Source organism: Spinacia oleracea, chromosome 5 (genome assembly GCF_020520425.1).
Source record: "Spinacia oleracea cultivar Varoflay chromosome 5, BTI_SOV_V1, whole genome shotgun sequence".
In the NCBI taxonomy this organism is placed as follows: Eukaryota; Viridiplantae; Streptophyta; class Magnoliopsida; order Caryophyllales; family Amaranthaceae; genus Spinacia; species Spinacia oleracea.
Window position 1 is genome coordinate 49,921,802 of NC_079491.1, and position 60,948 is coordinate 49,982,749.

The window sequence follows — 60,948 nt, forward strand, 5'->3', positions numbered from 1 at the left end:
GTTGCCATATCCAACTGAACAGGCTCCCCAAGCTCTTTAGCCAGCTTCATAATGCAACCCCAATATCGAAGTGGGAGGTCGGGTAATTGCACCCAAACCGACGCTATCTTGAATGCCTTGGGATCAAAATCTAACTCATCATGCCATTGTTTGATAAATACAGGATGGCTATCAAACATCACATGTTTAGCATTTAACGCCTTCTCCTTAGCATCATCATTCAGAAACCGAACCATGAACATGCTAGGCTTAACAGGTATAACTTTATCCACATTCATATTACCCCATAGTCTACGTGCAAATCCATCAACCATGCCAATTTTAGGGTTTGCACCATAAATGTATAAAGCAACACAAAGGGACCAGTAATTTAATTCATCGACAATGTCTTCTGCTCTAATTTCAATTAAATCATCAGATTCCTCTTTACTATTTTGATCAGAATTCGAATTCAGATTAGGGTTTTCACAATTTTGATCGAAATTCGAAGTCAGCATAGCATTTACCTCTTCATTGGCATCCTTCGATTTTGATCCTTGGATGATCTCCTGTGAGGTTTCCTTCTCCGATAGCAGCATACTCGACCCCTCTGTATCTAGATTGAATTTCGATATTTCGCTTAGGGGCTCTGGAACTCTAGACTTAGTTGTAATTGGAGTTTGTGGGTCATCTGATGTACGTAGCATGCTAGGGTTTGATTGCTTGCTAGGCGTTGACTTTGCATGAGCATGTTTACCATTATTGTTCTTTGTTCCTTTCCTCTTCGCCATTGCTGAAGAGAGAGGACAAAGTTTTTATTATTGGTTTTGTTGAACTTGTTTTAATGGACTTGAATTTGATTTGAACTAATTAGGTCGACTTCGGTTTGTTGGTTTTGGTAGTTGACTTATTTAAATTATTAAAGTTATTTATTATGTTTTCCGCTGCAAAATTTTGAATAAGCCGTTACGTTTTCACACGGGCGATAATGCCTTGATAATTCTCTATGTTTTATATAAAAGGGTTATTTTAGAAAGGAGAGAATTGTCGGGGTGTTACACTGGAATTGTGCTCGGAGAAGTTTCACTTGGTTTACTGTCTCCTCGAGATATTTTGTTCTTTTAGATTTACCGAACTAAGTTCGATGATACGATTGTCGTGCTCTGATTGAGCCCTTTTACCTCTTGTGCTTGCATCATGCTTCTCAACCTTTTACCTCTTGTGCTTGCATCAGGCTTCTCAAAATATGATTTGGTAGCCAAGCCTAGGAGTGTGCACCGGTCCAAAACCGGTCCGGTCCTGACCTGAACCGAAATGGTCCGGAACTGGAATCACCAAATTTCTTAGTGTAGACACCTACTTTTGTCCCCATTCCCGCAAGGGAAAGGTTCGATGATGAAAGCATAAAAACTCCACTTGACAACGCATCTCCAATAAAATAAACGAATCTCGATTCCCCATTTCATTTCACCCGAAACCTGCTATTTATGGAAACCTGCTAAAAATAGTAACTGCCGTAAAAAAGTAGCTTCTAAAAGTGGCAAAATCATATAAGATAGAAACCTGTCAGAATTAGGTGTTGCATTCCAACATAAATCCTAAATGAGATAGAAAAGTGCGAGAATCCTATTCCTAATATGATTCGGAAATAAGAGTTACGTATTAATTGAAATCCTAACGAGCCTAGAGTTCGTAACGTGCCCAGACGCATTCCGTCACAAAATTGATACGCGCTAAAAGACTCAAATTAATCTCAAACTCTACGGATTTCAGGAATCCGAATCTGACAAAGAATTCGGCCCAGACATCACTTTGAACGCCCAGAGCTGGGCGCCGAAATCTTTGACGCCCAGCCCTGGGCGCTGAAATGACATGGATCTCTATTTTCAACGCCCAGCCCTGGGCGCCGAAATCTTTGACGCCCAGAGCTGGGCGCCGAAATTGCCTGGGACGTGTTTTTTCCTAATTCTTTGCGGATTAGAACTCTGCAATTCTATCTTTCCATGAACTCTTCCCTATAAAAAGGCCCCTAGTTTCGACGTGAAATACACAACAACACATAATATATTCTGAGTATTGACTCTAAACCCCTTAGCCTAAGCCTCTCGCTGCGAAACTGTTCACGCGTTCTGTCGCAATCGATCCATAAATCGAACAGAACGTATCCTGTCCCATAATCGAGATTCGTTAAATAAAAAGGAGAAATAGCAAAGTCAAAGTAGTTAGTTTTCTGAGAACCGTGACGCACCTCTCAAGGGTTGTCGTAATGTGTCCCTTTTCGATGATTTAACTGCTTTCCTCGCCCTTTTATGAACTATTAAACTAACCTAATTTGATTGTTCTATCACGCCTATCAAAAATAATATTTTTGGGAAATCGGATTATCATGCTAGGTCCCTTAATGCTATTTAAATCAGATAATCACGATCGAATTAGTATTATATGTTGCATATTGCTAAAATCAATTCAGATTAGTTTAATAGTTAACGCATGTCCCTTCAATTATTTATGCTGAGCTAGTAAGGATATCCTGCCTCTAGAGTTATCGACGAGAGAATTACTCCTCTCGGTAGTTACAGTCCCCCGAACCCTCAATCTCTACCTTGCGGGTGTATATTGAGAGATCCCCACACCAGGGATCACAAGGGAACCTACGGCCGTCGTGGTCAAACATAATTGCACTCCCTTTATGTCACGATAACCGGGTTTTGTCAGTTTTTCTCATTGTTGTTAAAAACTGGATGGCGACTCCTATATTACTAGTCAATTGGGTGTATACTCACAGGAAATCCAACTACACTTGATTGAATAAAAAGAATCGTCACACCCACGAGGGACAAGGTCACGCATTAGCCTCGCGCTTTTTCGACCCCCTCACAGTGGCGACTCCACTGGGGATAGTGAAGGAAATACTCGTGCTTATAGGTAATCAAAATAGCCGAAGGGTGAAACGATCCTACCCCGCGTTTATTTCCCCATCAAGTTGGGACGACCTGAAAATCAGCATATTAATGTGAACGGGCAGAACCGCATAACGAATCTCGGCTCCCTCGGGAGTTGGGACTAAGGATACCTTTTTCGCCAATAGGGGGGTGCATACGCCGCGCATGTTTCCCACTCGATACTTGTGCAGGTAGTACACCTATCCCGAACCCAATCGCTCGCCCTTTAGGTCCCTCTCGCCTGCATGCCCCCTTGGCTTGCACTTGCGGGTTGGCCTCTTGAGCGAAATTCGTCTGTTGAAGACACTACCTCGACCGGGGCATGTGTTGGATCTACGATAGAAGCGGTACCAAGCCAGGCGCAAATAAAATACCCATAAAAGCCTATCATAAACTACGTGGCATATTTAATTTTCAAATCCATGTTTGTAATGTTGTTATGTGTAACAAAATATGTGATTGTGTGTGATAAACTATCCTAGAAAACCAACGACCTTAAAAACTGCCCAAACATTCATAAACCAATTGGCCAAAGAGTTATACCAACATACGTGTTCCGCAAGCCCGAACGATCGCCACAAAAATAAGCGACGCTCGGGATGGCCTGTAACGAATCCCACAAACGCTGCACAACGCGTAAAGGACGTTATGAGGCAAGCACGCAAAACTAAAGTCGCAAAAACAAAATTATACGCAAACAGAAAACGAGAACCAGCCAGGGACGCATTTTCAACGCCCCTGGCTGGGCGCCAAAATTTCTCACGCCCACTGCTGGGCGCTGAAGTTGTTGCCTGGCCATTTGGTCAGGCACAGCAGCCTCGGTGCCCGCGCATGAAGAAAATACGTAGCAAAAAAAAAAAACTTTTCGTGAAAAAAAAAATTGCTACGAGGGCGTATGAAAAAGCACTTGATTCTAAAAGCGACTAAAAAATAAAAATAAAAATAAATAACTCTTTGTGTCGTTGTTAGGCCTCCTACGACGACAACGCTCGGCATCAAAACCGAGCATGCTAATTAAACGACCTTGAATGTCACAATGGGCGAAGTATTCAAAAAAAAATGTTCGAATAAAGTCTTCAGGAAAAAATAAATGTTCAAATAAATCCGAGTCTAGACTAGGCTATGCCAAAATACAATCCAAATCCTAAGTCTTAGTTGTCTTATCCATAGAATCGGTCCTAATGCTTGGTGTCGTTCTGCAAGTTAAAAGGTTAAACCATATTGAGTCTCCCTTCCTAACATTTAAATCAATAAGCACCCATATGTATTTTCATCCCTTGCTAAGAATCCACGGCCTCAATACTCTCTCACCAATAAAAAGAATATACTATAGTATTTGCAAAATGGAAACGGTCACATTCTGAAAATCATTCCCCCATAGTCGCACAAACCCCAAAGTGAACCTAAGGTGTCAATACCGTTAGCAAAAATTAATGGCCTCAGGGCTTAGGATCACATCGGGTCACGACTATCATAGTCCTCTCGAGTCACTCGCTCCTTGAAATACTACTAAGTACGGACTAAAAGATTTTCCATGAATGCAACATGACCGACCATGAAAATATCCAAATCGGCATACCATAAGGCTACCATTGGGGTAAAGCAATACACACTAAGAGAGAAGCTGCACTAATGATTCTAGTCCTGCAAAAATAAAAATTCGATCTCCCCAACTAACTACCTTGCCAACATTAAGTAAAATGGCGCTTGACAAATGAACACCCAAGGGTTAAAATCTAAAGTGTCAACCAACGAAAGTTATGGTCCAATTAGCCTAAGTCTGAGAGTCGCTTGGTCAAGTATTATAGGCTTACGCCATGTCATTATTTTGAGTCTAGGCCACCTCCTGGTATTCATACACGGGTTATAATTAGAAAGATTAATGAAAGTTTGAGTCTAAATCACAACTTCCAATTAAATCCCAGAAACTGGAATCTGAAAAGAAGCAAAAAATTATTATTTTCGATGTAATTCTTTCGTTAAAATTCAATAAGGTAAAAACAACATTTTGAATCTACGCTATTTGCATATTTTAAGAAACGACTAAATACGCTTGCAAAGTAAGATAATTTAAAGGTCCACCCTAGGCCTACTAAAATTAAAGGTCCACTATAGGCCTACCAAACGAGGGTCACTCAGCCTCGCCTCGTGACTCAAAGACCACAACCATCAACCTTTTCGCCCAAATTAAAAATTGAAGAATTTATGTTGGGGAGGAATCCCAAGCAAAAAGAAAGAAAAGATAGAAAGAGAAAAGGGAGAGCGAAAAGAGCAAGCCATGGAATACTTATCCCGTAGTGCAACATTTACCTAAGTAAACGAAAGAAAAGAATCGAGTCAACCAATCCAAATCATAAAATTCTACAATGTCTACCCTTTCCAATCCTTATGCTCTTAGACGCCTTCGCTTTGGGGTCCCTGTTCAGCTCACTTAACCCATACATGCTCTCATTGCCATAACCCAAGAAACCATTACCTCAACTCTTGTTTTGAACTTGTTATCAACCGCAAACCACGCACGGCCATTGACACGTGCGTCATGCCCATCATTTCCAAAGTCCAAACCTGCTCTTACACCACCATTAGCATAATGACTATATAACTTGTTTGGATACGTCATGTTGATATACCCTTGAGCCGTCCCCATGCTACTCATTGGCCTTGGTTGATGTAATCCTCATGCTCGACTAATACCTATACAACTTATCCTATCTCATTCAACCCATCTTTCAAGCCGTCTTGAGTCACAAATAAAAAAGAGACAAATGAAGAGTACATTCTACGCTCAACGTAAAAATAAAAAATGTGAATAATAAAAAAGAAACTTTGCAAAGCGCCTCTAAAGTTAGTCTAAAAAGAAAAGAAGCATTTAGCGCAACAAAAAGATCCGCCCAGAAATAATTTTCAGCGCCTACAGCTGGGCGCCGAAATCTTTAACGCCCCAGCCTGGGCGCTGATTCTCTCTGCTTGCCAAATATTGTCCAGAAGTGCTCGTCATTTTATCCGTACATACACGGAAAAATAACGAACACTTGGGGGGGGGGGGTACAACACGTATTCAGACATACGTACCACCAAAAAAACACATGCATTTACCAGACATACGTACCACCAAAAAAAACACATGTACCTCAAAAAATATATAAAACAAATTTTTGGCTTACGGCAAGGCAGCAGATTAAAATAATAATAAACTTCACTTATTCTACCATTTCAAATAATATGTTTCCACCTCGGAACGTACTTGTTTAAAATCGGCATTCTAAGAAACCATTTTCTAGGCTAAGAACTACGCAAGACCTGATTCCAAATTAAATCTATTTAAGGCGGATACGTAGGCAATCCATGATTCGGTCCAACCAATTTGCAAAAATATTAAAGCCTATAGAATAACAAGAATAAAAATAGAAGTCCCTTATTGAAATTTAATTACTTGCAATCCAAGTCGAAAGAAAAATTTAAGTCAAAGCAAGAATCCAAGTCACCAAGATGCCAAAATTAATGAGCACACATCGAAAAATAATAAGGGCACGTACCCTCGCCAGAAAGAGCACTCACACTCCTAGGCACTTAGCCAAGACTCAAAAGATCGCTTTGCCTCAATTGAATGGGGGCTAGCGCAAGCGTCCATGACCTCTAAAGTACTCGACTTGACCCCCCCTAAAGCGAACTAACTCACTTAAAGACTTTCTTTCACCACTAGACATAGTCGTTCGCTTATAGACCTTCTTTCACCACTAAGACACAGTCATAATCGTCAACAAGTAATAAGGGCAGTTAGGGATGGAAATATCCAGTGGATGATCCATGAACCCGGTCACCCGCTATAATTAAACGGATAAAAACCCGAATTAAATGGATGAAAAGCGGGTGATGGGTGAAGCGGGTGATGGATGCGGGTCGGATGTGGGTGATGTTTTTTTATCCACCACCCGGTCCATCACCCGTTTACCACCCGATCTGTCACCCGTTTATTTTAAATATATTATTTATATTTATATTTAAACATAAAACGTGTTGATAAATCCATTACTTATTAAAGTTAGTGCTTGTTTTATTTTTTTTAGTTATAAGTTATGTGTAATAAGAAATAATTATATGTTTCGGAGATGAATGTAGGTATATAATTTTTTTTCTTTTGGTTAATTATTATGCATATTATTAGGTGGTGATTTTTAAATAGTTTACCATTTTCACCCGAATATCACCCGATCCACCCAGTTCACCCGCGGGTGATGGATGGACGGAATGCGGGTGATGAGTAAAGCGGGTGACGGATGGACCGGGTGGAGCGGATGGATGCGGGTGATGGATGCGGGTGATGCTCCACCCGATCCAAATCCCACCCATTTCCATCCCTAAGGGCAGTAAGCTTGCAATAAAGATGATTGTTCTATGGCGTCGCCCCATCGTTCCTTCAAGCTCAGGGCACCCGTTCATGGTAACTCAAATGCTCGCGAATCCCCTTTGAAAAAAAATCAGACATTGTCAATAGGACTTGGCACTTAACCAAGGCTCACCCTACTCAGACATATGACATGGGCATCTAAAATCGAAATCTGAAAGCATCATTAATGGGAAGACATAACAGCAACTGGGGGCTAAAAATTAAAATGAAAGAGCTAGGGAAAGAACTAAGTATGCCTTGACCTTTTGTACAGACATCCACCAAGTAAATCTAAGTCAATTTGAAAACGGTTTATATTCCCGCAATTCTGGAAAAGATGGCCTTAAAAGCCTAAAGCATATGCCAAACGGGCACAAGTATATCTTGACGCCTGCACCCTGGCTTCCAGCAAATCCTTAGACAGCATTCCAAAAATCGTAACAGTATTTTGATTCACTCATGTAATCCTGTACGAACCCTTCCATAAGTCAACTTACTTAGGACACCTCGGATTGTACACAGTAGGACTCGGATTCTAAATAATTTTCAAGTAATTTTCAAAGACTTTTTCGAACATAATAAAGTGTCGTTGGTTTAAGCTAAGTATGCGTTGCAAGTGAGTCAAAAGATTTCCAAATATGATTATGGGTAAAGAAAGACACCTAACTTTTGGTCAAGGCACACTTCAACATGTGGCTACCTTGACCATGGCAATGTCGCACAATACGACATTTACAAGAAAAGTAGCAAATTACTACTCGAACGTACCTCACACTAAAACGAGTCTGGTTCAAACTATTCGTGATCCATGTCACCATGAATGCATAAAAGCGTATGCCAAGCATTATAGCACCAAGCCAATCCCGTAGCTACAGTTGGGGTCTTGAGAAAAACACTCTAAAAATACTCGAAATGACGATTTTATCGCAAATTCTCGACGCTAATCACTAGTGGAAAAAACGCCTATTGTGGCGGGCTTTTTGGCCTTGTTGAGGCGGGCATTGTTCGCTTCAATAGTGGGGGCTGCAACAGGTCTAATAGTTGTTGAGGCGGGCTTTGTTCGCCTCAAAAACAGACTTGTTGAGGGGGGCTTTACTTTTGTTCGCCTCAACAAATGGGTCCAATATTAGCGTGATTTTTAGGCCCTGTTATGGCGTATCTCATTGCCCGCCTCAACTAGTTACTGGGTCAAAGTAAAATTGTATTTTGTAATATTTATATTTTTTCTTTAAAGTCTTGGTAAGCGTGCATGTTATTAAATTTCTGTGACAAAACATTGAAATCGTAAACCTTTCTCATTATTATTAATAAAATATAGAGTACAAGAACAAAAAATATCACTGGTTTTTCCAAGGGGATACATCTGAATTTCTTTAGTATTACATTATCTTACAAGGTTTAATAAATCAAAGTACAAAATTAACGAACTAAGATAGTTCTAAACTGCACAAATTGACACCTCTCCCACCCAGGACCAACCTGCAAAAAAAGAAAATATCAACAAGTCAAAAATTACCTAATAATAAAAAGTATAGCCAAAATGAAGATAAAGAAAACTTGTAATAGGAAACCAATGGCCATGAATTTGTACCAGAGATGAAAATATGAACATGATGTTCATTTAAAGATTATACTTAAAAAAATAAATCCTAAAAAACAAACAAAAAAAGATAAGAAAATATTTAATATGAACTCCAGATCTGAAAGAATTTTTTTTAAAAAAATCAGATACTTTAAAGGTATTGTTGATTAACCTTAAAATGAATATTTATTTTAAAAGATAAGAAAAAGGAACTTACTCTTCTAAAGAATTACAGATGATGAGGTCTTCCACCACCGAGATCCTAACGCCGCCATGAGTTTGTGCCGCTAAATCCACCGCTCGCGTCAAAGACGGATCTAAATTATTAAATTAATAATCAGTACAACGAATTCTCCCAAAAAAATAAAAATTAATTGAATATGCAACAAACCGTCAACATTAACAAAGAAATCTAAACATCCCTTAAATCATAAATAAATAATAAAATATAGCAAAAATCAAAATTCAATCAAAAATAAAAGTGGAAAGACGAGGAAATGGTTTGGTACCTAGCTTGTTTGTATCAAGATCTTGAAATACTTACGGAAGACGGTTTGCTTATGCTCTCCATCTTTGTGAACCATAAACACGGAAGAAGTTCGATCAAAGCCTGAATTTCTTCAACAAAGAATGGAGATAAGGATTCGAAAAGATCAAAGAAACAAGGGATTCAGTGAAAAAATGGCAAACTGAAATGAAGAAAACAACAAAGGAGATCGAAGGATAGAAAAAACGGCTAAGGAAAATGAAGTGTAAAAAAGGAAATGAAATGTAAAACCCTAACTGCAGTGATTGTTTTGTGTTGAGGCAGATGGGTCATTTTATTTGGGCCGTCGAAATCGTTGAGGCGGGTAAGTCAAAGTTCGCCTCGACTGGATAGCTCTAATAAGGCGGGCTGGGCCTATGTTCGCCCCAATAGCTTTGTAGAAGCGAACATAGGCCCAGCCCGCCTCGACAGCTCAGGCAAATGGGGCGTATAATTTTTTGCCCCCCTCAACAGGGACTAATGAGGCGTATAATATTTTGCCCCCCTCAACAGGGGGGCTTCAATAAATATTTTTTCTACTAGTGAATGCTATACATACATCATAGGGGCACAATCCTAAGCTTTAATCATGTAAAACGAACCTTAGGATGGCTCCCAAATTCTAAGCATTACTTAGAATATATAAAGTCGCCCCACTAACAAGGGTAACTGAAAATCGCGAGTCACCAAAACTCCGATCAAGCTACTGCACATAACGCTCGCCCTACAAGCGCCCGTTACACAGTCTACCTCGTTCCAAAGCAAAAGCGAAAGAAAAAAAAATCATCAAAATATACCCAGAAATCGATTTCAACGCCCAGAGCTGGGCGCCGATATCTTTAACGCCCCACCCTGGGCGCTGAATCTTTCTGCTAGCCAAGTTTTGCCCAGATATAAAAATAAGGGAAGAAACACCTATGAATCCTCGCATCGAACGAAGTAATAAGACGTGCAAACCCACGCAGAAGGTGCTACACTTGTTCGAGCACCTGAACGAGGCATGATGAAGTACTCCAATGCAAAAAATAATAATGTTATATCCCAACACTTGGAGGAATGTTCTAAGATACGCCGTTGGGCCACACAAGCCTACGTCGCACCATAAGATCAACCGTCCCACGATACAAGTCTAAAGAGGAGTAAGGCATATTGCACTAATGTAGGCACAACCAAAAGCATGTGTAAAAGAGGCAAAGACTACTTGTCGCCTCAAATTCAGAATGCAAGCCACACTACTTCTACATTAAGGATTGAAGGTAGCAAAATATTACCTACTACGGAAAGGATAGCTCGCACCTACACGAGCGGAACCCCAAGGCACCTTTCTCGAAGGAACCTACAAAATCGTACGCCAAAAGGAAGCGTCCCAACATGCATACTTGGGAGCTCCAAGCTACGAAACAACCATGGCAAAATAAAAAAATCTCGAGGCAAATGTTTGAACAATCGAAAGGGCACGATGTTTGAGCCCACTTCATGAATGGAACTGACCCCTATCAAGCTTCTAAGCAAACTATTCAAAATCAGTCATTGCTCAAAAAAAATGATTCAAGCAAACTGATTAATGGACCGCACACAACGGCCATTTTATGAACGCTCGTTCGCACATACATATCATCATTCACGAACACGTTCAAGAAAATATAAGAGCGATCAAAGTCTTACACCTCAAGGTATGTTCCTCGGGCCATATAGACTCGCCCAACTATCGCAATAACTGTACGCCTTAAGAGCGACAGTTCCTTAAAATAATCGCCCCAAAGCAACAAGCACCGTAGTCCACCAATCGGCTACGGCTTCTCAAGAAAATCATCACGTTCTAAAAACAAAGAAATAAACAAAAGAAGAGAGAATACATAGAACTTCCAAGTGAAATAAGGGAATGAACAAAAGGCCAACTGTGTCATCAAAAGACCAGCCCAAACAACACTTTCAACGCCCCACCTGGGCGTGAATTATTTCAACGCCCAGGTCGGGGCGCCGAAAATGTACCCAGGCTCAAAAAAGGCCCTAACTTCTAGTAGGCCCTGCCATACTCATTCGACTTGAGAAATTGCCGAAAGTCGCACCTCACGACTTTGTCAAAGTAGCACACCACTACAAAAATCGCTCGCACTTACGAGCACGATCCCAAACACGATCAAAGACATTACAAAATGCGTAGGAACCTCTTTGACAAGAAATGACCGTCAAGCACGAATGCTTGGGGGGCTCGAAAGAAAATATATATTTCAAAAGAAAGTATGCAAGGTTAAAACAATATTCCCAGACTACGCTGTACAAAGTCCCGTGTTTGGATAATCTCAAAAGAAAAAAGAACCAGTTTACGACCTCAAGACAAAGGTCGCCGTTGATACTTATACATAGTCCCCTAATCAAGGACCCAGGTAGTGGCAAAATTGAGCCGAAAAGACTAGCTCAAAACCATGAAAAGGTGATGACCACGAGACTATGGTCCATCTAAACACATTGTCAACCCACATTCAGGTTGCAACTAAATCCGAGCATCCCTCGAAAGAATTCGCTCCTGCAAGAATAAATGAAAAGAAATTCTCAAAAGAAATCCAAAGAACCAAAGAAATAGGAACTTGCCCATCTTCAGTCAGGCAAGATCGCGCCACGAACCACGCAAGTTCCAAATCGAAAAGACGAATTCTGGGGCGTCCACCCTCAGCGGACAGGGCTCGCCCACCCTCAGCGGGCGGGGTCTGTGTCACTAGCCGCGCAGGTCCTCACTTTCGAAAAATAAAGTCTTCAAATTTAAAATAGGCTCGCCATCTTCAGCCGGCGGGGTCTACGTCACAAACCGCGTAGGTCCTTATTTTCAAAAACATCAAAACAGATTCGTCCACTTCTATCGGACGGGGGGTCCACCCTCAGCGGACAGGCTCGCCATCTTTAGCCGGCGGGGTCTACGTCACAAACCGCGTAGGTCCTTATTTTCAAAACAGATTCGTCCACTTCTATCGGACGGGGGGTCCACCCTCAGCGGACAGGCTCGCCATCTTCAGCCGGCGGGGACTACGTCACAAACCGCGTAGGTCCTTATTTTCAAAACAGATTCGTCCACTTATATCGGACGGGGGGTCCACCCTCAGCGGACAGGCTCGCCCACCTTCAGCGGGCGGGGTCTGCGTCACTAACAGCGCAGATCCTTAGTCGCTGCAGCGATAACTTTTATTGGTTTTCCCTTTTTCCCAAAATTAAAGGATTGGTTTGTTGGATTTTCCTTCGTTTTACATCCTATAAAAACAAGGGGGTTTTCTCGTTTAGCTAGCCCTGAAAATGAGAATCTTTAAAAACGTTTTACCTCGTGATTGGGCTTGGCCAGGCCCAATTACACTTTACAGCTTTAATTTCGAAAACATCTGTAGTTACTCCCAATGACAAAGTGAGGGAGTTTCTACGCATCTTTAGATCCTTCCAATGACAAAGTGAGGAAGTTTCTATACTATCAGTTGACAAATCCCAATGACACGTGAGGGATATGTCGACACTTCAAGTGATGACCCTTAAGTCAAATGTTATCACTCGGGGGCTCGTGAGACCCTCGCAAAACAGGTCACATACACCATGGCTTGTGTGACGCACTCCGTCTAATACTTTGACCATCGTCTTACTCCAAGACTCAGTCAAAGTGGGGGCTAACTGTAGACACCTACTTTTGTCCCCATTCCCGCAAGGGAAAGGTTCGATGATAAAAGCATAAAAACTCCACTTGACAACGCATCTCCTATAAAATAAACCGAATCTCGATTCCCCATTTCATTTCACCCGAAACCTGCTATTTATGGAAACCTGCTAAAAATAGTAACTGCCGTAAAAAAGTAGCTTCTAAAAGTGGCAAAACCATAAAAGATAGAAACCTGTCAGAATTAGGTGTTGCATTCCAACATAAATCCTAAATGAGATAGAAAACTGCGAGAATCCTATTCCTAATATGATTCGGAAATAAGAGTTGCGTATTAATTGAAATCCTAAGGAGATTCCGTCACAAAATTGATACGCGCTAAAAGACTCGAATTAATCTCAACCTCTACGGATTTCAGGAATCCGAATCTGACAAAGAATTCGGCCCAGACATCACTTTCAACGCCCAGAGCTGGGCGCCGAAATCTTTGACGCCCAGCCCTGGGCGCTGAAATTACATGGATCTCTATTTTCAACGCCCAGCCCTGGGCGCCGAAATTGCCTGGGACGTGTTTTTTCCTAATTCTTTGCGGATTAGAACTCTGCAATTCTATCTTTCCACGAATTTCCTATAAATAGGCCCCTAGTTTCGACGTGAAATACACAACAACACATAATATATTCTGAGTATTGACTCTAAACCCCTTAGCCTAAGCCTCTCGCTGCGAAACTGTTCACGCGTTCTGTCGCAATCGATCCATAAATCGAACAGAACGTATCCTGTCCCATAATCGAGATTCGTTAAATAAAAAGGAGAAATAGCAAAGTCAAAGTAGTTAGTTTTCTGAGAACCGTGACGCACCTCTCAAGGGTGCGTCGTAATGTGTCCCTTTTCGATGATTTAACTGCTTTCCTCGCCCTTTTTATGAACTATTAAACTAACCTAATTTGATTGTTCTATCACGCCTAACAAATATAATATTTTTGGGAAATCGGATTATCATGCTAGGTCCCTTAATGCTTTTTAAATCAGATAATCACGATCGAATTAGTATTATATGTTGCATATTGCTAAAATCAATTCAGATTAGTTTAATAGTTAACGCATGTCCCTTCAATTATTTATGCTGAGCTAGTAAGGATATCCTGCCTCTGGAGTTATCGACGAGCGAATTACTCCTCTCGGTAGTTACAGTCCCCCGAACCCTCAATCTCTACCTTGCGGGTGTATATTGAGAGATCCCCACACCAGGGATCACAAGGGAACCTACGACCGTCGTGGTCAAACATAATTGCACTCCCTTTATGTCACGATAACCGAGTTTTGTCAGTTTTTCTCATTGTTGTTAAAAACTGAATGGCGACTCCTATATTACTAGTCAATTGGGTGTATACTCACAGGAAATCCAACTACACTTGATTGAATAAAAAGAATCGTCACACCCACGAGGGACAAGGTCACGCATTAGCCTCGCGCTTTTTCGACCCCCTCACACTTGGTCCGGTGTCCGGACCGGTATAATTACGGTCCATACCTAATTATTCCGGTCTATTCCGGTTTTAGTCCTGTTGGACCTGATATATTATTAAAAAAATTAAAATTGTTCCTCACAATTTGAAAATGAATTTAATACTATTAATCTAAAACATGTATCATAAAATCTCACGAATTCAACAAATAAAAGAAAACCAATCTTCACAAGGTTGATCATTCACTTGTTAAAGTAACAAAATTCGAAATTAACAGGATATAAAAAACTAATCACAAAAATTTAAAGATCCCAGATTTGCCATGATAAAACCGTTCCGTCTCAATATCCAATTCCATATCCGTCATTCATGAGACCTTTGAGTTTTTCAATCATCCCCTCCGTCATCCCTAAAGTCCAAAAGTCCCAGAAGAAATGGTTCAAAACCCCCAAAAAATAAAGGGAAATTTTATACATAAAATTATTGGAAAATAATTAAATTGTTTAAAGTACCTCAAATCAACTTTTCTATCAGTTGCAAGCCTGCAATACTTCACTTGAGAACAAACAATGAACCGTCAACCATAATTTCCAAGCTTCATTTCATCCAAATTGCAATAGATGTGAAACTAGGAGAGAGAAAGAAGGAGATAAAGAAATACCCCTCCCACACATATGTAAATATTACAAACTAATCTGCACCGTCCATTCTAATACTTTTAAACTAATCGAACGACAAAACGTCACTTAATCCGTGTCACTCAAATCGCACTAATCATCACTCAGCAGGGCAAGCCAATGCCATATATTCTCCCTTCCTCATCAAATCCTTCAGCAATCATGTAGTTACGGATTTAAATCATACCCAGAATGTAAATCCTCCATCAAAAAAGAGTAAATTGCAAATTTTGTAACATTACAAAAATTCAAAATATAAATTGCAAATTTTGTAACAGTACGAAAATTCAAATCATACCCAGAATGTAATTTTTTTTTTTTTTTGAAAGAACACTAAAAAGTATAAAATTAAAAGCTTCATCAAAATTCAAATCAGACTCTCAAAAAATAATGCCCCATAAAATGCAAAATTAGCAATATTAAAAATTAAAAATAAATAAATCAGACACACAAAAAATTAACAAAAAAAAAATAACAAAAAAAAATTAAGATAGAAAAGGGGAGGAAGAAGAAGAATACGGAATACCTCACAAACTCATTGAAGGGCACTGTTATCGAGGCCATCCGTGAATATTTTTGCAGAAAGATGTTTAAACTGAGTTCACCTAACAACAAAAAGAAACCCAGATCTCATTCCAAACTCATAACCTAATTGTAATTTACCAAAATGTCGTAATTACAGAAGTAAAAAAAAAATGAAATTCTATTAAGAAATACTTACCCTACCATAGCGATTATTCGGATCAACCTCAACGAACTCAGCGTCGGAATCGCCCAGTTCTTGCTCCGAACTTGAGTCCCCATGCCATACTTCAACCTTAACCCATAAATTACAAATACAATATTCGCAATTTCTCAAAATTAATCAAATCTGTTCGTCACATCCAAAAACCAATTGAAAATCATTGATGTTGGTGTAATTGGTACACGAAGAATCGGGAAAAATAGAGAAGAAAAAGTGCGAAAAAAATGCAAAAAGAAAAATGCATTTGAGATCTTAAGAGAGCAAGGAGAGGAGAGAGTAGAAAGGAATTGTTTGTAATTACCTGAGGATGAGATCGAAGATGAGAGAGAATCGAAGGTTTGAGATCTTTGAGTAAAAGGGAGGAGAGAGAAAGTATGGGGAAGTGAACAGTTGAGGAAGTGAACGATCGAAGGTTTAGGTTTGCGTTGCAACTGATAAATTATAGAGGGTATATCCGACTTTATGCTTGGGGACACGAAAAGTGGAGTTACCAAAACACCCTCAGCTGTTCCTTTATATAATAAAGATTATTTTCTCTTTTATTTATTTATTATAATCTCTTACATACCATCATTTTCTTACAATCAATCATTACACTTATACCAATACAAACCAAGATTCCAATTTTCTTAAAAGCCCCCACTTTTCCAAATGGATACAATTTAAAGGAACAGAGGGAGTAGTTTCTCCCTCAAAAAACTAGTTTCAAGTTTCAAATGAGTAAAACCCGTGCGAAGAACGGCCCAAAAGCTAGTTCAGTATTACAAAGTAGATGTTGTTGCTTTAGAAGGGTTTAGGATATGTGAGTGTTGAATACTTCAATTTGGCACAAATTCTTATTTACAATGGGTGTACAATAAATATTGTACACCGAAGTAAAGGTTAACTCAAAATGCTTAAAAGTTAAGCTTATATATGTAAAAGTTATGTAATTTTTAGTGATAAATTTTTTAATTTTAGTAATACTTATTTCTTTAAAATGACAAATAATGTATAAAATTAATCATTTAACCCTTTAAAATGTTTATCTATCAACTTTTTTATTACTAATATAAAAGTTAATCAAAACTAGGTTAAAGTTACAAAAAAATGGGTAAAAGTTATCTTGGTGTACAATAAATTTATTGTACACCTAGTGCACTCAAGATCTTTTGTCAATTTGGTCATATTTACTGAATGCTTGAATGAGTATTCCTCACCGGTAGAACCAGAGAACGCTAATAGAAGGAATGTCCCGTTACCGTGTAGCTTCTGTACACAAGCTCCTCAGAAATATCGTGGGCATCAACACCACCAACATTACTTCCCTCGCTAGAGTACCTGCTGTACATGGCCTCGTCCGTCACGGTTTTCTTCAGCCATGGTCATTTTCACCTCTTCGATTTTGTTGTGGCAATCATATCCCAAATATCAACCCTGTTGCCCTACAGATGATTGATTACGCTCTTGGCCTTGTCCGCTCCAACAAAACTGGTCTCTTTTATTCACTCTTTCTTTTCTTTTCGATTAGATTGTTTTTTTAATTCCAGATTTGAAATTGATCATTTTTTTAAGTTTAAATTGTTTGTTGTTATTGGGATTTGGCAGATGAATCGTATGCGGAAGCTTTACTGGTTCTGGAGCAGGGTCTATATTCTCAATCACAACAAGGAACAGATGCTGCTACTATAGAGACTACAAAGGGGATTGTTTTACTTGCTATTTCTAGTCTATTATCTGAAAGGTTTGCTGGACAAAGACTATAAATTTGTTAAGTTGCTCAGTTGATGGGTTCAGGCTAATAGTTTTCTTTCATTTTTTTTGGTTTAGGGGGAATACTGATGAAGCTATGCGACCCTTGCTGATGATACAAGATTTAACTAGCTCTTCTCTTGGTGTAAGAGGTAAACTTAGTTTTATCCACACAATTCGATTTTGTTATTTATATTGATGAATCACTTCTCTTCACACTTCTAATTTTCAAAATGTTGCTGTTTTAGTTGCTGCAATGGAAGCACTTGTTGGCCTCAATCTAGAACTTGGTTTGGTAAGCTCCTCCAAAGCTTGTGTAGTTACTTTCACTTCATCAATATCATTTGTTTGAATCTTTTTTTTTTATTCCATGGATGGAGCTTTGTAGTCTACATAGGAGTACTTCTGCTAATACTGTGACATTATTGTATTAATTAAATCGCATTCTTATGCATAAATACATAAACAACTTTATCTGCCCTGATGTGCATCTTTCTTTTAAATGTTTATTCTTCTGCAGAAGATAAGCTGCTATATGAATGATGTAAATTCATTTGAGATTATCCTTCCTTATACAGGATGATACCTCGTCAGTGCTAGCAGATAAATGTTTGAAACTATTGGAGCATGAAGGCTTGGAGACTGGTGATGAGTGTGGTTACAAAGTATTTAGTGCTCGTTCTAAAGCAATTAAAGGCTTGGTTGAGCTAGTTCACGGTGATATTGAATCAGGTAAATAGATAATCATTGACCTAACGGGTTTTTTATTTTTATTTTGCTTCACTTGTATTACTTTAATGACTGAGTTTTTGGTTGTAGCCAAGGTCTTCTTTGAAGGATGTCAAGATGAGAACTGTATTGGTGAGTTTCCGTTCTTTTGAGCGTATCATAGATGCCTGACTATTGCATGCCTTAATGAGCCTGTCATGTTGGGTAGGTAATGCATCTCTATCATACGGAGAATTCTTGCATGCTAAGCGGGACTTCAACGCAGCAAAGGAGTTGTATCAGAAGGCGATTGCTGAATCATCTGAGAAGAAGGATTTCAGTGATCCATATGACTTTGGGGCATGCAATATGTCACTACAAGATGTTCTTTTGGCAGCTACATGTGCTTTGGGTCAGCTTGAATCACATTTGGGGTAATGGGAGAGCAGAATTGGGATTATGAGTGGATTGTGATTTTTTCTTCTTCACATTTCAGTATGATGTGACCATTCTTGTAATTGTATTTTATCAGGAATTTTAGTGATGCAGAGGAGTTAATGAGCAAGGCATTGAAGAAAGCAGAAGAACATTTTGGTAGCTGTCTTGTTTCTCCTGAAATACAGTTGGTGAATTCCAGCTGCTTGTAAACCTGACAATGTTTCCCCTTTATTGATCTGTTGCAGGCACACACCATCCTAAAGTGGGAACTGTCTTAACTTGCATAGCTCTCATGTATCAACAGAAATCAACTGCAGAACGCTCAAGTTCTCTTTTAATACAAGAGGTGAGATCTTTGCATCAATGATTCTTAAAAACCTTCATGTTTACTCGTTTTGGCTCTTCATTTTTAACAATTGTTAGTTCTCTCTTGACACCACCTTGATTATATCAACTAAAGTTATTGTGGGGAAACAATTAGTTGGAATGATAATATCTAAAGTATGACATCAGTGTAAGTAGCATGTGGTTACAAATTGGATAATATTACCATTTTGTCCTTGGTCATCGAGTTATGGCACTAATTAAAATGAACGAAGAGAAGAAAATTATTATGATTGCCTGAATTTATTACCTCATAGTGGAAAAGCCACAAAGTGATAACTCAATCCGAATTACCCGCCCAAGCTCTAGTTTTACCTGAAATTATAAAACCTGATTTAACCCCACTCGACATAACATGCTATGAACTAATACAACTTAGACATCAATAATGGTAGAAATCTAAGCAAGAAGAAGAAAAATTGATTGATGAACTGAAATTACAGCAAAACGTAAAGGTATTGAAGCTTGAGAGGCTTGATTCTTTCCAATGAACTCTTAAAAGCTCAAAAAATCACTCATGAATAATCAACATGATTTGCTCTCCCTCATATGTTCTCTATTTATAGAACGAACTACCTAGCTTATTATTCAAGCCACTCATAACAGAAAAATAATTCTACTCCCTAAAATACCCCTCCCCCCATAGATAAAAAATGCGGTATCGGTCACGGTCGCGGAGTCTCGGTAACGGAAATGATGCGTTAGTCGCGGACCGTGTCGCGATTGTCGCGTAGGAATTTGAAATTTGAAAAGAAGTCCCATGTCAGCCCCACTCACTACCTACCCTAGTCCCCCCTCCCCTAAACCGTACACGTGACATAATCAAATGAATTCCTTTGTCTGCCTTCTCTCTCCTCTCTTGGTTTAGATCTGGTAATGGAGTTCTCTACTCTATTTCAGTGGAGTTTCTCCATTTCTTTCCTTTTCCCCTTTCTTTTTGTCGAAAACATGGGGAATTCGGCTGAAACCCGAGTAGATGTGAGGTTAATAACGTTTAATGCGGACAAAATTCGGCCGGTTCAACCATATAACTCGGGATATCTCGTATCGCAAGCCTCCAAAACCTAGTTAACTCGGGCGATACGAGTTAACTCGGGTGAGTTTTTACACCATGCCTCCCCCTAATACTGACTCATAGGAAAATTTGACTAATATGATTAACTTATCTCATACTCCCTCCGTCTCAAAATTATAGTCCCGTTTGGCTAAAAACACGGATTTTAAGAAAAGTGGATTAAGTGTGTGGGAAATTGAAATATAGTGCATTGATGATGAAAAAGTAGAATATAGTACATGTAAAAAAGAATAAAGTACATGGGGAAGAGAAAATAGTACATGTTAAAAGGAATAAAGTACATTTGACAGAAGACCTCAATATAACCTGCACAAAATAGGCTCGAATCGACTCTTGAGTCTTGAAAGACTCATTGTTTGAATATGGCCCAAACTGGACCAATCTAGAGTCGAGTCACTCAACGACTTGTGTGCCATATCTAGAGTTACGATAAGCAGACTAGTTCATGCCAATGCTTAGATTGGCCGGATGATCAATTGAAATGGATAATACTTGTATTGATTATCATTCGGATTTATGTTAAGGAAAATGCCTGTACATAAGGGAAAATAGGTCGTTACTAACTTTCCCTAATCAAACAAATACATAAACTAAACACTAAAACGAGTAAAGTGGTAAGTTAGGGTCGAAGTCCACAAGGACTAAGGACTCGTTAGTTTATGCTAATCGAATAATAAGCTAGGTCGAAGAGGGGTCGGGAAAAGACACTAACAAATAGGAACTACTAAACTAAACTAACTACCAAAGGTAAATGGGACTAGGGAATGAGGTCAAACAATAACAAATGATGGATTGAACATAAGAGGATTGTAAATAGGGGATGAAACACAAACACTACATGGATAAAAGTTGAATTCAGATTAAATCCAACCACCTCCTGGTGTGCGAGCAATTTCCCTAAGCATCAAACAAGAACTTTCATTCTACACTATCATAAACGGGGGTAAACTAAGGTCTCAATTCTATTAAATAATCAAGGTTAGGTCTTTAATCCCTTTCCAACCCAACAAGATTACCCTAAGCAATCGCGCAACCTATGTTACTCCGACACTCCGCCGGACGGTGGGTGTCGGTGTCGACACGACCCGACCCGCGACACGACACCGGACACGTGTCCGGGGAGGTGTCGACACCGGTGTCGGAAAAGGGTCCGAATTGCAGTGTCGGAATCGGAAGGAGAGAAGAAAAGGAGTAAAAAGATTCAAATTTTCCCATTTAAGATGAAGATTTAGGTGATAAAATTAATCTTACCCGGAACTAAAAACTTGGATCTTGAAGAATTCGAAACCCTAAATCTAACAATTGATGGTCAGGGAAGGGAAGAGAAGAAAAAATAGGTTGGGGCTTTTGTTGTAGAAGGAAAAACGAGCTTAATGAAATCTTCAATTTTCGTTTTCATTGATAATTTCTTGAGAATCACCATGGCCGAGTTGCCTTCCCGTCGTTTTTTTGGGTGTTGCTGAAGGGAAAAGGCATAAAAATGGAAGTGAGAAAGAAAGCAAAAGAACTGCTTGCTTTTCTCTTTTCCTTTTTTTTTCTGTAACCTTTTTCAAAAGTAAACAAGGGTGTGGTAGAGGGTGGGCCACGTGGAACAAACCCACATGCATTTACTTCTTTTTGAGGAATCTTTTCCATTAATTTGGCAGACCCTTATTATTCAACTTTTCATTTTTTTTATTTTGTTTATTTTTTAAAATTCTTTGTAACTTACAGTAACCTTTTTTAAAACTATCTCTTTTATTTTTGAGGATAGAGATCGTTGCCATTTTTTGTAAAAAATTTCCAAAATAAGTAGAAGACAACATAACGTAAAAGACTATGTACAATGACCTAGACTCATCTAACTAACACTAACTAATGCAAAACGAAGTCCCGGACAACGATAAGGGAAAAACTAGGTCATTACTAAATTTCCCTATTCAAACAAATACCTAAATTAACCACTAAAACGAGTAAAGTGGTAAGGGTCGAAATCCACAATGACTAAGGACTCATTAGTTTATGCTATTCGAATAATAAGGTAGGTCGAAAAGAGGTCGGTAAAAAACACTAACAACTAAGGACTACAACTACTAAACTAAGCTAACTACCATAGGTACACGAGAGTATGAGACTAAGGAATGAGGTTAAACAACAACAAATGATGGTTTGAACATAAGAGGATTGCAAACAGGAGATGAAACACAAACACTACATGGATAAACGTTGAATTCCCAGTGTGGAGCAATTTCCCTAAGTATTAAACATGAACTCCCATTCTACACTATCATACATTGGGTAAACTAAGGTCTCAATTCAACTAAATAGTCAAGGTTAGGTCTTTAATCCTTTTCCAACCCAACTAGACTACCGCAAGCAATCAACACTTAATTGATCAAGTTAAATGCAACATGTGTTGGAAAAGCAAACATGTAATAATTTAATCATGAAAATCCCTAATATCCAATCACAAATACCCAAACCAATCAATATTAAGTTTTCACCCAAAACTAAGCAATACACTACTCGATCAACATAAAAATAGGGAATTTAAAGGAATATTTTTTTTTTCTTTGGCAATGAATGTAAAGAAATTAATAACTAAGAACATGAAACTAAGCAACAATAACAACTAATCTAAGCTTAAAAATTAATCTAATAAAACGATTAAAATAAAGCAATAAACAGAGATGAGAGGGAGTAAGAAATTGCTCATTCATGGTGGAAATCCTCAAAACACGTTGTCACTCTTGTACATCGAAATCCCAAAATCTCTCTTTGATTTCTCACTTCTCTCTCTGGACTAAACTAATGAGGCTAAACCTAAAATTAATCTAATTATGTACATGGTCTTCTTCATGATCTAACTTGGGAATTTAATATTTCCTCCGTCCCTTAATATTCGCCCCGCTTTCATTATAAAGTCGTTCCTTAATACTCGCCCCGTTTCTATAAATGATTTACATTTACTAATATTATATCATTTCTCACTTAACCATGGACCCACATATGTTCCTTACTTCCTAAAAATAACTTTTAAAAATTCAATCCCCACCCACCCCACCCTACCCCATCCCAACCCCTTTACTTGACACTTTTCCCACTTACTATATTAAAAAATACCCCACTATCAACTACTCCCTTCGTCCCATATTTATAGTCCTGTTTGACCATAAACACGGGTTTTAAGAAAAATGGAATATAGTACATGGAAAAGTGGAATAAAATACAAATGATGATTGAGTTGCATGGAAAAGTGGAATAAAGTACATGGGAAAGAGAATATAGTATATAGGAAAGGGAAATATAGTACATGGGTGGGTTTTTCAATGCATTTTTAATTAATATAGTACATGAGAAAGTGAGAACCTTAATAGCCAAAATTAGTAACAAGACTATAATAATGAGACGCCCGATTTAGAAAACAGGATTATAATTTTTGGACGGAGGGAGTACCACCTAATAAATTAGGCATGACAGCAATAGCAGGGGCGATGTTAAGTGATGTTAAGTGTTGCTGCTGCTTGTTGGTGAGAGGAGGGAAGTTGGAGAGTTTAGATGGTTGAGTGTTGTTTGTGGTGTCGGTTAATTTGAGTAGTGGTGTAGGATAAGAGTTGGTACTTGTTTTGGCTAAATTTGTTATCAATCGGCCCTCGTAACTTGTACTCCAACCTCGAACAACACGCACCTACGCAGATAGAAACAAAGACGAGGGGAGAAACGAGACATAAAAATAAAACGAAGATAAAGGCTTCCCACTAACTATTTGTAAATTATTTGACTTTGTTTGATTTATAATAATAATAATAATAATAATAATTATTATTATTATTATTATTATTATTATTATTATTATTAATTAAAATATAAATATATAGTAATAAAATATAAATAGTATATTAATAACGAAAACTAAACTAAAACGACGATAAAAATCTGAAAATAAAAGAAAACAAATAAATTACGAAATTAAGACCTAAAAACTTTCAAAAATCACCGATTACACTAATTATGCTACAAAGTAATCACAACTAGAAATTAAGGAAAATAAAGGCTAAAAAGTAAAAACACTATAAATGAACTAAAACGACTCGAATAATTATACAAATGATGATTGGGTTGCATGGAAAAGTGGAATAAAGTACATGGGAAAGAGAATATAGTATATAGGAAAGGGAAATATAGTACATGGGTGGGTTTTTCAATGCATTTTTAATTAATATAGTACATGAGAAAGTGAGAACCTTAATAGCCAAAATTAGTAACAAGACTATAATAATGAGACGCCCGATTTAGAAAACAGGATTATAATTTTTGGACGGAGGGAGTACCACCTAATAAATTAGGCATGACAGCAATAGCAGGGGCGATGTTAAGTGATGTTAAGTGTTGCTGCTGCTTGTTGGTGAGAGGAGGGAAGTTGGAGAGTTTAGATGGTTGAGTGTTGTTTGTGTGGTGTCGGTTAATTTGAGTAGTGGTGTAGGATAACGTAGATTGTATCTCGGCTTCCCACTAACTATTTGTAAATTATTTGACTTTGTTTGATTTATAATAATAATAATAATAATAATAATAATAATAATAATAATAATAATAATAATAATAATAATAATAATAATAATAATAATAATTATTATTATTATTAATTAAAATATAAATAAATAGTAATAAAATATAAATAGTATATTAATAACGAAAACTAAACTAAAACGACGATAAAAATCTGAAAATAAAAGAAAACAAATAAATTACGAAATTAAGACCTAAAAACTTTCAAAAATCACCGATTACACTAATTATGCTACAAAGTAATCACAACTAGAAATTAAGGAAAATAAAGGCTAAAAAGTAAAAACACTATAAATGAACTAAAACGACTTGAAAAATTGCCTAATCACTACTCTTTGAGTGACATTTGTCACTCATCACTACACACACTCTTGCCTAATCACTACTCTTTGAGTGACATTTGTCACTCATCACTGCACAAGTGTGTGTTTTCATTTTGCTTCACGGAATGTGATTTACCTTAATCAGTACTCTGCTCTGTTTTTTCCCTCTGGTCCATAGGGACTCTATAGGAAGGCGATAGGTCTACTCAAGGCTCCTGCATTAGAGACAGATGGTAAGATACCATTGCGCTTATCTGTTTCTCTTTTTCCAACGTGGTAGTAAGGAATCACTAGAAAACTGGATAGTCCTAATTTCTATTGCCTTTTCATTGTTTTAGATGCAGAAGCAAATTTGGAGCATGTACGAGAAGATGTCGATAAAAGGGATATAGTAGCCCTTGCCAGAGGTATGTTTGGTCCAGTATAATTTATGAAAATCATCATCTCATATAGTTTTTCCTTGGTTCCTTCTTACTGTCTTACACATTTTTAACGTAGAGTAAAAACTACTGCCTATTTACTGTTTCTCTTGCACTATGGTGCACTTGATTAACGTTTGTTCCAACATTCATTCTGTTTTAGTTACTTACCTATAGAAGGAGAAGTTCATAAATATCTTGAGTATATGGATTCTTGTATTTTGCTTGTCCGTGCCCCTTTTAGTAACCATCGCCTTGTATGCAGGAGGGTATGGTGATGTACTTTGTGTTCAGCAAAAAAGAAATGTTGAAGGAGAAAGAATGAAGAAATGGGCAGAAGTTTGGTGGAGAAATCGTCGGCTATCACTGGCTGAAGCACTTGATATGTCTGAGTCTTCTTCAAAAGTCATGGTAGTTGATACTCGGATATGCAGAGCTCTCTAGGTCCTGACATTTTCTTCTGTAGTGTATGATCTATGAGTCTCCTGATACTGTACAAAATAAATCAAGCAACTAAATTGCTTTGCTGCCTGATTGTACCATTCTGTTATAAGGGTACATGAGAACTTGTGTTTTGTATAATCCCTCTCCAAAAGTAGATGAAATTTAGGGTGTAGTAAACATTGGAGAAAATCCCTGATGGTCTGTTGAAGATTATGTAGTGTCTGAAGTCTGTTAACTATAGAAATGAAATATTGACATCTAATTTCAACAGGGAGCAACTATTTTCCAGTCCTAGAGATTGGCCAAATCCCCGAAGGCGTACCGTTTTTATGGCCATCGGATTGGGGAAATGCCCAATTTCGAAGGTTAACTCAACACCAGTTCATTACTTGGTCAATTAGGTACGTCTCAAGAGTCGAGACTCGAGACTATCATTGATCCGACTTTAGCTTATCAACTTCAAGTGGCGAATAGACATGCAAAACTGGTAAATAAAATTTACAGTGTTGATTAAGTAAATGATAGATGAAAATTCAAAAAAGTAAATGTCTTCAGAGCGGAAGATCAAGTCCTTTTCCGATTTCCACACCAATAAGTTGCAGTATCCCCTTGTTCAATATCTGAAAAAAGCACCATCAACTCGTTAAGGATAAAATCCCAGGTTGTGGAAATAAACATAATAAGAAGTTCTAAGTAAAAAAAAACAAGTCGAGGAATTTTATACAAGTTCTACAATGAAAGTTCCAATGAGCCCCATCATGCATGCTCTCGAGTTCCAAATTTCAGCAGTTTTGGTGAACCCAAGAAACGGGGGCTTGAACTTAGGCTCTGCTTTCGGCACCACCACCTGATAAGAAAACCAGGGATTCAACAATGAAGAAACAAGGAAATGATTTTTTCTACAGGCTAGATATAGCCTGCGAATATTAAGGGACAACTTTATAAGGAAAGCGGGACGAGTATTAAGGGACAAATGGAGTATTTATTATATGATTGAGTTTCTCTTACATATGACCTATATAAAGTAATATTAATACTAGGAATGTACATCGTACACAACAAGGCTATTCATACTAATCATTTGCATTTGAGTGTGCATCGTATACACCTAAGGCTAAATCACGTATTAATTACCATTTTACACCGTCGACTTTTATGCGATTTGATGTGACTAAACAAGTTTTAAAAAGTTGATAAATTGGGTGTAAAAAGTCCCTCCACTATCTTTAAACAACCACAACCACAACCACAACCACAAGTCCACCACCAGTACCACCTTTAACAATCCCCTTATTTAGGCCTCTAATTCTCTTCTCTCAAATTAAGCACAACTAAGACTAATACTTGGTACTATGCTTCCTTTCTGCTATGAATCCTATTTATTAATTTGTTTCAGAAATCAGAATCAAGCAATACATTGATAATCTCGTATGATTGCATATTATATCAAATCTCAATAATTCCAACAAGGGGTATAAACTGTTACTTTGATGTCTAACCTTTAACAGCTACTAGTCATAATTGTTACTTCCACAACTAACTATTACTCAAAACTATAACATATGTACAAGTTGTTAAAATAATATCATAAATGACAAAAAGGTTAAAGAAAATGAGCAACAAAACTGAATGAATTTAGAATCTATGAAATATTTCATTTTGTTTACACAAGAAAGGGGTGAATTACTTACTCCAGCAGGGAGCTTGGCAGCTTGGACTGTTAAGGAAGCATGTCTAGTGGAAGCACCTGTGTTACGGTGGCGGTGGCGGTTGCGGCGGCTCAATAGAGACAAGTTTTTGGATGCTGGAAGCTGGGATTGATTCAATGGGTTTATCAGAAATTGGGATTTCAATGGAGCCACGGATGCCATTAATTAGCTCAAACGGGGTTCTGGAATCAAAGAGTAAAGGCAGCTAAAGTAATATGATGATGCTGCAAGATTGGTAACAAGCCACGTCGTCAGATATCAACTGTGGTGGATTCATTGGATAAGGTTGTTACTTACATGTCACACAAATCCAATCACGTTTTTTTTATTTTTTTTTTAGATACCGGGTACGGATTCTACTCCGTACCAAGCTAACACGGTAACACCTCGTGAAATGGAATGGTATAAAGTCTCACACACTGGAGGAATGGATTGTATTTCCAATACCAATTAAAAATTGTTTGGTTTGATCTAGGAATGGATTCTATCTCCCATTCATGTTATTTGGTTCATTTTTGGAATGGAACTGTTTTCACTTTTTAAAAATATATACGGAATATAATTATATATTCCAAACTATTCTAAAATGTCCAACCAAACAACCCCTCAATTACATCTAAAGCCCGTAATTGTAAAGTCTAGAGAGTACTCCGTAGAAATGATGAATGTACATCCATCAAGAAAGGGCATTCATTAATCATTATCGTGCCTAACATACGGAGTAATGAATACGAATTTATTTTTACTTTATAACGTCCGAGTTTGATATTCCTTCTTTCTGAAAAATATTCTAACGTCTGACTTTCAACTACAAACTCAAAGTAGACAAATATGAGGTGAAAACTGTTGCATGATCTAAATTTAACATTATCATCCTGAAATAGGTACATTGGTACAATAATGTACTACATTTGAATATTAAATAATGAAAACCTAACAATGAATTTAACCTTTTTCTATAAACCCTCGAAATTAAAGTGGGCTAAATGATGATACAAAATTACAGAGGTAAGGGGCAAAAACTACATCTGATAAAGTGGTATCCCGTTAAGGAGAAGAGATCTAGTTCTGTTAATTGCAGCAAAGCAGAGGCATATTTTCTCATCGAGATCTGTAAGCTGGTCATATAAACAATCTCGGTTTTTCCTTAGCTGCTTCACCACTTCGTGTGTAAGGTACTTGTCTCTGCCCCAATCCAATCCACGACGAATTAAAAGCCTGTCTCCATCAATTTCAGTATGCAGGAGTGACACAAGGCGATCAATGGTGTCCAAGGAATGGTGCAGCACAAAAGCACTCATAGCTGCAGCATCCAGTTGTTCCATATTTGCTTTTTCTCTCTTTGTAAATTTTGAAGGATGAAATATTGGGCAGCTGGAAGTGGCTACCAAAGCCACCAATGCATGAGCACCAATGGCAATGGCTGCTATAGTAACTCCAACAACTGCTCCAATCAAACATATAGCTGATGTGGTGGTGCCACAACGAACTTGACGAACCTTGCCACGGGACTTTTCAAGGCGCTGGTCAACCTGTTGCTTTAGCTGAAAAAAGCAAAGTCTCATGTCATGGAAGTTGTGGGAGTCAGGGCATGGAAAAGGATTCCCTTTCTGTTCAAACTGGAGAAAAACATCAAAAGCATGATTGCACTGTAATTCAGACATAGATTCTGTGTCAGTAGGTAGCACGCCAACAAGATCATGTACATGGCCATACAGGGAGCGGGCATGATGGATATTATGGTGTAGGAGGAGGAGAAGTTGGCAAGTTTTCTCACTGTGTTCAAAGTAAGCAGTTACGAGTTCAGTAAAAGTGGAGGGTGAGGCATGCTGCAACACCTCTTCCACAGACTCACGATCAGGTTGAAGGACATCAGACAACAAAAGCTGTTGCTGATGGTCGGCCTCATTGCTGTGCAAGTGCTCAACTACATGGATCTTGGACCATATCTCGTTGTACGAACTCGTCTGCACTGCAAGTGCATACTCCTGTGAGAGATTGACAGTAGGTGAAGGTAGAGCACTTGTTCCAGGTGTTGTAGGTGTGTCCTGGGACGAATTCCCTGTTATTATACACCAAATTGATCGTAACATTTAGCAAGCCCAAAAGCCGAAAGGTGGAGAGGAGTTCTAGTAAGTTCAAATGCAAGTACAAACGAAATTTCACACCACGAACACACAAACTCCAAAAGTTTTGTTTAAGAATATGAATTAAATTGAAAACAGATGATCTACCTTCACCTGGAAGGCACGTAGGGCTAGTTACTGCAGTTCCAGATGATGAAGTCAATGATTTCAAGGTTAAACAACGCAGCATATCTTGCACTTGTATCTACAAAGAAGAAAGCAGTCCCCTTTGACAACCAAAAAATTCAAACATTGGCGTTCACACTGCAAAGGAAAGTTTCAACGTAAGGCAAAGGAAAGTTTCAGCCATTAGTAAGGCAATCTACTCCCGACATATCCTGATCAAAGGCAATGACTTTCAAATATTACTAAATTAGCTCTAAACCTGAGCGAATGCACGAGGTAAAAGAATGGAGAATAAAATACTTACAGCATATGATATCATTGTTCTCTCCAAATCCCCTTATATGGATAGGTTGTATAAATAGAGGATAAATGGATCTTGTTCCAATTTGGGCTATTTCCAATGGTGTGATTTTTTATTTATTTTAATAAAAGGATTATGTCGAAAACATTATGTTTGATTTACATATCATGATGATCATCAGTCATTTTTTTGGGAATCTTTCTAAACTATTATACGCATATTAGATGTAGCACTTGGTGTAGCACTTGAAGCCTTGTTTTTCTTTTTTCAAGTAGGTTATTCCGGGAATGAAGGTCTAAGGCCTTGTTCTTTATAGTTTACTCCTTCAAAAAATAACTTCCATGTCATTAAGTTCAGATTTTGGCTACTAAGTTCTAGATCAGTTCAATGCAGCGCTAAAAACTTATAAGTTCACAAGGAAAATATAATTTAGATAAGTTCAAATAAATTCACGAATTATTTAAAGAAAAGAACGCTCCTTGAAGGTAAAGGCTTTCTCCTAGCATTAAGTAAAGCAAGATGTTTTATCATCAGAAAGACCAACTAGAAACAACTAGCAACAAGCAGAACAACTAGGAACAAGCAGAACATGTTAAAATCAGAATTTTAAATAAAAAAAAGAACAGAAAAAAGCATCCTAAGAAAAGAGGATGAGACTCATAACTCAAAGCATTAATCAGGAAGTGATCAACAAATAGATATAGGATCGTAGGAGACAGCAAACACCAAATTGGAACTCTTACTAATGGATCTATCTAGGGCAATATAATTTACAAATTACAAACCCAAATGTCATGAAACATACTTCGTATGTTTCTTGGCAAATAGCAAGTCACTTAATCGATCACACTCTTTTAGTAACTTTCTGTGAGCTAATAGCTTAGACATAGCTTGCAGTTGTCCACAACTCAACCCCAAGGCAGGAACAATATCTGTTCATAGTCTCTTGCAAGCTACTCTGTACAAAATTAGCAAGCATTTCCCTAAATCCCAATTCCTAGAGATTAAAGGAAAAACTGAAAAAGAATCAAAGCTCTAGAGAAAATAGGAATAATTTCTGGAGTTGCAAATGCAGGGTAGGCAACAGAAATTATAGAAATATGGTATAAGTTTCTACATGTTTGTACAGGTGATCACAAATATCAATCCAGCCATTATTTCCCATAAAATTGAACCAAAATCCACTCATCTCCTATCATTTATCTCTTCGAAAAAGTCACTCTACCAACATATCCTATATGTTTTTTCCAAAAATATGCTACTTGCAACTAAGGTGATGTGAACTCCTCCATTATGCCTAAAACACAACTATTGCCTACAAACCACAATAAGAAACCACAAACAGTCATCATCAAGCCAGTAACATTCAAAAAACCTACCTAGCAAAACCCATCCATATCCACGACAAACATAACACAGCTACCTTTACATTTTGCGGGCATTTGAAAAAGAAAGCTTCCCAGATTGATCATACTGTTTCTTTAATTTACATTTACAATTTAAGGCCTCTGAATACATACATGATACATTGTAAAACTTCAAATTTTAAATCCAAACGAACAATCAGAGCTCATTTACAAAGAACGCCAGAGGGAGGGCATGTGAAATTTTCACAGTTTTAAAGATCTGAATTTACAATAGGATAGAAGAAACATCGAGAAATATTAACAGTATGTATGGATAGAAAAATCCGGAGAGAAAGGTAGGAAGTGAAACAAAGGGATATATTTCCCCTTATTTGGATAAGATGTAGGGGAAGAGAAGGGGAGAGAATAGGAGAGATCCTTTTTCCTTCCGCTTTAAGTAAATAAAATACCCTCCATCAATGGCAAGATTTGGAAGGGAAATGGCAGCTCACACTTTCACTCCCTCACCTCCCTTTCTCTTCCCTCTTTCTTTATCCCCTCCCTTCCCCTCCCAAAATGCTAACTAAACAAAGTGTAAGCCTGATGCTAAACAGTTACTGATAGAAATAGGCACTACACCTAATCTTATAATTCCCAGTTTCAAACACCAAAGAACACTGTATACAGCATTATGCTCATTCCGTTATTCGCAGTAATTAGTAATGTTGTTCGATAAATTAAATTCGAAAACTGGAATTGAGAGTTCATACACAGAAATAATGGTACGATAATGCTCAAGCAGCTGATAAACAAAGAAAATACATAAAATTAAAAATCTTTTTAACTTAGAGCAGCATGCACAAAAGGAAAAATCCCTAATTTCAAAATCAAAATACACAACCATAAGAAATTTGCAAGTAATTAATTTAAACCCTAACATTTTGCCTACAATTTCAATAACAACAATATACCGAATTAACATGTCTGGAATTGAAGTGGAATCCACTGGAAAATACAGAGTTTCCGAACAAATAAAGGATTACGGAACTAATTTTCACGCCAATATAACCATGAGAACAATTTACAAACAACAATTGCTAAAATTAAAAAAAATGTTTTTTCACCGGTGACACTGAATTATTTGTAGCGCGAGGGAATAATTTGAGAAATGATAGAACGTTAAAAATAAGGAAATTGAAGAAAGACATAAACTAACCTGAAATTTGGATGTGGAAAAATCGAAGGAGTCGACGACGCCAAGAAGAGAGAGAGAGGAAGAGAGAGACTGGGAAGCTGATGAAATAGTTCACTCCGATAAACTGATTTGATGAAGTGGTTCACTCCGATAATCTGTTTACGCTTCAGCAGCTCGCAACGCGGTGGATTCGCCGGGGTTTTCTAAGGCTTCCTTTTCTTTTCTTTTCCTTTTACTAGCACGCGACGATCAACTTTGTGCCATTAGTAGAAGGTACACACGGTTGCGTGTAGCTCTACAGGCAACCGGGTCAAAACTACGTCGTTTTGATAGTTTTTACCCAAAAAAATATATAAAGAAAAAAATAACACAAAAATACTTTCTGGATATTTTGGTATCTTTTGGCAGTTATATGAGGATAGAATTTTTAAATTTAAAAAACTGCCAAATAAAAAGTCAATAGAAAAGGAAAAAGATTTAGAGAATCAATTAGAATCCTCGTTGATGTCGTCAAAAGGGGAAAACCAAAATAAAGAATCTTCATCTCCAAAAATCGCAAATTAGGCGACACAGTTGCTCAAATTCGTAAATTTCGTATGTGTTAATCTTCATTTATTCAAGTAAGTGTGTATTGATGTTCTTTTCATGTGTAATTTAATTGTTAATTTCATTTATTTTGACAGTTTTTGATAATTTTATCTATTATTAATTGGAATTTCATGAGTTTTCTTTACACCCAAGAACAGACGTGTATCTTAATCAATGGCAGACGTAGTGTTTATCAACCAGTAATTGGAATTTGTCCTATTTTTCGTATGTTCTTTTTGTTGGGTTTTTGTATTTTTCTTTGGATGTTTTTATTGGTCATAGTGAATGCTCCTCAACCAGGTTGTTTATAAGTTCTCTACATTTTCTTTAATTGTCCCCAAAATCTATTATGTGCAGTATGTCCATAATTTAATTGATACAAATGATATTTTTCTACTACTTGATGTGCTTTTCTTTCTATATATGTTCTTTTATATGCTTGGTGTGCTTTTCTTGCCATATATGTTCTTTTATACGTACGAAAAAATTCATTGTGAATCTTAATGAACGTTCTACTCTTTAAACTAATATTCACAACTGTGAATCTTAATGAACGTTCTACTCTTTAGACTAATATTCAAAATCAACAATGTATAGTATTTCCATAAATTAATAGATACATTTGTTATTTAATTTTTATGATTGATGTATTTTTGGTCGTATGTATGTGCTTTTAGTTGGGGAATGTGCTTTATTTTGTTTTGTCCTTTCAAGGATAATAATACAATTGTCCCGTATATAGTGTAAATGTGCTTTTAATACGTTTATTGTTCTTTTACTGATAAAACCGCAAATAAAACAATGTAAATTGTTAAAGATTTAACGAAAATGATAAAGGTCGCAACATGCGACCTTTAAGCCGTGTCACAATGATGACATGGCATGCTTATGTGTCATGATTTAAATTGGAAACTAAAATATTTAACTTTATATAATCTATCATATATGTTTCAAAAAAAGGTAGGAAAATCATAATATTCTAATTTGTTTCCTTCTTTACATTGATTACCTTATTTATGTATTTTTATAGTAAAAATATTGAATTGATAGTAAAAATATTCTGATGACGCATAGCCTACGTGGCGCCTATATGTACCAATTAAACTGCGACACGTAAGATTGCGACAACTAAATGTTGTCGCAACTTGCGACCTTTATCATCACCCAAGATTTAAATGCAAATAAAAGTAACTTATTGTTTTTGTAAAGATTTGTTAAAATATTAATAGAATCTTTGACTTTTTTAATCAATAAAAATAACTGATTGTTTTTGTAAAGTAACCATGATATGCGTGGTTTTGGGGGAAAGTTAGTTATGTGAATTTTTTTTATTTTTTTTTATTTTTTTTTGTCAAAAAATATCAAAACGACGTAGTTTTAACCCGGTTGCGTGTAGAGCTATACGCAACCGGGTGCACCTAATAATTTGCGAACTTTGTGTATCGACAAACTGACATAAATATTTGTTACTATAGTACATGCGGAGTATAGGAATGTGTTCGGTTAATATTGTAGAGCCTTAATTATATTAAGTTATCTATTTAACCTTTTTACTTTTTAGGTTAATTAGGATCTGGATGTGCGGAAAAAACGATGAATTTTGGTCTCCTAAATTAAACACGATAAAAACAAAGAAAAAAAGACGTTTTTTTTCCTCGTTTGAGTTATCTTCAATGAGTTGATCCCTTGTAATACTGGTGATCTCGTTTGATGTTATCTTCAATGAGTTGATCCATTGTAATACTGGTGATGTAGACTCATAGCTATTGTTTAGAGTTTGAGGAGTTGGGTAATCAGACAAATAAGATGGGGACATCGTTACTACCTTATAAATATGGAGGGCAATGCTTGAATGGTTTAGAAATGGTGTAAAATAGTCTCATAGCCCCAACACAGATTGTATATTTTTTTTTTTTTTGAAAAGGTAAGAAGAATAGTACATTAGGAGCCCCTCCGCACGAGGGTTACTCCTAAGTAATCACTGTCTAAAATGGAAAGTAATTATGGACTATTACAAGATTTGATACACATGGTGTTGCTAATTAAGTGACCAACATTTGCGATCCAATCTGCTGCTCGGTTAGGTTCCCGATAGACGTGCTTAATATCCCAATTGTCGAAGAAGGTGAGAATATCCTTGATATCTTGAATAATGAAGTGAAGCTTCCATGGGATTTTCCAAGTTCCATTTACTGCATTGACAACCATCAAATTGTCTCCTTCAATACTAATATGCTTGATGTTGAGGCGTTTTGCTTCTTGAAGTCCTTTATGAAGAGCACAAGCTTCGGCCATGAAAGCTTGCGAAATGCCTAGATTGTGAGTGTGGACACTGATCGAGGCACCATTGTTATCGCGGATAATAAATCCAGCTGCTGCTGATGAAGTTTTGCACGATCCGTCAAAATTGAGCTTGAACGTACCCGGTGGAGGAGGGTACCATCGAACTTGAATATGAGGAGTGTGGTTAACTGTAGTGTGTGTGTGTGTGGAGTGAAAGGGGTTCCCTTATGCCAGGGAGGTTAAATCCCTATATGTATGTGTAACAAAAATGTATTAGGTTGTAAATGTCATTTATGTATTTATTTGCTTGGGTCTGTGTAGACTTGGGTTTGATCAAGTTTGTGAATAAAACCACCACCTTGTCCTTATACGTAGTACATGTTCAAAAAGTATATGTCTCCTATATATGTCATGAAGAACACACAATGAAGATACAATGATACACTATACACCCGTTTTCGAGCCTGATAAAAAAAATTCTCATAATGCATAAATTGCTTTTACAGGCCAATGATATGAGGAATGATATAACAACAATTATGTAAATGTGTACATTGTTATCTGAGTATCATCCACATTCTCGTATCACGAATTACAACTCCTTATTATGTATAAAATCATTTAGATAATGGTTGCTTGATGACAGAGAAAATTCAGGTGACATCTAGGAAGATCCTGCACTGCATGTTTTTTTTTTTTTTATATATAGAAATCAGCTAAAGACAATAGGAAGTTCAGCTACAAAATCCTGGAAGTTCAGTCAATATTAAAGGCTCCTATGCATTATCAGGATCCCTGATTTCTGCTTCATTGTTGCCATCGTTATTTAACTTAGCTTCTAGCTTGAAAATGCAACTTGTTACATCAACCACGCCAGACTGTAATTTAGCAATGATGTTCTCCAGATTTTGAACGCAAATTAGCGAATTATACACACCAGACCCCAAACCATCAAGCATGTCCCTATTCATATTATTCCATCTTAACTGCATGAACAATGCACAAACGAAGTAATATAAATAGGATTATCTGATTCATGAATCAAACTACTAACGACTATTGGAACTATGAAAATGAAGTTCAAGTATCTATACAAGCCCCTCAAATCCTTCATTGAAAATTTCAATTCAAACACTCCCTCCGTATTTTAAAAAGAGATACATTTTGACCGACATATAGTTGTAGGAGAGTGAGATGAATTTATTAAAATAAGATGAAAGTGGTGTAGTGGGTGATTTATTTATTATAGTAAAAGGATGATGTGAGTAAGTGTAGGGATCACAAGAAAGAGATAAATATTAATATAATTGGAAGTGGGGACCAAAAGATGTAAAAAAAAGAAAAGTGCATCTCCTTTTAAAATATGGCCGTCTAAGGAAAGTGTATATCTTTTTAAAATACAGATGGAGTACTTTATTTCTTTTACTTGGATGAAATAATAATTTACAAGCAAACTACAAGTCATATAATTTCTTTAATTTCTTTTCTCTTGCACTATAAAAATGATCTCCATATATCCAATTTATCCCCAAATTGTTCATTTTCTTAACTACATCAAAACTATGACTAGTAGAAAAAGTGCTATTAGTAACTGACAAAAATGGGCTTTTTGTAACTAACATCGCCCGTTGCTGTAGCCGGCGTTACTAATAGTGTAAAAAATTAGTAACGGTCAAATGTCAGTTACTAATAACGAACTATTTGTAACTGGCATTTGCTTTTGCCCATTACTAAAGGTCAAATTTTAAAATAATATCCGAATAATTGTAACTGGTTATCGAATTAGCCTGTTACTTGTACATTTTCATTTGTATCCGACCTTTATTATTGCCAGTTACTACAAGTATAGGCCAGTTACTATTAGCATATTGATTGTGTAGAATTTGAATTCTCACTGTTGTTTAGATTAATGACTTGGGTGGAGAATTTCAATTCTTAGTTTTCCAAGGTGATAATTATTTTTGGTTGTTTTACTCGATATGTGGGTGATGTGCTCAAGTTATTTTTACATCACATGTTGAATATTGAGTTTCAAACCTTCATTGAATTCCATGTTTTCTCCCTTGAAAGTTGAAAGTGTTATTTAAGTAAATGGTTTTGCGTAATATATGAAAACAAATGTTTGGTTTTCATAGTAATTCATTTTCTTAATTTTTGAGAAGATTTGTGAAAATATAAAATCATAGCATTTGTGGGTATGTGTGGAATGTAATATTTAGCATCAACCTTTGAAAGGACCTAAAACGTGATTTAGATTGTGTACGCTAATATGTTTTCCACTATGATAATGATATGTATTTTTTGTATTTTGACATAGCAATTAGTTGTGAATTTTCGGTGAAATAATTGGGTTGTTTTATTTTCACAAATTTTATAGTGAACGTGTGTTTACTTTATTTTCAAGGTACCATGGCTGAAGTCAAATGGTATTTATTTGCAATGTTTTCTAAGTATATTACTTTGAAGTTTTCGATGCAAATTATAGAAGTTTGATATTGATAAAGTATTTTCACTAAAGTGACTACGTTGATTTGAGGATCATACTTTATGAAGAATCTTTTGTAAAATTGAGTTTTACAAAATTATCCCATCTAATTGATCGATCTACCATTTTCGTTTACTGTTGGATATTGGCCTCTTCGTATTTTTGTGGGGTGTTTATTATGTTTACTTTTAACTTAAAAGTTTTAAAGTGTCTCCCTACATTCTTTTTCTTACATAAAGGAATGATGCTTCTTAAATTTGTGGTTTTAGCTCGTGTGTTTGTTTTAAAAAGAAATTAATTAGGTCATGTTTTGGAGTGATGGCGTGATGCTAAGAAAGTAAACATAAATAACATACTTCCTCCAATTTTTAATACTTGCAACGTTTGTCATTTTGACGCATGCCTATTGTAATACCTCATATTTTTCTATAATTATAAATATATTTTATTATATTTATAAAGCATTTTGTTGTATTTATAAAGTATTTCTATAAATTAATTTCATTTAACGAGAATTAAATGCGCTTTTATTTTTAATTAATTTAATTATTAATTAATTTCAAAAACCGTATTTTATTAAATAGATTCAACGAATTTATTTAGTCTGGATTTGTTGGGTCGTATTTCAAAAACGAATTTAATATACTTAAAGCCCGATTGTTTTGTCTTGATCAAACCCAACAAAGCTTGCAAGGAGTAAACTTAAATGAGCCCGATAATGAGCCCAACTCAAAACTACCCTAACCTAGCCCACAAGAAAGAGAAAACCTATAAATAGACCTCATGTCAAACCCTCACAACAAAAAATTCAGAAATCTCTCTCTCCTCTTTTTTGCCCTCTCCTTGTGGCACGCCCCACACCCCTCTCTTCGTGCTCCCTTGCTTGCGGCGCAAGGCAACCCTCGCCCGTCCCTCTCTCGGCTTCCCGCAGCCACAGCGTAGCACTACGTGCCTACATGCTGTGCGGTCGTGCCTTGCTGCGCTGCCCACTCGTCCCTCGTCCCGCGTCGCGTCGCAGCACAACAGCAGAGCTGTGTGTGCGCGCGTTGTGCCTCCCCTGTGCCCAGCGCCCCGCTCGCCTGCCCTGTCCCTTCGCACGCGCCCCTTTGCTTGCGGTGCGTTGCGCTGCTGCGGCTATTGTCGTGCTTGTCGTGTGTGTTGGTTGACACACACACACACACGATTAATAAATTGTTGTGTGTGTGTGTGTGTTGATCAATTGTTTAATCAAATTTTATTTTCAAAAATATTAATTTTCAGTTTTAAATTGATTTAATTGTTGTGATTAGTTTAAATATTTGGGTTGTTCAAATTAATTAAAACGGTTATGAACACCGTATTGGGTTAGCATTGTGTTTTAATTAAAGAGTTTGGTTTTGATGATTGAGTTTATAATTTTCAGATTTAATAAGTTTATAAAGTGTTGATTTTTGAAGTCAAAACATGTTTTGAAGTAAACTATTGTTAGGGTTTTGATTTCAAATTAATTAAGCGATTGATTCACATAATTTAATGACAATTTAAATTATGGGAATCAACTTAAATTTTCAGATTGTTTATAAGCTTTAAAAAGTTAGTTTTTAATGGTTTTAAAACTAAAAAGTCAATGTTTTTATGTTAGGACTTGAGTTGACTATTTGAGACTATTAAATTAACGATTAACGATTGATTTTTAATTAAACTAAGAGTTTTAGAATCTTAAATAGTTGCTGGAAATTTAGTAAACATGGATAATCATTTAGTTCTCTTATTTTGTTTATAGGAGTTGATTTCTAGTGAGTCGTGATTCGCACAGTGGCCCCCGTACTTAGGTATTCCAGGTACGTACAAGACTAGGGTGACCACCCATCCCTTGAGGACTTTGTGAAGTGTATTGAATGCGAATCATGTGAACTTATATGTTATTATGAATTCATGTTTGATGATTGGGAATGAATATGTTATTATGAATTCATGTTTGATATTGAGAACGAGCATGTTATTATTATTGTTGAATCTATGTGAACTAGCATGTTATGAATTGAATTATGCTTTATAGATTCTATTGAACTATCATGTTATGGACTTTTATAATCGTTGAATTATGTCAAGCATGTTGTTCAAGTTGGTTTGCATGTATGAGTAGTGCGCATGCAAGTTGTTATTATTATTATTATTATGCTATAGTACATGATGTCTAGCATATATATATATATATTGAGCCAGTCGAATATTGCCAGTGAGCAATATATATTCTACCAAGGGGTAGAATATGTTAGAGAGTCTATGTGAATTGAATTAAAGACAATTCGTGCTAAGGGCACACCCCTCTTGTTAATAGGCAATGTCGGGTTATCTCAAATAGTGTTTTTGAGAAGGAACAATGGGAGTAATTTCACTTGAGTCTATGTTTGATCACAAGTCCTAAAGAAGTAAAATAATGAAGAGTCATTGTTGAATTGTTTAATTGTTCAATTATTTGTATGTTGTGTCTGAGTAGAGTCTTGAGTCGCCTTGAACATAATATACTAATTAACGTAAAGTGTAACCCAAAGAGCTTCAAAAATCTTGGAACGTATATACCTTGAGTATGAACAATGGGGGGAGTCTTGCAGGAAAACTTGTACTCCTAGAATGATACAAGACGTTGTTTCATTCTCTTTTATGCCGTTGTGCATTGGAATTCCTGTCGGTATGGCCCGACTGTCGGTAGTAGCCCGACTTATTTTGGTGTATGGTTGGCTCCCATCACCCTTTTCTTTCCTTTTGAGGATACTTTACTTTACCCGTTCGAAGCCACTATTTATTAAATTGTGAGTCAAGAGTCGTGTCAAGTGTCGAGTCTTGTCTCCATGTTTGTTTGTTTATTATATGGCTTTTGCATGTGGATTATCTAATTTATCGAGTGAAGCATGTTAGGATAGAATGTTATTCTAGCTTGTTCGTACTCAACTTTTGCTGACTTCGTGCTTCATGTCTTCTGGTCATGGCCTTTACCTTAATGACCCTATGATGATCCATCAATTGCATTTGCGTTGTTGGGGAGTAGATTTTTAATAAAGCAGGTTTGTAGAGATAACTTGCGGGAGACGTTATCATGGGATTCTTGTTGAGAGTTGTTTTCTTCCGTATTTTATAAACTCTATTTTTATTTAAAGTCATGACTACTGCTACAGTTAATGGATTTTGAAATACTTTAATACTTTGGATTTGGGCCTCAACGGTTCCAACTTGTTTTAATGACCATTAACTATTTATTAAAAATGTTTTGAAAGTCAGTTAATTTCGCTGCGTAATTCTGGTAAATAGCCTTAGCCGTTATCACGGTGGCGGTAATATCTTGGTAATTCCTGTGTTTTAGGTTGGAAAATGTTTTATCAAAAAGCAAGGAATTATTGGGGTGTTACAAAGTGGTATTTGCAGAGCTCTAGTTTGAGAGCTGCTTTGCATTAATTAATAGTGCAAAGTGGTAAATCCTTAAACTACGATTGCGGAACTTTAGGATTTTCGAAAATTATTTTCCTAAAGTCAAAAAGTTGTTTTTGAGTACTCAAAATTTTGAAAAGCCAAATACCAATTATTTCAAAGAATTTGAAAATCATTTTAATTATTCGATTTTTTCGAATTAATTATTTTAATTCTGAAATATTTTCGAATTTCTTTTAATTAATTATTTTAATTCTGAAATATTTTCCAAATCTAAAAAAAAAAAAAAAAAAATTTGAAAATTCCGAATTAATTCTTTATTTACTTATTTATTTAATTCTTTTAATTATTTTTTTTGAAAATGATTGAATTAATTAAATTATTCGATTAATTATTTTAAATTTCGATTTTAATTTCTAATAATTTCGTGAATATTTGAAGTTATTTATTTAAATTAATTTCGAAATTTTATATCTCTTTTTCTAAGTGAGGAATTGGTAGAATAAGAAGGGTATAATTAGTCTAAGTATGTGTTGTTTAAGTATGCCTTTCTAATCAAGTGTTTATGTGATTATGCCTTGATTCTTGTGATCTTTTAATTAAAGTTTGATCATGTTCTGTTTTGCTTTATGTGATTAATTGCATCACGATTCATGATTAAGCATGTACTTGTGCATTGAAATTGTATGGCTCAACGAACTTACTTTGTTTTTGGAACACTTTAGTAAGACTTTGTAGTTGTTAACTTTCAGGAGTTAAGATGTTGATCTCAAAGTACGCAAATCTAGGAAACCTAGAGAAGCTAGATTGTGAAACCCTACACATTTATGTGAAGAAGATCGAATTTGCTTGCAACTATTTTGCTACAGTAAAGAACCTACCTGAACTAAGGAAGAAAGATGTTATGGCAGAGATGGTTATTCATTGCTTACCTTCCAAGAACCCATACATAGAGCTTAAGAACCGATTTCGTGATATGCATATGGAAAATGGCATTCCTAATTACTACAAGTATGGTACTCCAGATGTAGATGGAGATATGATGATGTTGATGAGGATAGTGATGATGATGTTGTTGAGATTGAGAACCCTAATCCTATCATTCCTGAACCTACTATTGAGATCTCCAGTGACACAGAAATTGAGCCTGAAACCAACAATGAGGAAGTAAACAGTGTGCTACAACAGAACAATGAGGATATGGAGTATGAGTCTGATCCAGAAGAAGACTTTGATGACTTTGAAGACCATGAGCACTCTTCACCAGTTTGTGAAGGAGGTGAAGGAAATAATGCCCTTGGTCCAAGTATGCATTTAATGTTAAGTCTAATAAATGCGGTTCAGTATTAACTAACAAGTTAATAATTCAGTGAGATCAAGTGAGCTGAATGCCTAGCTAGAGGCCGCTTCAGTTCAAGTGGAATTAATGATATTAATCCACAGCTTACTCTTGACTGAACCCGTAGGGTCACACAAATAGTACGTAAACGGATCAAGTATTTAATGGAATTAAATACTCCATCTATGGATATTCGGAATCGACGGATCTTGGTTTCAGTGGGAGCTGAGATCGTCAAAGGCAAGAAATGAATACTCCGGAAACGATGATATTGCCGGAAACGGAAATATGGATCGTATCGGAAATATAAATATTATCCAAGTCGTAGATGTTGCCGGAAACGGAAACATGGTACATATCGGAAAATATTATTGGAAATGGAAATATTGCCGGAATCGGAAATATTGCCGGAAACGCAAATATTGTCAGAATCGGAAATATTATCGAAATCGGAAAATAATTCCGGAAACGGAAATATTAAATATTTGTTCGAAACGGAAATTAATTCCGGAATCGGAAATATTAAATGTTGTTCGTATCGGAAATGAATTCCGGAATCGAGAATTTAATCGGAAGCGTATCGTACGAATTAGCATCGGACGAGGCCTGCCAGACGAAGGCCCAGCACGAAGCCGGGCCATCACCCATCAAGCTGAAGCGCACCAAACACACGCTGCCAAGCCACGCCAGGCCCAGCGCAAGGCCAGGCCCAGCAATGGCCTTGGCGCGCGCGCGGGACTGCGACGAAGTGGGCTGGCGCTGTGCATGGGCCGCAAGGCCTGCGTGCCGCGGTGCTAGCGTATCAATCGAAGTGTGTTACTCGAATCCTAAAGCTACCAGGATTCGTCATATGATTAAATCCTAATCCTAATAAAGATAGAATTTGTTTAATAGAGTTTTAATAAGATTCTAATTAAATAAATTAGTATCCTAATAGGATTCCAAGTCCTTTTCCATAACTCTATAAATAGGTGCCTAGGGTCACATATTTACATCGAGGATTGAAGTATTCAAAGGTAAGATTTTCAAGCAAAAATCAGCCACAAACATTTGCCCTATTTAGCCGAAATTTATAGTACCTTAAGGGCGATTCTAGTTGGTCAAGCTTAAGGCGGATCCGGACGTGCGGTGGACTATCTACGGAGGGACGACACTTGGAGTCCTAAAGACTTGTTCTTGTTCGGTTCGGGCGCAGCTAGGGAGGGCACACTACAAAGTGTATGCATCTGAATTATGCTAAATGATTATGTGTAATAATATGTTTCCTGGCTTTATGGTTTTTCCTCATGATTTATGTTTATTCATATGTATCATATCCTAACAGGAGCTTGGATAGTAGAGTAGCGTTTTAAAGACTTTTCTAATGTAATAGCTAGTGATTAAATTTTAGTGAAGTAATAAAGTAGTAAACTACTATTTATGGTTTTAGTAGTTCAGTTTTGTGGTTTTTCGAATAAAGTACGATCCAAATGATGTATTATTTTCCCATTGAAGTAATAAAGTTTAGAATCCTTTCTTTTACCTCTAATTCTAAGTCTATGTTCTCTTTGAGCGATTATCGCAAAAGAATTCCATGTATTTCTTCAATGAAATTATACTTGCAAGGTGGTTCAATTTTCACCACTTGAACTTTGTGATGCGGACTAAGAGGAAAAGCGGCCACAATAGGCGCCTATCTTACTTAGGGTCCGAAAATTTTGTGCTTGTGTACTAAATGAATGGCTAGTTAGTGCAATGAATTAGTAAGGCAGTTTCCAAACTCAGTTGTTAAAGTTAGTCTTTTGTTTTATTCAGGAGAAGGGAAATGACTACCCAAGAAATTGTCGATGTGGTTAGGCAACTAGCTGAAGTAGTGCAGAACTTAGCACAGAATAGGAATAACCAGGGAGTTGATCCAACTGGTGAGATGTTTAAGAAGGTGGCCCAAATTAAGCCTCCTTTGTACCAAGGGGAGATAGACCCAACTGTACTTGAGAACTGGCTAAGGGAGTTCGATAAGCTTATCGTAGCTGTCAATTGCCCGGAAGACCTTAGGGTTAATAATGCTGTTTATTACCTTAGGGGAGAAGCTGATTTGTGGTGGCAGAGGTGTGAGAATGTTTTGAGAGCTACACCTGGATTTGGATGGGAATCATTCAAGGTAGCCTTAAGGAACAAGTTTTACCCGCCATACCTGAAGAAGCAGAAAGCCCAAGAGTTCATCGAGTTAAAAATGGATGGTATGTCTGTGACAGAGTACTATTCTAAGTTTATAGAGCTGTCTAGATTTGCACCGGATGTGGTGGCAACGGAGGAGCTTAGAGCCCAAAGATTTGAGAGCGGATTGCCTATGGATTTGCTTTGGTGGAGAGACCTTTACATCTCTTGAAACCCTATATGGAAAAGCTGCCCATTTGTATGGCCTGCAGCAAAGGAAGAATGGAATTGGTGAAAAGAGGAAGGATGTTGGTAACCAAAACCAAGGTGGTGGTCAGCAGAATCAGGGGAAGTTTAAGAAAAACAAGGGAAACAACCATTTCCAGTTCAGGGGAAACTAGGGTGGAAACATGAACAATTTCCACAAGAACAATGGAGATAAGAATCAATCTGCAGGGAATGGAACGAGAGTCTATGAGTGTAGACGTTGCCATACTAATCACCCAGGTCGAGACTGTAATGGAAACCAAGTTGTCTGTAGGTTTTGTGAGAAGCTAGGCCATAGATAATTTGAGTGTTGGGCCAAGAATGGGGAACCCAACCAAGTCAACCAAGGCAACCGCCAGAACAACAATCGGAATAACCAAAATCGGAATGGAGGGAACAATGGTGGAAACCAAAGGGGTAACCGGAATGGTAACAATGGCAATAATGGCCAGGGTAATGGAAAGCCCGGAGGGAATTATCAGCAGAATGGGAGTCGAAATGCTAATGGAAATGCCAATGGAGGTGGCTATAACAAGGGAGTTGCCCAAGGAAAGCTGAATGTGATCACTAGGCAGGAAGCCAAAAACTCGTCTGACGTCATCGCTGGTACTTTTTCTATTAACTCCATTTTAGTTAAAGTACTATTTGATTCTGGTGTGACTTATTCGTTTATATCAAAGGGTATCTTAGAGAAGTTAGGATTGAAAGAACTTGAAGAGATTGAAGTACCCATAGTGATACCAACCGGTGAGATTGTGAAATGCACTAAGATCCATAGGAATGTACCGTTAACCATAGCCAAGACCATATTCTTGTCTAGCCTAATTAAGTTTGAGTTAGGAGATTTAGATGTGATTTTGGGAATGGACTGGTTGGCCATGATCAAAGCTAAGATTGACTGTGAGAAGCAGAAGATTCACTTGAAGTCTAGTCTAGGAAAGGTTGTGTCGTATCGCCATTTTGGGAAGCCTAGGAGTGTAGGAATCGTCACGGCAATGGAACTCGTGAAGTTAATACACAAAGGGAACCCTGTTTTCTTATGCAATGTAAGAGACCTAGACCATGTAATGAAAGAGCAACCAGGGGATATTGCAGTGGTGAGTGAATTCTTGGACATGTTTCCGGAAGAGATCCCGGGAATGCCGCCCAATCGACCAATCGATTTTACCATAGATTTAGCGCCCGGAACTGCACCTATCTCGAAAGCCCCGTACCGGATGGCTCCAGCAGAAATGAGTGAGTTAAAAGGTCAACTTGCAGAATTACTAGGGAAAGGTTATATCAGACCAAGTACATCGCCTTGGGGAGCGCCAATCTTGTTTGTGAAGAAGAAGGACGGTAGTATGAGACTCTGTATAGACTACAGGGAGCTCAATAAGGTCACAATCAAGAATAAGTATCATTTGCCTAGGATAGATGATCTATTTGACCAGTTAAAAGGAGCGGGAATGTTTTCAAAGATCGACTTGAGGTCAGGTTATCATCAGTTGAGAATCGCGGAGCACGATATACCAAAGACTGCATTTAGGGTTAGATACGGTCATTATGAGTTCACAGTTATGCCTTTTGGGTTAACCAATGCACCTGCAATCTTTATGGACTTAATGAACCGAGTATTCCATGCATTCTTGGACAAGTTTTTAGTGGTTTTCATAGATGATATTCTGGTCTACTCTAAGAATGAGGAGGAACATGCAGAACACTTAAGGTCAGCGTTGAGTACCCTGAGAGACAACCAGTTGTATGCCAAATTCTCGAAGTGTGAATTCTGGCTGGAGAGAGTTGCGTTCTTAGGACATTTTGTATCCAAGGAAGGAGTTGCAGTGGATCCTGCAAAGATAAAAGTCGTTAGTGAGTGGCCTACACCTAAGAGTGTCACCGATATTCGGAGTTTTCTTGGTTTAGCGGGTTATTATAGACGCTTTGTGCAAGACTTTTCTAGAATCGCCAAACCAATGACAACCTTGATGAAGAAAGAAGAAAAGTTTGAGTGGAATGACTAGTGTGAGGAGGCGTTCCAAGCTTTAAAGACGCGATTAACAACCGCGCCGGTGTTAACTTTGCCAGATGAGAGCAGTACTTATGATGTTTATAGTGATGCCTCTAAGAATGGTTTAGGGTGTGTGTTGATGCAGAACGGGAAAGTGATTGCGTATGCATCGAGGCAGTTGAAGCCATATGAGTCCAATTACCCTACCCATGATTTAGAGTTAGCCGCCATAATGTTTGCATTAAAGATATGGAGACACTATCTGTATGGTGTGAAATGTAGGATATTCACGGATCATAAGAGTTTGAAGTACATTTTCACACAGAAGGAATTAAATATGCGCCAACGAAGGTGGTTGGAGTTAATCAAGGACTATGATCTGGATATTCAATACCATGAGGGAAAGGCCAATGTAGTCGCAGATGCCTTGAGTAGGAAATCAAGTCATGGTGTGAATGCGTTAGTAGTTGCTAGCGAGCTATGTAAGGACATGCAACGATTGAATCAAGAAATAGTGAGTGGAGAATGCCTTGAGGGTATGATGAGTGCCTTAACCATCCAGTTGTCGGTATTTGATGAAATCAGGGAGAATCAGGCTGGTGATGTTAAGTTAGAGCGGATCAAGGAAAAGATTTCTCAAGGAAAAGAGATTGATTTTAAGATCCACGAGGATGGAAGTTTGAGGTATAAAGGACGATGGTGCGTACCTCAAAAGTGTGGTGAACTAAAGGAGAGGTTGATGAGAGAAGGTCACAATACGCCATATTCTGTTCACCCGGGAGGTGACAAGCTGTATAAGGATCTGAAGAAGGTCTATTGGTGGCCAAGGATGAAAATCGAAGTGGCTGAATTCGTAGAAAGGTGTTTGACTTGTCAGAAAGTTAAGATTGAGCATAGGAGACCTCAAGGGAAGGTCCAACCTTTAGAGATTCCTAGTTGGAAGTGGGATTGTATCTCAATGGACTTTGTCACTTGTTTACCCAAGTCGAAAAGTGGAAATGACACCATTTGGGTAGTGGGGGATAGGTTGACTAAGTCGGCAGTGTTCATACCAATGAAGGAAACCTGGAAAATGGAACAACTTGCCAAAGCTTACATCAAACATGTAGTGAGATTACATGGAGTTCCTAAGGATATCGTATCAGATAGAGATTCTAGGTTCCTTTCGAATTTCTGGAAAAGTGTGCAGAAGAACTTTGGTACCACACTGAAAATGAGTACAACGTTCCACCCAGCCACAGATGGACAAACCAAAAGAACTATTCAAACCTTAGAGGATATGCTAAGAGCTTGTGTGATTGATTTTCAAGGTGGATGGGAAGATAGCCTAGATCTAATTGAGTTCTCATACAACAATAGCTATCATGCCAGTATTGGAATAGCACCATTCGAAGCCCTGTATGGACGAAAATGCAGAAGTCCACTATGTTGGAGTGACATTAGTGAAACCGTGGTATTAGGTCCCCAAATGATAGAGGACACTATGAATCAGGTTAGGACTATTCAATCCAAAATCCAAGCCGCGCAAGATCGCCAAAAGAGCTACGCAGATTTAAAGCGTAGGGACGAAGAGTTTCAAATAGGTGACAAAGTATTGCTTAAGGTTTCACCAATGAAAGGTGTGTTGAGATTTGGGAAGAAAGGAAAACTTAGCCCAAAGTATATAGGCCCATATGAGATCCTAGAACGGATAGGGAAGGTAGCATATAGATTAGCCTTACCCATGGACTTGCATAGAGTGCATAATGTGTTTCATGTGTCTTAGTTGAGAAAGTATATTCCGGATAAGTCTCATGTACTGCAACCGGAGACCATAGAGTTAGACCAAAGTTTGACATTTGAGGAAAGACCTGTCAACATACTCGGTAGCAAAGTGCGTAGTACACGAACTAAGGATGTTAAGATCGTTAAGGTGTTGTGGTCTAACCAAGAGTCTGAGGAAGCTACCTGGGAAGCGGAGGAGGAAATGAGAAAGAAATATCCCGAGATTTTTCCCGAGGTTAGTTGAGTTACGGGGCCGTAACTCGTTTTCTTTAAGGGGGTAGAGTGCGGTAGAATTTCGCGCTTTTTACCTTATTTACCCAATTTATCCTTTAAGATGTTGTTTCCAGTAAAGTTTCACTGTTTATTGTCATGTTGAATTACTTAAAGAGTACAGCAACTAAAACTTTTTGCAAAGAAAACGCACTAAAGTCTCAAAATAGTCTCAAGTCTAGTTTTAAAGTTGTGATTTCCATGCCCAAGTTTCGGGACGAAACTTCTTTTAAGGAGGGTAGACTGTAATACCTCGTATTTTTCTATAATTATAAATACATTTTATTATATTTATAAAGCATTTTGTTGTATTTATAAAGTATTTTTATAAATTAATTTCATTTAATGAGAATTAAATGCGCTTTTATTTTTAATTAATTTAATTATCAATTAATTCCAAAAACCGTATTTTATTAAATAGATTCAACGAATTTATTTAGTCGGGATTTGTTGGGTCGTATTTCGAAAACGAATTTAATATACTTAAAGCCCGGTTGTTTTGTCTTAATCAAACCCAACAAAGCTTGCAAGGAGTAAACTTAAATGAGCCCGGTAATGAGCCCAACTCAAAACTACCCTAACCTAGCCCACAAGGGAGAGAAAACCTATAAATAGACCTCATGTCAAACCCTCACAACCAAAAATTCAGAAATCTCTCTCTCCTCTTTTTTTTCCTCTCCTTGCGGCACGCCCCACACCCCTCTCTTCGTGCGCCCTTGCTTGCGGCGCAAGGCAGCCCTCGCCCGTCTCTCTCTCGCCTTCCCGCAGCCGCAGCGTAGCACTACGTGCATGCGTGCTGTGCGGTCGTGCCTTGCTGCGTTGCCCACTCGTCCCTCGTCCAGCGTCGCGTCGCAGCACAACAGCAGAGCTGTGTGTGCGCGCGTTGTGCCTCGCCTGTGCCCAGCGCCCCGCTCGCCTGCCCTGTCCCTTCGCGCGCGCCCCTTTGCTTGCGGTGCGTTGCGCTGCTGCGGCTATTGTCGTGCTTGTCGTGTGTGTTGGTCGACACACACACACACACGATTAATAAATCATTGTGTGTGTGTGCGTGTGTTGATCAATTGTTTAATCAACTCTTATTTTCAAAAATATTAATTTTCTGTTTAAAATTGATTTAATTGTTGTAATTAGTTTAAATATTTGGGTTGTTTAAATTAATTAAAATGGTTATGAACACCGTATTGGGTTAGCATTGTGTTTTAATTAAAGAGTTTGGTTTTGATGATTGAGTTTATAATTTTCAGATTTAATAAGTTTATAAAGTGTTGATTTTTGAAGTCAAAACATGTTTAGAAGTAAACTATTGTTAGGGTTTTGATTTCAAATTAATTAAGCGATTGATTCACATAATTTAATGACAATTTAAATTATGGGAATCAACTTAAATTTTCAGATTGTTTATAAGCTTTAAAAAGTTGGTTTTTAATGGTTTTAAAACTAAAAAGTCAATGTTTTTATGTTAGGACTTGAGTTGACTATTTGAGACTATTAAATTAACGATTAACGATTGATTTTTAATTAAACTAAGAGTTTTAGAATCTTAAATAGTTGCTGGAAATTTAGTAAACATGGATAATAATTTAGTTCTCTTATTTTGTTTATAGGAGTTGATTTCTAGTGAGTCGTGATTCGCACAGTGGCCCCCGTACTTAGGTATTCCAGGTACGTACAAGACTAGGGTGACCACCCATCCCTTGAGGACTTTGTGAAGTGTATTGAATGCGAATCATGTGAACTTATATGTTATTATGAATTCATGTTTGATGATTGGGAATGAATATGTTATTATGAATTCATGTTTGATATTGAGAACGAGCATGTTATTATTATTGTTGAATCTATGTGAACTAGCATGTTATGAATTGAATTATGCTTTATAGATTCTATTGAACTATCATGTTATAAACTTTTATAATCGTTGAATTATGTCAAGCATGTTGTTCAAGTTAGTGTGCATGTATGAGTAGTGCGCATGCAAGTTGTTATTATTATTATTATTATTATTATGCTATAGTACATGATGTCTAGCATATATATATATTGAGCCAGTCGAATATTTCCAGTGAGCAATATATATTCTACCAAGGGGTAGAATATGTTAGAGAGTCTGTGTGAATTGAATTAAGGACAATTCGTGCTAAGGACACACCCCGCTTGTTAATAGGCAATGTCGGGTTATCTCAAACAGTGTTTTTGAGAAGGAACAATGGGAGTAATTTCACTTGAGTCTATGTTTGATCACAAGCCCTAAGGAAGTAAAATAATGAAGAGTCATTGTTGAATTGTTTAATTGTTCAATTATTTGTATGTTGTGTCTTGAGTAGAGTCTTGAGTCGCCTTGAACATAATATACTAATTAACGTAAAGTGTAACCCAACGAGCTTCAAAACTCTTGGAACGTATATACCTTGAGTATGAACAATGGGGGGAGTCTTGCCGAAAAACTTGTACTCCTAGAATGATACAAGACGTTATTTCATTCTCTTTTATGCCGTTGTGCATTGGAATTCCTGTCGGTATGGCCCGACTGTCGGTAGTAGCCCGACTTATTTTGGTGTATGGTTGGCTCCCATCACCCTTTTCTTTCCTTTTGAGGATACTTTACTTTACCCGTTCGAAGCCACTATTTATTAATTGTGAGTCAAGAGTCGTGTCAAGTGTCGAGTCTTGTCTCCATGTTTGTTTGTTTATTATATGGCTTTTGCATGTGGATTATCTAATTTGTCGAGTGAAGCATGTTAGGATAGAATGTTATTCTAGCTTGTTCGTACTCAGCTTTTGTTGACTTCGTGCTTCATGTCTTCTGGTCATGGTCTTTGCCTTAATGACCCTATGATGATCCATCAATTTCATTTGCATTGTTGGGGAGTAGATTTTTAATAAAGCAGGTTTGTAGAGATAACTTGCGGGAGAAGTTATCATGGGATTCGTGTTGAGAGTTTTTTTCTTCCGTATTTTATAAACACTATTTTTATTTAAAGTCATGACTACTGCTACAGTTAATGGATTTTGAAATACTTTAATACTTTGGATTTGGGCCTCAACGGTTCCAACTTGTTTGAATGACCATTAACTATTTATTAAAAATGTTTTGAAAGTCAGTTAATTCCGCTGCGTAATTTTGGTAAATAGCCTTAGCCGTTATCACGGTGGAGGTAATATCTTGGTAATTCCTGTGTTTTAAGTTGGAAAATGTTTTATCAAAAAGCAAGGAATTATTAGGGTGTTACACCTATGCACAATTTTAATCATTAATATCTTTAATTCTATTTAAGCAAAAATTATAAAAAGTTAATAATACAAATTGAGACGAATCTAACAAGATCATGATTATGTTTTATTTTATATATAAATCACCAACAATAGTCAAAATAGAATATGTGAATAGTGTAAAGTACAAAAACGTTGCGAGTATTAAAAATCAGAGGAAATAATATTTTAATAAAATGCATGATAAGGTCTTTTAATTTTATGATCTCCGTTTATTACTCCAACTTTATATGCATTCTAGCTGGTACAAATCATATATATCATATATATATATATATATATAGATAGATAGATAGATAGATAGAAAGGCTCCGGTGAGAACACTTTCTTACGGTAAGAAGACTTTCTATAATGGCATTTTCGTAATTTTTATAAACAAATACCCTAATTTAATAAATCATTCACGGCATTTTTTTTCCAGATTCCTCTCTCTCTCTCTCCTCAATTCCTCTCTCTCTCTCTTCAATTCCTCTCACTCTCTCTTCCCTTTTCGAACACTACCGCCGCTGATCGCCGCCGCTGCTCATCTCTCGCCTCTCGCCGCAGCTCGCCGCTGCTCATCTCTCGCGTCTCGTCGAAGCTCGCCAATCACCACTCACCGCTGCTGCTCATCTCTCGCCGCCACTCGCCGCTCGCCACTCGCCACTCACCACTCGCCGCCGCTCTCCACTCGCCACTCGCCGGTCGCTGCAAACAAGAAAATCGAAATCGCTGCAAACTAGAAAGTCGTCGCCGGATTCATCAATCCTAGCGCAATTAAAGCAGCAATCCGGCGACGTCGCTATTATCCGGTAAGAACACTTTCCTCCTGCAATTCATCAATCAACACTTCTCAATTCGCAATCAATTTCAATCAGAGATTTTCAATTGATTTTTCGAAATCGATTTTTCAATCGACATTCTCAATTGATTGTTCGGAGGTTTCGAAATCGAATTTTCAATCGGCATTCTCAATCGATTCTTCGAAATCTGAATTCAACAATTAAAATCGACTTCAATTGATTTCTCAGTTCCAAAAATTAAAATCGATTTCAATTTGGTGGCCGCGTATTATATCTGCGGTTGTGGTGAAATGCTTGTGATTTCTGGTGGAGAGAGACTGAGAGACGACGATGGAGATGGAGCGAACCAGATAATTCAAGAGGACAGATTTTAAAGTTTTGGTTGATTTTTATTTTGTAATTCTTCTTAGAATTGTTTCAAATGTATTATTCCAAATTTTGGTTTAGTTATCAATTTTGTAATTTCAATAACTTATTTTATTGATTTATGTGGTTGATTTATTTTTTCAATTCGCATTATAATTTGATTGAACCTCTTGATAATTAGCTTGTACCGCTTTAATTGCGCTAGGAAGGCCTATAATAAATTAGAACATTATTGAATAAATTTAGAACATGCTTAAATAAATTTATAACATGCTTAATAATTTTAGAACATGCTTGAATAAATTTAGAACATGAGCTTGAAATTTTAGAACATGTATATACGCATATGTGTGGACTAGATTCTCATGTTTTAAATTTAGAACATGGTTAAATAAATTTAGAACATTGTTAAATAATTTAAGAACATGGTTGAATACATTTATAACATGTTTAATAATTTCAGAACATGTTTGCATTAATTTAGAACATTAGCTTCAAATTCTAGAATATGTATATAGGTATATGTGTTGATTATGTTCTTATTTTCTAAATTTAGAACATTGTTCAATAAATTTAGAACATACTTGAATAAATTTAGAACATGCTTGAAAAAAGTTAGAACATCATTTAACAAATTTAGAAAATGCTTGAATAAATATAGAACATGAGCTTGAAAATTTAGAACATGATTGAATAAATTTGGAACATGCTTGAATTAATTTAGAAGATGCTTGAATTATTTTATAACATGTTTAATAGTTTTAGAACATGCTTGAATTAATTTAGAACATGAGAGTAAAAGTTTAGAACATGTACATATGCATATGTGTTGACTACGTTCTCATGTTCTAAATTTAGAACATTGTTGAATAAATTTAGAACATGCTTGAATAAATTTAGAACATGGTTGAACAAATTTAGAACATCGTTGAATAAATTTAGAACATGCATGAACAAATTTAGAACATGAGCTTGAAAATTTAGAACATGATTGAATAATTTTAGAACATGCTTGAATTAATTTAGAACATGATGTTAAAATTTTGGAACATGGCTGAATAAAATTAAAACATGCTTGAATACATTTAGAACATGGTTGAATAAATTTAGAACATGAGCTTGAAAATTTAGAACATTGTTGAATAAATTTAGAACATGGTTAAATAAATTTAGAGCATGGTTGAATAAATTTAGAACATGGTTGAACAAATTTAGAATATGGTTGAACAAATTTTGAACATGGTTGGACAAATTTTGAACATGTTTGAACAAATATAAAACATGGAGAGTGTAAAAGTGTTCTTACCGGATCCCTCCCCTACACGTATATATATATATATATATATATATGTATATATATATATATATATATATATATATATATATATATATATATATATATATATATATATGTATATATTTATATATATATATATATAGAGGAAGGCTCCCGTAAGAACACTTCCTTATGGTAAGAACACCTTCTTAACCATTGGATCTAATTTAATCTAACTGCTGAGATTTGATCATTACTAATGGCAAGTTTTGTAAATTTCCTGAAGTTTTTTTTTTCTTTCCTTCTTTTTTTTGTTCTTCGATTCTTTTTCTCTCTCTAAATTTTTTTGGTTCTTTCTCTCTCCTCTTCTCGCGTAGCGATCTTCATCGAACACGAAGGACACAAATCTGATTTCGTTCACACTCTACATCGAATTTATTAAATCTTCTGCGTTTTACCTTGAATTTCGAATTTCGATTTCAAATTTTGCTGATTATTCTCAATTGATCGATTTTCTTCATCAATTTTTTTCCCAGAATTTCAGCAATTGTCGAAGGTATTTGAAGACAAAATTGAATTTCTTTATTTGTTGTTTGTATTTATGTGAATTCGACTTTTGATTTTGTTTCGATTATGAACTTTTCCTAATTCTCAATCGAACGATTATGAACTTTGTTATTTTGATTAGAACTTTTTCCTCTTTTGATTTTCATTCGATTTTTAGCTTTTTATTGTATTTAAATTGTTTCTGTTTGATTTTTTGTTAGTTTTTTGTTGTTGTTTTGTATTTAATCTCTGATTATTCTTAATTTTAATTTTTCACGTTAATTGTGCTCTGTTTTTATTTTTAATGGCTTCTGGTGAAGTTGATATGTTATCTCATGGTTCTAGTTCATCAGTTACTCAATCAGGTATTATTTAATTCTCGTCTTTATTGTTGATGATGTTCTAAAGGTTTTTCAATCATGTTCTAAATATTTCTTTTTATGTTCTTTAGATCTTATTCATTTGTTTGTACTGTTATTCATATTGTAACATTTTTTTTTGTTCTAACTATTTGTTTTTATGTTCCTTACTTTTTTTTTGCATTTTTTAAAATTTTAATTTCATTTCCTAAAGTTTTTATCTCATGTTCTAATTTTTTGTTTTTATGTTCTGCATATTTTGTGCACTGGTTTTAATTTTTATTTCTTTTATGTTGTGCAGTTGGAGTTATTATTAATGAACCATCAAGTTCTTCTGTTGGTACTCCTAGAGTGTTTACTTCATTGAGTCCTGGTGGTACTAGAGAATGGATTCCTTCTTGTTCTGAGGAGTTAAAACCTATTGTCGGAATGAATTTTAAAGATCCCGAGGAAGGTTTATCCTTTTATAAAGCTTGTGCTACTGCTTCAGGTTTCACTTCTAGAAAAAGTACTACTACAAGAAGGAAGAAGACTGGAATAGTTGCGTTCCAGTATGTTGTATGCAATAAAGAAGGTTTTAAGGCGTCTCGTAAGCCTGTTGTGGAAGCTGTTGAAGATAAATCAGACAAGGCTCGTTCTACACGAAGGCGAATGCTTACTCGTATTGGTTGTGGTGCTCAAATGTGTATGAAAAACATTAATGGATCATATGTTGTGACATACTTCAAAGAAGAACATAATCATCCTCTATACACTCCTGGTTGTGCTAAATTTCATAAGCATGGGAGGAAAATGAGTATTTTGCATAAGAAGATTATTATTGTTTTGTTAAATTTCTAATCTTTATGCCTTATGTTTTAAATGTTTTGTTCTTATGTTCTAAACTGTTCTGTTTTTTCCTAGGTACAATATGATATTTGGGCCATTTACTGGAGTTGATCACCATAAAAAGTGTATTACCTTTGCTGCTGCCCTTATATCTAATGAGGATATAGTGTCTTTTGAGTGGGTTTTTAAAACATTTGTGAAGGCAATGGGAGGTAATGAGCCTCTCTGTTTGATTACTGATGAAGATCCTGCAATGAAATTTGCCTTTCCCAAAGTGTTTCGGTCTACAGAGCATCGGTTTTGCATATGGCATATTATGAAAAAGATGCCTGATAAAGTGTGCCGTGATCTTCCACCAGATTCTGACTTTCTACAAAAGATTCGCAAAGCTGTTTGGAGTGAAGAGATTAAACCTGCTGAGTTTGAAGAGAGGTGGGCTAAGGTTATTAGTGAATTTAAGTTGGAAAACCATGACTGGTTGTTGCAAATTTATGAGAAGCGTGAAATGTGGATTCCGGCTTATTTTAGGGATTTATTCTTGTGTGGTATTATGCGAACCACATCAAGGTCAGAGAGTGAGAATAACTTTTATACTAAGTTCACTAATCCACATCTTACCCTTGTTGAGTTTTACATGAGATTTGAAAGTGCTTTGGATGCTCAACGCCATACTCAAGGTGAAAATGATAATTCTTCTAAACATAAACATCCTGAATGCAAAACACGTTCTGCCATAGAGAAATTTGCTTCTGAAGTTTACACGACAACTGTTTTTTATGAGTTTCAAGACGAGGTTGAATAAGCTCTTTTCTCTTGTGGGCTTGATGGTTTTAAGAAAGAATTTGGATTGGATGTTTATACTATTGGAGAAGGTTTTCGTGTCCGTAAGTTTGATGTTCTTTTTAATGTTGAAACATTTGATACTAGTTGTTTATGCAAGTCATTTGAAAGGCAAGGGATTCCTTGTAGGCATTTGGTTTGGGTTTGGAAGGCAAAACATATTCAAAAAATTCCCGAGGCTTATGTGCTTAACCGATGGAGTATAATGGCATGTAAGAAGCCTATTTTTTATTTAGAAGGGAATGAGTTGGAGCAATGTGTCCAAGTTGTAGATAGGAAGAGATTGTTGAATGATTTGTGGAGTGAAATTCATTCTTGTGTGAGTTTGGCTCAAGGGAATGAATTGACACTTAGTGCTCTTGTGGACAATCTACGATCATTGAGGTTAGATTTGGAATCTCAAAGTAGTATTGTTGATGGATTGAGTGGTAGTGTTTCTAGCAAAACTCAAGATATTGAATTGCTTATTGGAGCTAGTGTGCCTACTGAAATTTTGATTAAACCGCCTAAAGTATCAAAGAACAAAGGAACCGGGGTTCATGTTCAAGGTAGTGGAAGTGATAAACGGTTGAAGAGTGATAAAGAAAAAGCTGTTGAACAAAGTAAAAAGAAGAAGAGGTTGTGTAAAGGATGTAAGAAGTTGGGTTACCATGATATTCGTAATTGTCCCGAAAAAGAAAAGTAAAAATGTAAGTATTGTTGGTTTAAGTTTTTTTTTTTTATGCTCCAATATATATGCCTTATGTTCTAAGGTTTTGTTTTTATGTTCTAGTTTTGTTTTGTACTTTTTTTATTATATATTATACTACTGTGCTTAAAATATTTAAAGATGTGTTTGATTTTTCAGGGGTATCTGTGTTCTAGTTGTTTAATATTTAATGTTCTAGAAAAGAGGCCTTGTGTTCTATATTCAGGTACTGTGTGTTCTATATATTTCCCTGTTTTTTTTCTTCTTATTTTAAATATTAATGTTCATGATTTGTTTTCTTTTTGTAGGTAAAATATTCACTGTCTTCTTTGGAGGCCAGATTCTTTATTTTTGTTTATTTATTTATCGCATAGTATAATTTATTTGTTTTACGAACACAAATGTTATTTTATAGTTGACATTTATTACTTTGTAATTTTTTTGTTCTTTTTTTCTGAAATATTTATTTTATATATGAATTACTTGTCTTTTTAATATTGTTTGTTTAAAGTTTGCCATCTGTAGTAGGATTTAATTTTGTATATATTGTATAATTTTTATTCCTTAGAACATGTTCATATCATCTTAGAACATATTATTTGTGTTTTAGAACATGTGTAGTTAACTTTTGATATTTCAACATTGTTTTAGATAGGACGACTACATGTTCAAAATATTGTTTTGTGTATCAGAATTTTTATTAGAACGTATCTTGCTATTATTAGAACTTGCCAATATATGTTTAAAACATGTTAAATTAATAGTAAATAAACACGCAATGAACTTACGATAAATCTATTTTTAGAAATCAAAACATGGATATATTATCCAAAACAACATGTGAAAATCAACACACAAAATCTTTTTCAAATATTATCTAGATTACATAACCTTGGTTCAAATTAAAAAAGGAACACACAGAAATTATAATTCAAACTACATTCAAGTCAAAGTATTATATAATAAAGTTCTAGTCTAATCATATTTAATCTAATCTATCCTCATCTTTCTCTTCCATTTCCTCGACTTCATTGAAATTGCATGATGCTCGTCATTTAGCTTTGTTGATAATATTTTCCCACAATATTCTACCCTCAGTTTTTGGAGTATTTCAATCTGCAAATAACAAAAAAAAAAAAAACATTAGAAACAATGTTTGTAACTTGAATGTACAATATTGTGGGAAAAATATGTTTTCCATTCTTCTTTTTTGTTATTTCTGTTGTTTAGTTGTTTGTTCTTTTTTGTTCCTCTGTTTTATTTGATGCGCTATGTTCCAAAACAGAGTGTCTTGTGTTTTAATGTGTGTCACACATGTTCTAAACTAATCTATCTTGTTTTTAATGATTCATATTGAAAAAAAGAATACTTACATTGTCTTTCTCAAGTCCACATTGCCATTTTTCTGCATCTTCTGCCTCATATGTCTGCATGTGCCTCATCAAAAACACTCCACAATCATTCTTTTTCCTTAAGCTTCTCCATGGAATTTTAATTGTCCGAGTTTTAAATGATTCCACATACTCTGTGCTTTCAATGTTGTCGATATGGCAGAATTTTTTTGCAAACCCCCTCAATTGAGTAAGAAAGAAAACATTAATTGCATTTTTTTAATTATATTTTATAATTAAAATAGTAGAATAAATTAATGTATTACCATTTGTTTTGGTTCATTTGCATATTTCTTGAAGAACGAAATCTTTGCCGGCAATGGTCTGTTATCGATGAGATCAAGTTTGCTTTCCAAGAAATTCACGCAAAGTAGGTAGAAGTGTGCTCCATTTACGACAGGCATGAATACCTGTTCAGTCAAATAGATGGCAGTTTAGGTGCTTAGTTCATATTATCCAACAGTTTAAACTCAAATAAAATTACCAGGTTCTATGTTCATGTTCTAATCATTCCTTAACATGTTCTAATTTTAGGTTCTTTATGTTCTAATCTTACTCAATTATGTTTTGAATGTTTTTATCAAGTATAAATTTACAGCTTACCAGTTGGATATTTTTGAAGCTGTCCACTCCTGCATGTTTCATCTCTTTTACCATCCTTTTAAACAGAAAGTCCATCCTTGCTTCTTGTGTATCCTTTGCATTGAAATACTTGTTTGTGCACAGTATAAGCTGAAAAATTAAATTCAGTGTTGGAGATTTCATTAGTGATAAGTTATTCATATAACATTAATAAATATAAATGTAATACACTTACATAAATTTGTGTGGAGAAAAAGAATCTGTTTGTTTTCTCTACACTCCTCCTTCTGTTTTCGATGTTCAGGATATATGAATATGCATCGATAATGGTGTTCACCAGATGTTCCTTATCTGCCAGAGTATGCATATCTTGTCTAGTGATTGTGTTTACGGTGTCCTCATATAAGATCTCCCTATAAATGATAGTTTTTATTAATTGTTAGATAAAAAAGATGAAATGTTTAAATTACATTAATAAACATGTACTTTAAAACTTACGTTATATCTCCTTCAGCAAACGCATATTCTGCCACTCTCCTATACCCTTCTTCAATGTTCTTGAATTTGCTTTCATTTTCAATCATGAAAGGAGACCTTAAGTTCAATGGAAGTCTATCTACAATCCTTTTTTCCCTTTCTGTTTTTGATTCAATGATATTTTCTTTCCCCCTGTTTAACACAATAA

At 36.4% G+C, this 60,948-nt stretch overlaps 4 protein-coding genes and 1 long non-coding RNA gene across 8 annotated transcripts; 2 read left to right on the forward strand and 3 right to left on the reverse strand.

The window, feature by feature from the left end:
- Positions 1-8,567: 8,567 nt before the first annotated feature.
- Positions 8,568-25,409, reverse strand: LOC130460630 (uncharacterized). 3 transcript variants are annotated; one of them, XR_008920508.1, is made up of 7 exons: positions 25,282-25,409; positions 19,450-19,514; positions 15,915-16,064; positions 15,720-15,798; positions 9,400-9,508; positions 9,108-9,207; positions 8,568-8,787 (listed from the first exon to the last, which is right to left on the reverse strand). It is a non-coding gene; the product is annotated as an uncharacterized lncRNA (long non-coding RNA). The 3 variants fall into 3 exon arrangements; XR_008920509.1 differs by lacking the exon at positions 25,282-25,409 and having other exon boundaries at positions 15,915-16,010; positions 19,450-20,208; XR_008920507.1 differs by lacking the exon at positions 25,282-25,409 and having other exon boundaries at positions 8,569-8,787; positions 19,450-20,208.
- On the forward strand, positions 17,104-26,276 carry LOC110790191 (uncharacterized). Its single transcript, XM_021994966.2, has 12 exons — positions 17,104-17,411; positions 17,526-17,661; positions 17,748-17,821; positions 17,918-17,964; positions 18,248-18,401; positions 18,489-18,530; positions 18,607-18,811; positions 18,910-18,971; positions 19,061-19,161; positions 25,324-25,378; positions 25,484-25,552; positions 25,830-26,276. The coding sequence occupies exons 1-12, from the start codon at positions 17,168-17,170 to the stop codon at positions 26,006-26,008; spliced, it is 1,368 nt and encodes a 455-aa protein (XP_021850658.1). The 5' UTR covers positions 17,104-17,167; the 3' UTR covers positions 26,009-26,276.
- Positions 26,277-26,393: 117 nt separating this feature from the next.
- On the reverse strand, positions 26,394-27,957 carry LOC110790192 (light-harvesting complex-like protein OHP1, chloroplastic). Its single transcript, XM_021994967.2, has 3 exons — positions 27,700-27,957; positions 26,733-26,855; positions 26,394-26,628 (listed from the first exon to the last, which is right to left on the reverse strand). The coding sequence occupies exons 1-3, from the start codon at positions 27,877-27,879 to the stop codon at positions 26,560-26,562; spliced, it is 372 nt and encodes a 123-aa protein (XP_021850659.2). The 5' UTR covers positions 27,880-27,957; the 3' UTR covers positions 26,394-26,559.
- Positions 27,958-28,549: 592 nt separating this feature from the next.
- Positions 28,550-33,057, reverse strand: LOC110790193 (UPF0496 protein At3g19330). Of its 2 annotated transcripts, none has more exons than XM_021994969.2 (3): positions 32,833-33,057; positions 29,958-30,107; positions 28,550-29,779 (listed from the first exon to the last, which is right to left on the reverse strand). In XM_021994969.2, the coding sequence occupies exons 2-3, from the start codon at positions 30,031-30,033 to the stop codon at positions 28,740-28,742; spliced, it is 1,116 nt and encodes a 371-aa protein (XP_021850661.2). In that variant the 5' UTR covers positions 30,034-30,107; positions 32,833-33,057; the 3' UTR covers positions 28,550-28,739. The 2 variants fall into 2 exon arrangements, with proteins under 2 accessions (XP_021850661.2, XP_021850660.2); XM_021994968.2 differs by having other exon boundaries at positions 29,952-30,107.
- A 22,822-nt stretch (positions 33,058-55,879) lies between these two features.
- LOC110790186 (protein FAR1-RELATED SEQUENCE 5-like) lies at positions 55,880-58,287 on the forward strand. The gene is made up of 4 exons (XM_056829629.1): positions 55,880-55,940; positions 56,236-56,761; positions 56,838-57,516; positions 57,598-58,287. The coding sequence occupies exons 1-4, from the start codon at positions 55,880-55,882 to the stop codon at positions 58,285-58,287; spliced, it is 1,956 nt and encodes a 651-aa protein (XP_056685607.1).
- The last annotated feature ends 2,661 nt before the right edge of the window (positions 58,288-60,948 follow it).

What these genes read in the sequence shown, in the direction of transcription:
- LOC110790191 (XM_021994966.2), top strand. Translation starts at nt 17,168, where the DNA reads ATGTCCCGTTACCGTGTAGCTTCTGTACACAAGCTCCTCAGAAATATC. An exon ending in TCAATCTAGAACTTGGTTTG is followed by an intron (nt 17,965 to 18,247) that starts GTAAGCTCCTCC and finishes TTCCTTATACAG; the next exon opens with GATGATACCTCGTCAGTGCT. An exon ending in TATAGTAGCCCTTGCCAGAG is followed by an intron (nt 25,553 to 25,829) that starts GTATGTTTGGTC and finishes CCTTGTATGCAG; the next exon opens with GAGGGTATGGTGATGTACTT.
- LOC110790192 (XM_021994967.2), bottom strand. Translation starts at nt 27,879, where the DNA reads ATGGCATCCGTGGCTCCATTGAAATCCCAATTTCTGATAAACCCATTG. An exon ending in CTGCCAAGCTCCCTGCTGGA is followed by an intron (nt 26,856 to 27,699) that starts GTAAGTAATTCA and finishes TTTTCTTATCAG; the next exon opens with GTGGTGGTGCCGAAAGCAGA. An exon ending in GAACTTTCATTGTAGAACTT is followed by an intron (nt 26,629 to 26,732) that starts GTATAAAATTCC and finishes TGCTTTTTTCAG; the next exon opens with ATATTGAACAAGGGGATACT.
- LOC110790193 (XM_021994968.2), bottom strand. Translation starts at nt 30,033, where the DNA reads ATGCTGCGTTGTTTAACCTTGAAATCATTGACTTCATCATCTGGAACT. An exon ending in TACGTGCCTTCCAGGTGAAG is followed by an intron (nt 29,780 to 29,951) that starts GTAGATCATCTG and finishes GTATAATAACAG; the next exon opens with GGAATTCGTCCCAGGACACA.
- LOC110790186 (XM_056829629.1), top strand. Translation starts at nt 55,880, where the DNA reads ATGGCTTCTGGTGAAGTTGATATGTTATCTCATGGTTCTAGTTCATCA. An exon ending in TTCATCAGTTACTCAATCAG is followed by an intron (nt 55,941 to 56,235) that starts GTATTATTTAAT and finishes TATGTTGTGCAG; the next exon opens with TTGGAGTTATTATTAATGAA. An exon ending in TAGAGAAATTTGCTTCTGAA is followed by an intron (nt 57,517 to 57,597) that starts GTTTACACGACA and finishes GATGGTTTTAAG; the next exon opens with AAAGAATTTGGATTGGATGT.